Source organism: Panthera pardus, unplaced genomic scaffold (genome assembly GCF_024362965.1).
Source record: "Panthera pardus isolate Hobbes unplaced genomic scaffold, ASM2436296v1 HiC_scaffold_11, whole genome shotgun sequence".
In the NCBI taxonomy this organism is placed as follows: Eukaryota; Metazoa; Chordata; class Mammalia; order Carnivora; family Felidae; genus Panthera; species Panthera pardus.
In genome coordinates, this window is record NW_026526666.1 from 81,784,822 (window position 1) to 81,836,170 (window position 51,349).

The 51,349-nt window shown below is 46.0% G+C and overlaps 1 protein-coding gene, 2 non-coding genes and 1 pseudogene across 6 annotated transcripts; 2 read left to right on the plus strand and 2 right to left on the minus strand.

Annotated features, from left to right (window-relative positions):
- Window positions 1–4,903: 4,903 nt before the first annotated feature.
- On the minus strand, window positions 4,904–8,805 carry LOC109255292 (epidermal growth factor-like protein 7; annotated as a pseudogene).
- Window positions 8,806–11,257: 2,452 nt separating this feature from the next.
- LOC128775960 (U6 spliceosomal RNA) lies at window positions 11,258–11,364 on the plus strand. The gene has a single exon (XR_008420938.1). It is a non-coding gene; the product is annotated as a U6 spliceosomal RNA (small nuclear RNA).
- A 4,392-nt stretch (window positions 11,365–15,756) lies between these two features.
- RNF19B (ring finger protein 19B) lies at window positions 15,757–36,162 on the plus strand. Of its 4 annotated transcripts, none has more exons than XM_019429883.2 (9): window positions 15,757–16,587; window positions 25,677–25,882; window positions 27,278–27,422; window positions 28,859–29,021; window positions 29,468–29,582; window positions 30,620–30,760; window positions 31,715–31,922; window positions 34,390–34,521; window positions 35,280–35,482. In XM_019429883.2, exons 1-9 carry the CDS (start codon window positions 15,956–15,958, stop codon window positions 35,299–35,301), a joined length of 1,764 nt encoding a protein of 587 aa, XP_019285428.1. In that variant the 5' UTR covers window positions 15,757–15,955; the 3' UTR covers window positions 35,302–35,482. The 4 variants fall into 4 exon arrangements, with proteins under 4 accessions (XP_019285428.1, XP_019285427.2, XP_019285424.2 ...); XM_019429879.2 differs by having other exon boundaries at window positions 15,775–16,587; window positions 35,330–36,162; XM_019429881.2 differs by having other exon boundaries at window positions 15,779–16,587; window positions 27,281–27,422; window positions 35,330–36,162.
- Window positions 36,163–48,380: 12,218 nt separating this feature from the next.
- LOC128776032 (U1 spliceosomal RNA) lies at window positions 48,381–48,542 on the minus strand. The gene has a single exon (XR_008421006.1). It is a non-coding gene; the product is annotated as a U1 spliceosomal RNA (small nuclear RNA).
- Between the last annotated feature and the right edge of the window lie 2,807 nt (window positions 48,543–51,349).

A 51,349-nucleotide genomic window follows, 5' to 3' on the forward strand; every position in this document is an offset into this window, starting at 1 on the left:
AACTGCTGTCATTTTTTGTAATGGTTGTGAAATGGAACGTGTTGACTCTGCTGATGGCTGCAAAACACACCACCCTCAGGGTTTACCATCCATGCAATCTCTGCAAACAGCATCAGAAGGTCCTCTGATGGGTGTTCAGGGAAACACCCAGAGCTGGGTGGCTTCATTTTGGCAGGAACGGAGGAAACTCCCTACTCTGGGTAGGCGGTAGCTTCACTGACTCTGCCTAACTTGTGAGTCCAAAGATGGTTCCCAGACTGAGCTGCAAGAGTGGGCCTGGGATGGAGTCTGGCTGGCCTGAATTTGCTTGGGGCGGGGGAGGGCAGGGAGAAAGGAAACATCCCTTGCCCTCGGCTGGTAACCAGAGCCAGGGCAGGCTAGCACAGGACAGACACTGCTCTCCCCCACGACTGGCCCTGCCATCACTGATTCCAGCTATCTAGCGTCTACTCATATTGTGGCTAACACAGTCTGACCGCTCTTTAAACAAGGGATGGGAAACGGAGTCCCAGAGAGGGGCAGGGACTTGCCCTGCAAGTCAGAACCAGAATCAAGGTCTCCAGGCATCAGATCCAAGAATCTCTGACAGCATCAAGGCAGCCTCCTTGACTGTCAGAGTGAGGGAGTAGCTAGTTGTTGCCTGGCAACTGCAGCAGGCCCAGATGTTTTCCTTCTCCACATTTCCATGGGAATCAGGCCACCCAGTGACAGTTGGGCTCAGACCTCAGAGACAAAATGTTTCTGGCTTTCAGGGCAACAGGGAGGAGGGCTTCTCCTGTTGAAGTACAGACCCAGGCAAGAAACAGTCCCCCTCCAGGTACTGGGACTCCTCCCAGGCAGCCCAGACCTGTCTATCTTTCTGGCTTAGGGACAGACTCCCATCATTCCTTCTGTCTAGGCAGAGCTGAGCCGTGGGCTGTCTTCACAGACAGCAGCAAGTGCTGGAGGAGAAAATCGTGCCAGAGCAATGTGGAGAGAGAGCAGCGTGGAGTCCCACGTGAGCCCTGGCTCTGCCACTCGTTGGCTACGCAACCTTAGTCAAGTCACTTCACCTCTCTGAGTTGGTTCTCTCATCTGCAAAATAGGATTATTAATAACTACCTCTCAGGTCTGTATAAGGAGTGAATGAAATAAGAAAGGTAAAGTACCAGGCATAGAAGTAGGTACTCAATATTGATATCTGTAGCAGTTAGCTTGCTCGATTATAAACAAGAGTCCACTCTAGACTGTCAGGCAGAAAAGGGCCAGAGAATCACTCTGGGAGGCTATACAGCAAGGGACCATTGCTTGAATGCTACTCCACTGAATGCTGCTTCAGTAGAGACAGCACAGATGTGGCAGCATGCACGAGGGATGCTGCGGGCACCCCGTGCGCTTCTCACTCTCCTTTGGGGATCTGGTACAGGAGGAAAGAAGGAGAACACCAATATCTAACACATATATGAGCACTAAACACCTGGTACCGCTTACAAGTCTTGGGGAGAGATACTATTATGATGCCAGTTTCCAGGTTTGGAAACTGAGGCACAGAGAGACTTCCCCTAACTTGCCTGAGATCACCCAGCTAGGAAGTAGTGAAACCTGGAATGGCCATGCAGCCCAGCTCCAGAGCCTATGCTCCTAACTATTACCTCTGCCCTACTGTTCTGAACTGGAACTCAGAGTGAGGTATCCCGAGAAATAGTGTTATACGTGATGGGGAGCTTCTATCATAAATATGACTAGATGGATGGATGAATGGATTTAACTCATTAACTCAACTAGAATTAAGCACCTTTCTATGTTCTCTGTGATGAGCACTGAACAAGACTAACACGTCCTCTGCTTATAAGGAGCTTAGCGCTAGTGAGGAAACAAGAAGTAGGCAAATGCCCAAATAAATAAAACAATCACAAATTATGATAAGAGAGATGATGGGGGTGCCTGGGTGGCTCAGTCAGTTAAGCATCTCTTTGTTTCAGCTCAGGTCATGATGTCATAGTTTGTGAGTTCGAGCCCCAGTTCGGGCTCCAGGCTGACAGTGCGAAGCCTACTTGAGATTCTCTCTCTCCCTCTCACTCTGCCACTCCCTCGCCCCCCACTTGTGCTCTCTCTCTCTCTCTCTCTCAAAATAAATAAACTTTAAAGAAAGAGACGAAGGACACACAAAGCATGGTATGAGGAAGAATGACTGGGGCATTATTGGGGGTATGAGGACTCTCTCCCTGGCTCCTTCTGTTCCAGCCATGTTGGCCTTCATGCTGCTCTTTGAAACCACCAGGCACACTTAGAGCTTTTGCATTGGCCGTGGCTTCTGCTTAGAAAAGATTGTCCCTGGTTATCTACATGGCTAACTCCCTCACCTCCTTAACGCTTTACATAAATCCCATCTTCTCGGTGAGGTCCCTGACACCACTGTTTAACATTGGATCGCCTCTCCACCCCTACACCCATCTGTACTTACGCTAACGGTACTTAGCCCTTATACCTTCTAACAAAACTTAACTGTGTTTACAGTTTATCTGCTTCCCCTTGTAGAATATAAGCACTAAGAGAGCAGGGATCCTTCTTCCGTTCACTGAATGGTGTGTGGCACATAGTGTAGTGAGTGTAGGTGCTCAAAAATATTTGTTGAATGAATGTAAATAACACCCCCGAGGTCACGCAGCTGGGAAGCAGCATGGCTGTGATTTGAATCGAATTTGTTTGTTTGTTTTGGTTTTTGTTCCAAAACTATAGAATCTTCTTTCTAGGGCTGTTATGAGGCTCAAGTGAGTTCACATGTGTCAGTCACTTAGCAGAGTGCCTGGTACAAAGGTCAATGTACCATGAACCTGAGCTATCATCATAATCACCATTATTATTATTATTATTATTATTATTATTAATGCTCCCCTCTCCTCCTGGGTCATTTTCCTTTTTATTATTTTTTTTAATGTTTATTTATTTTTTAGGGAGAGAGCAGGGGAGGGGCAGAGAGAGAGAGGGGAACAGAGGATCTGAAGTGGGCTCCATGCTGACAGCAGAGAGCCCCATACAGGACTCCAACCATGAGATCATGACCTGAGCCCAGGTCCGACACCTAACTGACTGAGTCACTCAGGCACCCACTGGGATCATCTTTCTAAATTCCATAATAGTTCAGTCAGCTTTTGGGGGTGGAACTTCAGACCTAATTTTGGCAGACACACTGACATGAGCCCCAGGAAAGAAAAACCCCCCACATCTCTTGCCAGCTCAGGTAGCAGGGAGCCAGGCCCCTGCAGGACCCAATCCTCTATGTGGCCCCACCCACTTTGTAACTGACCTGAAATTGTTCTCCCACAAGTGCAAACAACATAGGCTTCCTGTGTTTTAAGAAAGGGGAAGTCCAGTCAGCAATTTACCTTGAGTCATTTGTTTCCAGAAGGAAGCCTCCGCAATTGGCAAAAGGTAGGAGGAGGAGGAGGACTGCCAGAAAAGAGAAAGGAGGCCTGGCTTCTAGGAGTGCACCCACTTCTCAGCTGACTACCATGAGCAAGCCCCCTCTCTGTCCTTAATTTTCTCACATGGAAAATGGGACAATGATCTTCAATTCACCTGCTTCTCTGCACAGTACTAGCATGGATGTGGGAGCACATGTGAGTGTGTGTGTGTGTGCGCGCGTGTGAAGCGCTGGGAATATGAAAGCACTATGCCATTGGGAGGGCTTGCAGTGGCCTCTAAGTCCAGAATTAAAAATACACAGATCTGTGTTCAAATCCTGCCTCTATCACTTTCTAGCCGTGTGCCCCTGGGCAAGGAATGGAACCTCTCTGAATCTTGGTTTCTTTTCATATAAAATGGATCCTTGGTTTCCTCAGCTGTGAAACGACAGCTTAACTCCTAATCTGGCTTTCAGGGTTAAATGAACTATGCACATCAAGAGCCAGGAAGGACCTAGGCTCAGAGCAAGCTCTCAGGAACAGTGGTTCTTGTTTTTAATCCTCGATGACCTCTCACTTCCTCCCCTCTGCCCTCTATGCTGTCTTGTTCAGCTCTGGCTGTGCTCAGGGCAAAACCCCTTGTCAGATTGCTTCTAATAGACCCTCTCCCACACCTGTGAGGCCACACAGAATTGTTAAAATGGAGGATAATTTTATTTTTATTTTTACTGATTACACAAATAGTCCATGGCAAAAAAAAAAAAAAAAAAAAAAAGTTTTAAGCAAATAAGTAAAAAGAAGAAAATAGAGATTACATGTAACTTTACCCAGAGATAATCACTATCGATGGTTGGGCGAAATTTTCTTCCTGATTTCTTTTTAATACATGTATCACAGGATTTTAAATGCAAGTTTCCTGTCACTTTGCATTTAGAGCGGAGGCAACAAATGCCAAGGACCACCCAGACAGGGCATGCCAGAAGGATGGAGAAACTGGTTCTACCCGAATTAACCCATCACCTACCTCTTGTCACCATGGAGTGTATTTGTGTTAGAGAGAGAGAGAGAGAGAAACTGAAACACAGACACAGAGATACAGAGACAGAGGAGAGGCTGGTTGTGGGGGGATTTCTTTTGGACAAGGCTGTTGATTATTGTCTGGTCCCCACTGCAACAATCCCCTCTACCCAGAGAGGAGGGATGAAGGTGTGCCTCCTCCTCACTTTAGGGTGGAGGGATTTAGAGGCCGTTTGGCAAGTTTGTGCCTCAGGGGTCCATGGGCCAGAGAAAGGCAAGGCTAAGGCAACAGCCCCTCTTCTATCACCTCCATCCCCCCAGCAGAGAGATGATCATGCTGAATTGTGAGTGTCTGCTGAGTTGTCTGCCTCCCCAACTTGACCTGTATCCCCTGCCCCTGCAGGAGGCATAGCAGCTAGCTGATGCTTGATAAATGTTCTGGTGAACAGAGGAAAGACTGTTGGAGCCACACAGATCCAAGTTCAAATCCTGCCTCTGCCACTTTCCAGCTGTGCTCCCTTTGGGGAAGTCACATCATCTCTGTAACCTCATTTTCTCACTTGTAAAATGAAAATAACTGAGTGTCTGTTCTTAATAACACAGAGCTTTATTTTCCCCTGAGCCGTCATTTTATTCTGACACAGATCAGAGGTGCCCCCCGACAGGACCTTCGTACCTTCCCTCAGCCATGGGCCCACTGGTGGGGGTGCAGGGGTGCCGGCCAGCACAGTGGGCATGGGCTGTCAGTAGCCAGAGCCGGGGACCTGGGCCAAGCCTGTCCTAGCTCCTTCTTGCGGGAACAGAACCCCATCTGCTCCTCTAGGAAAGAGATCTGTTCACTCAGAGGGTCGATGCGGTCCAGCTGCTGGAAGGGGTGAGCCAGGAAGCTGCTGGGGTCAGGCCGCCTGTGCTCCAGGGCCCTCAAGGCCAGGCTGTACAGTGGGGCCAGCAACAGCTATAGCTTCTGCTCCAGCACATCCACCCTTGACCGAAGCCGCCGCACCTCCTCCTCTACCGCCGCACCTCCTCCTCTACCGCACTGTCCATTCCTGTTGTGGGGTTCGGGGCTACCCTGGGGGTCCCTCTCTTGGGCAAACAGAGCACACCATCTGCTGATGGGCCGTGCCCTTCCCGACACTGGCAGCAGTAACTACCCACGGTGTTGACACACCACGGGGGACAGGTGCCCCCTCCAGCACTGCATTCATCCACGTCTGTCTGGCAGGTGTCGCCCTGCCATCCTGCAGGGCGGTGACAGCAGCCTGGCTGGACACAGTTCCCCCGTTCTGCCACAGTGGCTGGCATATTGCTGCTCCACGGGCCCTGGGGAGACTGCTGGTCCTCTTCCAGCCAGGGCAGCAGGCATGGCGAAGCCTGGCGGAGGCTGGCCCAGGGCCGCGGCAGTAGGCAGTCCTGTAGATGGTCCAGTAAGTGCTGCAGGCTCAGAACTGTCACAGGTGGTGAGGAAGGGTTGGTACATTCGCTACACAAAAGTCTCGACTCGGGGCCCTTGGGAGCCCCTGTGGCCAGGCCGGTAGACATGCTCAGTGCCACCCACTGCCAGCACCGAGAACCACAGCGGAAGTAGCTCCCTGGAGTCACACAGGCCCCATGTTTGCAGGTGGGATGGCCTTCTCCTCAGGGCGGCCGCTCCAGCCGAGAGCACACTGAAAACCAGAGTGTTTATTGAAATGAGATCAAGCATTGGCACATAGTAGGTCTCCCAACAATGATGAACATATAAAGACACAGCAGTCTTGGAAATTGCACACTGGCAGGCCCTCCTGAGAATTTCCCGTCTGAGCTGATGCAGTGCTGGAACTTCCGGATCTTGGTTTCCTTCCCTGCTCCTTCCTCAGTCACCACCACCATCATCATCATTAGCAGCAGCAACAGCTGCCGGTTGTATGGCAGTTTCCAGAAATTCTATGACTTGGTCTCATGTAAATCCACCAATAATCCTGTGAGGTCTGTATATAATTCCTATTCCACAGAAGGCATCTAGGCCTAGAGAAGGTGTATGACTGGCTCAAGGACATAGGGATTTGAGGCTTGAGGGCACTGCTTTTGACCTTCCTTAAATGAACTGATTTACTATGTATTCAGTACCCACTGTGTGCCAGGCACGTCAATTAGCAGCATGGCTCCTGTCCCCTCACAGATGAGTCGAGAGGACAGGCATGCAAGGCAAAACGGTACTTATAACTCTGCACGGCAAGTGCTGCCCATGAAAACCCCAGACAAGAGGACAATTTCTTTTTTTGGGGGGGGGGCAATCAGTTGGAGAGCAGATCCAGTCCACTTTTTTTTTTTTTTTTTTTTAAATCTCTGTGGCTTTGGGCAAGTCCCTTCACTTCTCTGGGCCTTGATTTCTTCATCTGTAAAATGGGGACTATGAGGAATGCCTCATATAGGAGAGTATGACTCTCTCACTACAATCACTGCAGAGATAACAGACATAATGCATATGTGTGGCACAGGGGCACAAGCAAGAACTCGGTGAATTGTAGCTGGTTCTTCACTATTGCAACCTAGATGTGAGCCAGGGGCCGCCTGACCCCTTGAGATCCTCACAAGATGAGCCCAAGCACCCACTGCAAAACCCTCTTCAAGATTACTGCAAATTCCTGGGACACTTGATCTCTCCTGACCCAGCGCCTGCTTCAGCCTGTACTGTCTTTGGTCAACATTATACCAAAATAGATGTAAAACTTGGCCCCCTCCACTATTTCCACAACACCCCAATCTAGGCAGCCTCAGTGAGTATGGGAGGCTTTTTTTGAAGGTTTCCAGGGATGGGAGACCGAGAAGGCCATCACATCATAGTTACAAAAAACCTCAGGGTGAACTAAAAATAACTTGGTTCCCTAGATGGCCTCAGCCTTCTCTTCTGCTTCCTTTTCCATTGTCCCCAGCCCTTCAGCCTTGGGACAGCTGCCATAGTTTGGCTATTGTCTCCAATTCCCTCTTCCTAAGGAGCTCTCCAATTTCCATTCCGGGCATTATCCCACCGTGGGAAGCCTTAGAGGTTGGAAGGGTTGGCTCTCCCTCCTATCTCTCCCTCACCCAGCCACCCACGACACCCCCATGAGTAAAGCACCACAGGGTGCCTTCCCCGCCTTCTCATAGCCCCCACAGGAAGGGAAAAAATGTTTGCAATCATTCCTGGTAGTTGATGCTGGTGGGTGGGTGACCCTGGCTAGCTGCTGGCTGCAGACCAGCCTCCCCCATTTTCAAGACCCAGTCCTCCAGTTTCTGGTAGATTCTCTTGAGTGCTCGGTAGCTTAAAACATCCAGTGTCATTTTAGGAAAAAATTCAAATCCTAGTCCACTTTCTTGTTGCCTCCACAGCAGCTGTGTCTCAGAGCTTCAAGAACAAACTTTCACCTTCAACAGTTTTTCAGTGTTTTCCCAACCAAAGCCATCCTCTTCTCTAGGACAGGAAGTCACATGCTGAGGATCTGTGAGCTGCAACTGGCCCGCAGGGATGTTCTTAAGAAATCAAATCAACACTTAAAAATTCAAAGATTACACATGAAAATCTGGATTTGTGGCATTTCATGTAAACTCGTAATATCTGTCATCGTAGGACCCACATTCCTCCCAAGGAGCATGTTGGCCTGAATGGAGAGCAGAGTCTCTGCCCTTTAGACAGGTTTTTTCTTGTGCTGTCACCCACTGGCCTTATTTCTCCTGCTTGATCCCTGTAGGCTTGCAACTTTGTGACCTTTGCTAAAGGGCATTTCGGCACCGGTTTCCACCCTCCACTGCGTTATTAAAATCAAATTGGGTCTATAAATGTGCTAGGTTCGCAAAGGGTACCCTAGGCAGAAGACACGGCAACAGTAGTCACTTAAGTATGCAATCGGTGACTGTTCCTGGAAGGGCAAGGGGTCCGGAGGAACTGGGTCTCTGGGCTAGGGGGCTGTAAAGGGTTAAACTGGGGCTTGGTTCTGTAGGGCCTTAATGCTCTCTTACGGGACACTGGGAGCCAGTGTGGGGTTTAGAGCAGGGACACAGCATGGGGTGTGCATATGAGAAAAGGGGCTGGGCAGCTCGTGAACGGGATGGACTGAAACCCTCCCATCCCTCTGAATGTCCCCCCAGAAAGCCCAGCGAGAGGCTGAGGCCGTGATCCAGGAGGGCCCGGGACGCTGCGGCCAGGAGCGGCGGTGGGAATGGCTGGGACGATGGCAAGGGAGGGACTCTGGAGACAGCCTTGCGCGGGAACGGGTACGCCTGACCTTGACGGAAAACACTGCAGGCGCCGCGGCCGCAACGCGTTCGTCTATCCCCCCACCCCCCTCCCCTGCGCCGCAGCGGACTGCGGCGGAATCCCGGCCCCTCGCCTCCGCGCCCTCCCGCGCCGCTGCGGCACGCGAGGGGCGGGGGCGGCGGGGTGGCGGGGATGCCCGTCTTCCCTGGAAGGCCGGAGAAGGGGGTGGGGGAAGGAGGCCGGTCACGTGGCGCCGCCACCAGGCGCAGCCCGATTGGCGGTTCCGCACCCTGCCTGCCCGGCTGCTCGGATTTCCAGGCACGGAGCAGCCCCTCCTGCGTGTCCGGGCTCGCAGGGGATGCTCTGGCCCAGCGCCGAGCAGGGTAGGGCGGGGCCCGGGCTCTCTGTCCTGTTAACCGCTGCCAGGTCCCTGGCTTCTCGCCGAGATCCTCACTGCAGCTTGGGAGGTCTGATTTTTGTCTCAGTGAACACATCCCTTCTCTGCGTCTCTCCTGCCTTCCCCCATCTGTCCCTTTTCCTACCGTGCTACCTGGAGGCCAGCTTTGCGAGGACTGGCTGAAGCAGGTTTGTGTTACTTGCCACAATGTTGCAGCTTTGGGCGAATCAGTTAACCTGGCTGGAAGTGGGGAAGATTCAAATAGAAATCCCACAGACACTCTTCCTCTCTCTTTGCTCCTCCCCTGCTCACGCTTTGACTCTCTCTCTCTCTCTCTCTCTAAAATAATAAATAAACATTAAAAAAAAATTTTTTTTAAAGGGGGTGCCTGGGTTGCTCAGTTGGTTGAGCCTCCGATTTTGGCTCAGGTCATGGTCTCGGTGGTTCGTGAGTTCCATCCCGGTGTCAAGCTCTGTGCTGACAGCCCAGAGCCTGGAGCCTGCTTCGGATTTTGTGTCTTCCTCTCTCTCTGCTCCTCCCCTGCTCACGCTTTGTCTCTCTCTCAAAAATGATAAGTAAACATTAAACAAAAAATTTAGAAATCCCACAGACACCTCAAGTCCCACACATCCAAACCGACAGCAGTCTCTCCCGAACTGCTCCTTCTTTGTTTCGCCATCTGTTTTAAGCAAAAACCGGATAGCCACATCCATCTTGCTATATCCCCCATCAAATTTATGACCGAAACCTATTAAATTTACCTCCAAAATATTTCTTAAACCTCAGAACCGGGTATTTTCCCTTAGGATTTATCCCAGTTTATACTGTATGTTTATTTGTGTGATTGTTGTTGAACAGTAAGCTCCATGAGAACAAGGACCTTGTCGTTTTGCTCATCACTGTATCACCAACACAGTACCGGCACGTACTAGGTGCTTCATAAATTTTTATTAAATGAATAGATGCACGGCAAGTCCCGTGCTAGGTACTAGCCGTGGAAGGGACAACAGAATTGAAGGTGAGACACACAGTTCTATCCTCAAGAAGTCATCTGTGTAACAAACGTGCCCTGGGGCCTTCTCTATGTTAGGCCAGTGCACTAGACGAGTAAGACACCATTTCTACCTTTCATCTAGGGGGACCACACATGACCAACCTAAACAACAATAAGACTCTGGTATTGGAGGGGTCAGGTGTGGTGGTATATAATGACCTCTACAGTCAGAAGAGTTCAGGGTTTGGAATCTAATGATCTGGCTTCCCAGGCCAGCTTTGTCTCCTGGCTATGTGACCACAAATCTCCTCTCTCTCAAAGGCTCCATCCTTTCATCTTAAAAATGGGGGATAATAATACTATTTAAGAGACATGAACAAGACAAACGAACACGTTAAGTGCCAGGTTTTACAACAATGTCAGGTATGGGTGGGCGACTATACCTCCTACTTTGCCTGAAAGAGACCAGTTGACACCTGTTGAACCAGGGCAGTTAATTAATAACAGCGTTCCTGGGGGCACGTGGGTCGCTCAGTTGGTTGAGCTTCTGACTTTGGCTCAGGTCATGATCTCATGGTTCTTGAGTTGGAGCCCCACGTCAGGCTCTGTGCTAAAATCTCAGAGCCCGGAGGCTGCTTCAGATTCTGTCTTCCTCTCTGCCCCTCCCCCACTCACGCTCTGTCTCTCTCAAAAATAATTAAACATTAAAAAAAGTAATAATAATAGCATTCCTGAGGCTCCTGGGAGGCTCAGTTGGTTAAGTATCTGACTTTGGCTCAGGTCACGATCTCGTGGTTTGTGAGTTCAAGCCCCACATCGGGCTGTCTGCTGTCAGCACAGAGTCTGATTCGGATCCTCCGTTCCCCTCTCTCTCTGACCCTCCCTGCCCCTGAGTGCATGCACTCTCTCTCTCAAAAATGAATAAACATTAAATAAGAAAAAATAATAGTGTCCCCGTTCGTTCTCAAAAGTGTCCTGGGCTTGGACAGTAAATTATATGGTCATCCTAGTAACAGGTGTGATACTAGAGTTATCTACACTGTGCTCTGGGGACACAAAGGTGGGAGGGTGGTGGGGCTGACTGTAGAAAGGGGGGCTGTGACCATGGAAATGAGCCTGGAAGTATGCATGCCATTACACCAAGTGAAGAGAGACGGGAAGGGCGTAAGAGGCAGAGGGACCAGCATCTGCAAAGGAAGCAAAACTTGGTAATTCTGGGCATGCCTAGATAGCATCCAGAAGGCCAAATGGTGCTCGTTTTGGCAGCATATATACTAAAATTGGAACGGCACAGAGAAGATTAGATGGCCCCTTGCACAAGGATGTCACACAAATTCGTGAAGCCTCCCATATTTTTAAGGGGCGCTTGGCCGGCTCAGTCGGTAGAGCCCGTGGCTGTTGCTCTCCAGGTTGTGAGTTCCAGCCCCATGTTGGGTGTAGAGATTACTTAGGGAAAAAAGGCCAAATAGCTCAATTCTAAGAGGCATGGAAGGAGATGAGGCTGACAGTGGGAACTGTAGAAGGGATTGGCATGAGTTGGTGGCTTTACAAAAGAGTCCAACTGAGGAGCTGGGGCCAAAGTCCAGGCAAGAGAAATAATGAGGCCTGAAGCCAAGAGAGGTTCTAGAAACACTTTAGAAGTTAACTGGACTTGGGGGGTTGGAGGACAGGTCAGGGGCAGGAGAACGTCTAGGGGAATGGAGAGGCCACTCATTGAAGCAGGTGGGGAGAAAGGGCCAGGAAACCCAGGAGACAGGAGGTGACCCAGATTGGACTGCCTAAAGTAGGGGTCATAAGAACTAGGGGTCACTTCTGAGGCCAGGGGAAGGAGCTGGGGCCCAGCTGGTATTCAGGTGACATCTGAATAAAAATTACCTTTCAGAGCAACCTTGAAAGGCAAGAGAAAGCTCAAAAATAGAGGCTCAAGAAAAGAAAGAGCTGATTTTGCAGACCAACCTCATTGTACATATCGCTCTCCTTGATCAAAATGTTCCCACAATGCCCCGCTGCATAACAGAATAAAAGCTGAGGTCCTCAGCCTGGTCTTCAAAGCTTCTGGTGACCTGGCCCCAACCTATCTCTGGTGAACGTTTCATATTTCACCTGGTCACTTTTGGCCCCTCCCTTCTTCTGAAAACAAGAATTGCTCTTCCCCTGGCCTAACATATGGTCCAGGTGGGAACTATCAGTCATGGCATCCCGTTCCCTATGATCAAGGGTGTGAGTGAGCATGTGACCAAGCCTGGTCAGTCAGAATCCTCCTGCAGGATTTTGGGGATTTGGAACAAAGGGAAGAGAATTTCTCATCTCTCTGGTGAGGGAGCTAGAAGGCATGAGCTGGGGATTGCTGTTGGGCACAGTTCCAGCCTAGAGAGGAAAGTGGTCTGAAAAGCCACAGTAGGGAGATGAGAGGGTTATTGTTTAATAGGTACAGGGTTTCAGTTTGAGAGATAAAAAAGTTCTGGAGATGCATGGTAACAAAAGTTGCACAAACAACGTGAATATACTTCATGTCACTAACTGCACACAGAAAACTGGTAAAAATGCAGGGCAGCTCGGTGGCTTAGTCCATGAAGTGTCCGACTTTGGCTCAGGTCATGATCTCACGGTTTGAGAGTCTGAGCCCCGCATTGGGCTCTCTGCTGTCATCTTGAAGCCCCCTTCAGATCCTCTGTCTCCCTCTGTCTCTCTTCCCCTCCACCATGCTCGCTCGCTCTCTCTCTCAAAAATGAACACTAAAAAAATTGGTAAAAATGGTAGATTTTATGTAAGGTATACTTTACCACAGTTAAAAGGAGGAGGAAGAGGAAGAGGAAGAGAAGGAGGGGGAGGAGCTTCCAGGCAGAGAAGCAAAGATGAATGATGGAGGAGTGCAGGTGGGTCCCTGGCTGCAGTTGGTCCTTGGGCCCCTCTGCTGCAGTGCTTGTCTCAAAGGATTGCCTGAGTCAACCTCCTCTTTTAGGATCAGCTAGTTCATGTTGGGTTTCTCTTCCTTGCATCCAATGGAGTCATAACACAGAGGCTTTCCATTCTCTCTTCTCTCTCGCATCCTTTCGGACATTCTCCACTCTTGTCACACGCTGCTGTCCACACTCGTCAGACTGACCCTGTGTTTGTACTCCTATGCCTTTCCTCCAGACTCCCTCTGCCCTTTCCCCTACTGACAAGTGTCAACTCCCTACTCGTCATTTGAGACCCAGCTCAAAGGGCTCTTCCTCGGAAAGCCATCCCTGACTACCCCGAGCAAGGCTTGCCATTGCCCTCCTCTGGCCTGTCCATGTCTTTGTCACCTAGTATCCCAATGACCTGCTTTCCTGTCTGCAACCCTCATTAGGCTCTGTTTTTCATCTCCATGATCCTAGTGCCTGACAAACAGCCTAGCACAAGGAATCATAAATGTTTACTGAATGAGTGAAAAATGAGTAAGAATCCTTCTTTCTCTCGTGCCATCCCCCTGAGTCACTACTCAGTCTCCACCAAGTGGAGACACAGGAAAATAAAAAAAAAAAAAGTAGGAGGAATTGCTTTAGTCCCTCGATTCAAGGGTGATGGATCCAGGAGGGAAGAAAACCCAGTAGGAAAGGAATGGGGCCATTGCAAAGTTCAATGGCATTTATGAGAGGTCAGCTTTCTGCCAAAGCACTGATGGTGGCAGCTTTGAGCTGAGGCAGAGTTTGTTTGGACGCCAGTGCCAAGACAAGCAAACATTCAGTGTTGAGCTTTTCAGCAAGCTTGGATTCTGACAGCTGTGTGGGGAGAAACAACTAAAAGCCGTCTGGGTCTGCCTGGAATCAGGAGTCACTGTCTCCTTCAGACACAATCTGACCCAAGGAACAAGGCAGCCTCTTCTCTACCCTTCATCCCCACCACAGGCACACACCTCCTTGAAGGGACCCTGCCACTGATCAGGACATTTGGCACTGAGGACAGAGTAAAAAACAACTCTAGGGAGCTGTGGCTTTGATAATATGGCTTACTAAATAGTCCATGGCTTTCCCCCCTACAATTCCCAGCCTGCCTTGCCGTTAGATTCGGCTTGTGTGACGAGGTCCGGTTAAGAGTCTGTATGGAAGTAATGAGTGTCATTTCCAGGCTGAAGTCTTTCATTGCCAGTACATTACCTTCTATGTAGCAACCTTTCCCTTATTGAGGCAATCCTGAAAGCCTTGTATTGAGGTTGTAGCAGTGGCCTGGGTCTCTGAGTTACCCAGTGGAGTAGAGGATCCGTATGCTGGAGAGCACCTTGAGCCACATCAGGCTTTGCATGAGTGACAAAAATAAACCTTTGTTGGGTTAAGCCATTGAGCCATTCGGGTTCTTTGTTACCATAGCAGAGCCTAGCCTATTCTGACGAATATATAGAAATTAATTGTTGTTTTAGCCATCCAGGAGCAAACCTCCTTACTTGAGGAGAAACATGCCCCCTCCTTATGGTATTGGTCACTTCTCTCTTCTTTCCTGACTTCTCAGCAGCAGTTGTCACAATTGACAATCGAAACATTTCATCTTGGTGTCTGTGACATCACGCCTGTCTGGTTTTTCTCCTCTCACAGTCCCTGCTTCTCAGTTTCCTTTGCTGGCTCCTCTTCCACTGTTTTACCTCAAAACTTTGAAGTTTCTTAGGGCTTATTCCTGGGGACCTTTCTCATGGTTGTAAAGGCCACCCATGAGAAAGACAGCTGGTACCTTCCAGAATTCATTCTACCATTCTCTATCAATCACAGAGCCTCTATTTTTAGCCGGGCACATTGCGCCTAGTTAAAAGGCGACATTTCTCATCGTAGCTCATTATTTTGGCCAATGAGATGCCAGCAAAAATGCGTGGGACTTCCAGCGCAGTCTCTTAAAAAGAAAAGGGTGCACTTTTCCCCCTCTCTCCTGCATGCTTCCAAAGGTGGAGCGCAATGAGGTAAACTTAAGATTGGAAACCAAACGCTGAGCGTAGCAGAGCAGCTCAAAACTGCCTACCTTTGGACTTCTTTTTTGTGAAGAAAGAAATCAATTTCTATCGTAAGTTATTATTTTTTTTCTTTTGTCATTTGCAACTGAACCTCATCCTAACTGATTGTTCCTGTCGCTGTCGCTGTCGTAGTTGCATGCTCACATCCCACCAGGAAGCCTGCGTACAGCAGAGGACAGACACCTCCGGGGGAAAGAAACGCTGGGCCTCCTTCCGCAATTGTAAGTAACCAAGCTACCAGGAGGATAGGATGGGAGGCGGGCCTAGGAATACAGTTTATTAGCTCACAGAGAGCACTGAATGCTAGATTAAGGAATTCGGACTTTATTCTGCAAATCCCTTGCGGACAGGACACCCTGTCTGTCTTATCTAGTAATGCTTCCACTTTGTAGATGCTTAATGAATGACTATATTCTTTATTAATTAATGCTGTTAACTTAAACGACAGAAGAATTGTTGCGAGGTGGACCAGTTGGGAATCACCACCTGATCCACCCCTGTCCGGGTTTTACAGGTGAAGTAACCTAAGTATCTTTTGCTGGAAGTGGCAATCAGCCTGTCCGCGAGGAAAGGCAAACCGAAAACTCCCATCTCGAGGATGAAGGCGGTAGGGGGTATAGAATTGGGGAACGGGGCCAAGAAAAGCAGTTGGATGTGTGGCTCCTCAAGATGGCTGCCCCGAACCCCATGACCGGGAGGAAGCGGAGCTCCGCCCCAGCGCGCCGGGCCCCACCCCACTCGGCCCCGCCCAGCGCCACCCCCCTCCGGGGGGGGGGCGGTGCGGGTTGTGAGGTGTCTCAGCGAAGCGCCTGCGCAGTGGGCAGCGGCGCGCGGGGCGGAGGCTTTATAATCACTTCGACGCGGCCGCTCGGCTTCTACCTCGGGGAGGGCGGCCAAGGCGGCGGCGGTCGCCGCGCCGGTTGAGGGGGCGCTGAGGCGGGAGCAGTGGTGGCGCTGGGCGCCCCTCGCTCCTGGGCCTCTGGGGGCCATGGGCTCCGAGAAGGACTCCGAGTCGCCGCGCTCTACATCTCTACACGCGGCCGCGCCCGACCCCAAGTGCCGCAGCGGCGGCCGGCGCCGGCGCCTCACCTTCCACAGTGTCTTCTCCGCCTCGGCCCGCGGCCGCCGCGCCCGGGCCAAGCCGCAGGCCGAGCCGCCGCCCCCGGCCGCGCCGCCGCCGCCCGCCCCGGTCCCGGCCGCGGCCCAGGCCCCGCCGCCCGAGGCGCTGCCCGCCGAGCCGGCCGCCGAGGCGGAGGCGGAGGCCGCGGCGGCGGCCGGGCCCGGGTTCGACGATGAGGAGGCGGCGGAGGGCGGCGGCCCCGGCCCGGAGGAGGTGGAGTGCCCGCTCTGCCTGGTGCGGCTGCCGCCCGAGCGGGCCCCTCGTCTCCTCAGCTGCCCGCACCGCTCGTGCCGGGACTGCCTCCGCCACTACCTGCGCCTGGAGATCAGCGAGAGCCGGGTGCCCATCAGCTGCCCCGAGTGCAGCGAGCGACTCAACCCGCACGACATCCGCCTGCTGCTCGCCGACCCGCCGCTCATGCACAAGTACGAGGAGTTCATGCTGCGCCGCTACCTGGCCTCGGACCCCGACTGCCGCTGGTGCCCGGCCCCGGACTGCGGGTGAGCGCGGGGGCGTGGCCGCCCGGGCAGGGGCTGCGGCGGAGGGGGACCCGGGCCCGGGCCCGGGGACCGGACCCCACCCCGCGTGTGGCCGGCCCGGAGAGGCGGTCGGCGGCGCCCAGGGTGCGTGTGTGTGGCCCAGCACCGAGGGAGCGGAGAGGGATGAACAGCGGGAGGAAGGAGAAGGCGGCAACTGCGGCGGGTTGGTAACCGGCCACCATCGGCAAGCCCAGACCCGTGGGGGACGGCACCCACCACCCCGCCCTACCCGAGGGCTTGAGGTGGGGGCTGAGCGGTCCTCGAGGGCAAGGGAGCTGTCCATCAAGTCAGGAGGCCTGGAGAGGCTTTTAGGTCGGGTGAACGCCCCTCCGTCCAGAGGTGTAGGGGGCATGTCTTAATGAGGGCTGGGAGGGAATGACTGGCAAAGGATGGAATGAGAATATCATTCTGAGGGGCTCGCAGCAGTCGGAGGGGTGTGTCCCTTTGGCCATGGGCAGACTTAGCAGCATTGCAGGAGAAGGTGTGTTCTGACCACCGCTGCTGAAAGTTGGAATGGAGGTGATGGAAATGGCACCAAGGGGGAAAGGACAGCTCACTGGCAGCTCTGGGGCACCCGGGGCATCGTGTGCCTTCTGTGCTAAGCTGTTGGGAGGCCCGCTGTGGTTTTACACTGCTGCCTTGGGCAGAGTGAGGGGTGGACGGGCCCTTTCTTTGTCCAGAGAAGCAACGGGGCACTGGGAAGAAGGATGCCCAGAGGTTGATACGGTAGGAGAAAATGTGGTACCCGGCCCCTCTGATCGTGAGTTCTTGATGACAGTCTTTTTCATGCACCGTATATCCTGAATTTTTAAGATCAGTGAGAAAATATGCAGTCTTTACAGGGACAGAATTCCAGCAGATTTTGCTATCTAAAGTATTCAGTGGAGACCACCCTCCCCCCCTCTTGAAAAAAAAATCTGTGTGATACTGTCAGTACAAACCATGAATGGTTGCATGCAGCAAAGAAGAACTTATCTAAGTGGTTGGGAGTCAGACTGTGCCATTTACCAATTCTGTGACCTTGGGCAGATCATTTTATTCTTGTGTATTATGCTTTGGGGGCAACAAGATGCTAGGGACTCCTTGCAGTGTGTGAATGTAATGCCAGTAAAAAGCTGCATGGTCCTTTGCTTCAAAGGAGTTAAGAAGGGCTTTTAATTGTAGCCTGTACATCAAGGCTGTTTTAAGATTTCCCCGATGCTATTTGTCTCCTCCGAAAGAAGCTGTCTTAAGAGTGTCTAGAAGAGTTAACTTCTTTCTATTTTGCCAGACTTGTTTAGAGATGGGTGTGTTATTTAACCTCACTGAGATGGAGTTTCTAAATTACTTTGAAGGGTTGTAGTCAGAGGTATGGTGTTTGTCTATGGTAGATCACTTTCGCTTTCAATTAATAAGTGTCGGAGGGAACCTTGTAGGCTCTTATTTCTGGTGGTCTGGTGATCTTAATGGCCTTTAGAGGTTAATATACATATGATATGCAGGCATCATACATACTGTTGATCTATTTTCTGAACTAAAAGAACATTAGGAGAACATTGCATGGTTAATTTTGGAATAGTATATTAAACTACTTTTTTGAAATGTGTTTCCTTGAATTTTAACTGAGAAATGTGGCATCACTGATTATCTTTCTGGAAAAACTCCCTTTTTGTTTTTCTATGAAATCAGTCACTGTCTTTGCTCACATCAATAAAAATGGACAGGAATTAACTTACCGTCTTGATGGTAAACTGTAAGCCTTTACTGAAAGCTATTAAGGAATTAAGACCATTTCTTATTTCAGCCAAGTATTGGATTAGTATCATCCAGAGTTTTTTTAATTAGTTAAGAGAATTATAAAAATTATATAACTATATTTTTAAGTGTGTTATGTGTGGGTTTAAAGAAGGTAGAGTTTGGAGAAAGCAAGCAAGCTGGCAGCTGAGTATACATGTGCCAGGCATACATAATTGAATTTGATTCTTACAACATTGTAAGACAGATTTGATCTAGTTTTACAGATGAGAAAAATGAAATTTAAATAAATTGAGTGACTTGTTGAGGGTCATATAACTAGTGGGTGGTGGAACCAAGCTTGAAACACTTAACTCCAACCAAGGCCAATATTCTTTCCTCTTAGTTTTTTTCTTTTTAAAAGCATGAGATTGTTGGCATTATTGGGGATGCTACTGTTTGGATCATTTTGTCAAATGTTGTAGCCTAAGGACAACATTGAAAGAGCCAAGGATGCTAAAATCTAGTTTCTCTTCTGATTCTTTTTGTGAAGAGCCACTTATCTGCTTTTTCTTACCTGAAATAGGCCTAATCCTTTCCTGACTTGAGAGGCTTATTAATTAATGTTTACAAAGTGTTTTGAGGTGTGCAGTTGGAGGTGTTAGATAAATAGAGAGTAACTTTAAAATTCTGTCACTTCCCGGGGCGCCTGGGTGGCTCAGTCGGTTGAGCGTCCGACTTCGCTCGGGTCACGATCTCACGGTCCGTGAGTTCGAGCCCCGCATCAGGCTCTGTGCTGACAGCTCAGAGCCTGCAGCCTGCTTCAGATTCTGTGTCTCCCTCTCTCTCTGGCCCTCCCCCCGTTCATGCTCTGTCTCTCTCTGTCTCAAAAATAAATAAATGTTAAAACAAAATTAAAAAAAAAAAAAAATTCTGTCACTTCCCAAACAAGTGTCTGAGTTCCCTGGGGATGTGGCCAATGATTTTGCCACCTCTTTTTATTTTAATTTATTAAAAAAAATTTTTTTTTTAACGTTTATTTATTTTTGAGAGAGAGAGAGCATCAGCGGGAAAAGGGCAGAAGGAGGGAGACAGAGGATCCAAAGCAGGCTCTGTGCAGTGAGCACAGAGCCCAATGCAGGGCTTGAACTCACAAACGGTGAGATCATGACCTGAGCTGAAATCAAGAGTCAGGCAGCCACTTAACTGACTGAGCCACCCAGGTGCCCCACCACCTCTTTTTAATGCCAGGAGAAAAATAGCTTATTTTGTTTTGTTTCAATCAAATGGTTCTATTCTTCTATGTCTGTTAAAATTCTTGATGAGCAGTTAGAGAAGCATAATCCCCAGTTCTCTTCTTGAACCTGACCACCTTTACTCATAAATCAACTTCTTGCAGCCAGATTTATCAAGTCCTCCCTTTGCTCTGTGTGTGTATATGTGTGTGTATTTGAAGGAGGCATGTAATTGATCTTACAGAGTTCTGATCGTTAGGTTCACTGTGATTATAATGAGAACACTGTATATTAAAAGATTATCTGTTTACGGGGCGCCTGGCTGACTTCAGTCTGAAGAGCGTGTGACTCTTGGGGTCATGAGTTCGAGCCCCTTGTGGGTTGTGGAGATTACTTAAATAAATAAACCTTAAAAATTATTTGTTTACAAGGTATTTGTAGAGCAGAGCAAAGAGTCATGAATTTTTCTTTTCCCATACTTGAATATGATTTTATTTTAATCATAAATAAGAGGACCAGTTTCAGTGGGGAAACATTTACATTATTATTTAATATTATTAAGTACAGCATTACCAAGTACATTTAAAACATTACTTTCTAATAGGTAAAATTAACTCAAAATACAAATAACTGACCTTTTTATAGTTCTTTATGGTAAATTTATTTTATAGAGGAGAAACCAGCCCAGAGAAGTTTAAGTGTGGGCTTCAATGTCTCAGTGCTAATAAGTGGTGCAGTTGATTATAACTGCTTAGAGTCTCTGCTTAAGCATGAGGTCTTTTCAGAAACCCCCACCTCATGTAAATATATAATGTTTTCCTGTCAAGTACTGTGTTGCCAGTCTTCAAACCCTTTCAGAATCTCCGGAAGACTGAGGGGTGAGCAGAGGAGGCAAAGAAAATTCCTGGTGTACAACAGCAGACCTTCTGTACGAATGAATAGGAGATAAGGCTGTCTTGACCTAAATTCTTTGTGCAGGTCCACCACTCCAGCCTCTCATTGCTGGTTCTCTCTCAGTCCCCCCTCCTACCTGACCCCAACAGGTAGTGTCAGCTGTTGGTCTTCCTGGAGAACTGGACTGGACCATCCTGTAAATAGGAACCTTCTGTTCATCTCTAGCACAATTGTGAGCAAGACAAAATTCTCAGTCAATGAGGGAGGATTTTCTTTTCCTCTCTGCAACCTTCCTGGACATCTTTTATCTCTCTCTTTTGGTCTGTGTGTGTGTGTGTGTGTGTGTGTCTTTCTGGTATGACATGTAAAAAATTGAGATAAAGTTGATCTGGACGTTTTCTCTTAATTGATGTCTGTACCTTCTATTTCACAACTCTTAAGTCTCTTAAGCCTCTTAAGCCCCCCATCCCTCACTTGTCCATCTGCATCATCCTCCAGCTCCATATATCTTTCCCATATTTGCCAAAGTACTCATTCTAAAGTGGAACATCTTATATCACTCCCCTGCTTAGAACTGTTCATACCTGGGGCGCCTGGGTGGCTCAGTCGGTTAAGTATCTGACTCTCGGTTTCGACTCAGGTCATGATCTCAAGGTTTCATGGGTTTGAGCCCCAAATTGGGCTCTGTGCTGCCAGCACAGAGCCTGCTTGGGATTCTCTATCTCCCTTTCTCTCTGCCCCTCTCCCAGTCACACTATCTCTGTCTCTCTCAAAATAAATAAACTTAAAAAAAAAACAAAAACCTGTTCATACCTGACATATAAGATGACTTCTTATGTCTTTAAGAAGTGATTATTTATATGATCTACCCTTATAATGCAAGCCTCATTATAGTCTTCTACCATCTTTTCATGTTATTTTCTGTTTTTCACCTACAACAGTATTCTCCAATGTATATTATACGTATTACTGGAAAGGAAAACGTTTTGTGATCAAATAAGCTTGGGAAATACTGGGTTGAGCAAAAAAAAAAAAATATTTCTGAGCTTTCTGGACCCTTTAAACATGCTAATATACACTGTAAATTTTGCTAATGCTAATAAACAGTGTAAATCTTCAATCTGGTGTAATTTCCCCAAACTTAGACCAACAGGAAACTCCTTTAACAGCTACTCTGTCTTCTGTTAGTGTCCTTATTTAACAGTGAATCTTGTACTCTGAATAGATTAAGAGCTCCTCTAGACTAGGATATCTGTATTCCAACTTTTTCCATAACACTGCGAACAAAATTTTTCAGTTAGATCTCAGAAGAATGGGATATTGAATTTAGATAGTTGAAGATAGATAAAGATAATGAATAGCACAGTTTTTGGAAGAGAAGCAGATAATGAGGGGGAGGGTAAGAAGAGGACAGATGATCATTAAGTAGACACTTTTGAGAATTATAAAGTGTTGAACCTTAGGTAAATATTGGGTATTACAAAAAGGACTTAGACATGGTCCTCTTGATAGGGAGTTTGGCCTGTTAGAAGGGATGATAGGTAAGTAGGTAGGTAGGTAGAGAGATAGAAAGAAAGAGGAAAAAAAGGAAAAGGAAGAAAGGAAGAAGAAAGAAAGAAAATGCAGTGTAATGCATCCTAAAGAAAATACAAATCCTCTTAGAGGATAGATGAAAGATTTTGTATGAGGGTGTCAGGAAAGGGGTGCCTAGGTGGCTGACTCAGTTAAGCATCTGACTTCGGCTCAGGTCATGATCTTACAGTTCATGGGTTTGAGCCCCACATCAGGCTCTGTGTTGATAGTGTGAAACCTGCTTCAGATCCTCTGTCTTCCTCTCTCTCTGCCCCTCCCCTGCTTGTGCTCTCTCTCTCTCAAAATATATATAAACATTAAAAATTTTTTATTAAAAAAAAGACTTCGCAGAGCAGGTAATATTTGATCTGGGCCTTGAAGAGTAGGAGTAGTAATTCCTACAAGGCAAATAAAGATGCAAGTAGAGAAAAAAGCATCTTAAATCAGAGGGTTATGAGCAAATACATAGAGGTATAAAAATGCAGTGCTAAGTCTGGAGGCTAGTTTGGTCAGCTTCTGGATGCACAATATGGAGAGCATGATCTGGAAAGTAACTAGAGATCAGTCTGAAAATATAGACTGGATTCAAGTTGATAGTCCTATCTAAGCCGTGCAAAGTTTAGGTTTGAAAGACTTTTTTTCGTTGAAGGATTTTAAGTAAAAGAGTAACATCATGATAGATAACTTTCTGGAATTGGAATTTGGATTGGAGTGGAGAATAAGGAGACTAGATAGTAGACTCTTAGAGTTGTCTGACCAAGAGGTGACATGAGTTTGAACCAAGGGGGTGGGAATAGAAGGGGGAGAGATAGTAAGAGTACAGCTCATGACAACTTGGTGCATATCTGCTACCCTTACACATGCTCAGGGTCCATTTGTAAATGAAGTTACATGGCCCGGAGCTACAAAGTGCAGACATAATATAGGAACACATTTCTTTAACTACTAGGGTATGTGGAACGTAATCAAATAATAATGGGATTTTTTTTTCTCCAGGGCTGAAGTTAGGTAATACTGTGGTCTAGCCTGTCACACATATTTCTGAAGACTTAGGAAGTGAATAAAATTGGTAAATTTGTATGAAATTAAGGGGAGGGAGAAGGATACGTCTGTTTTCTTAGCAGCATGTAATTTCCAACACCTATTTAGCTGCTGCTTCTCCCTCCCCACCCCCCATTTAGCTTCTAATTAGCAAGCCTGAGTGCTTGGTTACTCTAAGAGCAGGGTGGGAGAGAGGCTCCAGTGTGGGACATGGAAGAGAAAGAACAAGATCATCAAGGTGGATTTGGTCTCAAGGATGAAGTTTTTTTCAACTACCTGTGGAAGAAGATTACCTTATTCAGAATTTAGGAGTTTACTCCTAAAATGGGCTTAGACAAAGTTTTAGGACTAAGTTATAGTACCTGGCATATAATAAACCAGTAGATACATGGATAAAGTTTAAAGATTGCTTTAGGACAGAGTAATGGTCCATGAGAAGAGTTAGAATGGCCTGGGGAAAGTAAAGAACTTAAGCAGGAGAGGGTCTCTATCATTCGTTGAACACAAGCATTTTAAGCATGAACCAGTATACTATACCCTGAAGATTAAAAAAAAAAAGGATGATACTTTTCCTTGAGTCTAGTCTGGTTGGGGAAGCATATGTATAAACAAATAATTAGAACATAATGTGATAAGTAATATGAAATAATCGTACATAGACATAAAGTAGGCAACCAGCCGCCTAAAGAGATTAAGTGGATTTTATAGGGAGATGAAATTTGAGCCGGTTCTTAAACGGATAAAGTATTTGCCAGGGCAAGAAGAAGAAAGGAAAGAACATTTCTAGGCAGAAGGAGTAGATTATGCAAAGGCTATGAAGTAGGATAAAATGTGCTGTATTTTTATATCATACCTTTCAGGGCAAGATCTCAAATGCAGTTTAAGAGTATGTGTAATTCCACTTAAATGTGGCAAGCACCTATACCTCCATTTTTGGGGTAGAGGTTAAGGCTTGGAGATTTAAATTAGCTCAGTGTCATGCAGTATGAGTCAGGGACAAGGAGCCCAGACCAGGCGCCCAAAAACAGGAATGCCAAGTCTCGTGTCCTGAGTAATTCTGTGTCATGGTAATAGATTGCTGTGTGTTCGTGAGTATTTGGGGTTATTTTACTTCCTTAGAACCAAATTCTACACCCAAAATTGACATTATCAATCTTGTCAAATGTCCTTTAAAGAAAAAATAAAAGATTCTGTTAATAAATATTTACTCCCACCATGTGAGGTAGGAATGGATCAGGAAATGATCAAGGCTTCCTGACTGTGTAATTTGTATCATCAGAAGTTGACTACTTTTCAGAGGCCATCCAGTACCTTTCCTATAACCCAGAATAGTAAGGAAGTCACTTTCTTCAGGAGAAACATTGTTTATCTGTAGTAGTTATTTTGCAGCGAGGTGGGGTAAATTTGCTCAGAACTCCTACAGGATATGAATCATTTGCATTCATACATTGACCCCTTTGCTGTTTCTGAGAAGAGATTTAATACAGACTATATTATGTAACATAGATGATATGTCATCGATACCTTCAATGCCATTCTCAAATCAACTTGCAGAATCTATAATAAACCTGAGAACTTAAGTTGCTGTTATGAACATCTAATGTACATTCAAATAAACAGTAGAAGAAACCCAAGAAAACTTTTATTAGCCTTCCATAAAAGTTGTTTAAGGTCTTTGGCAATTGGAGGAGAAAGTGGAATAGGGGACAGCAAAGCCCAATGGCAACACCTAAGCCTATAGTCATTGACCTGTTAATATTTTGGATTGTGAGACAGAATTCTTGGAAAATAAACATGAATTATAAGAAACAGTTGATGTTGGTGCAGATAGATTCTGAATTGCCCATCTTTACTCAGAATGTGTATCAGAAGAGAGAAGGAAGGAGAGGGAGATAATAACCTTATTCTGTATTAATTAGTAAGGTAGAAGAATGATATTCTTGGACTCTGGAGCCTGTCAAGGAAGTAGATATTTCAAGGTATAGATTTGAGTAAAAAAAAAAAAAAAGAAGTTTGAAAGATAAAATGAGCTTTCAATAGGAGAAACTGGTCATGAATCCATCTGTGGCTCTTGTCTCAGGCTGTGTGTGGTCAGACCAGCTTCACTGTGGAACTTAAAAATAAAAAAGTATACTTTAGTTTTTGCTATAGCTTGTTTTACAAATGTTCTGTCCTTTAATGTAAACAAATTCTAATCTCTCTAAATATAGTAAACCATCAAAAGGATATAGTTTTGTACCCTGTAATTTATGAAACTTGCTGTGGGAAACTGCTTTTAAAGCAGCTTGAACTGTGACTGAATATGTGCTAGAATTCAGGCTACCTATGGTATTTTCCCCTATTTTTTCACAAATAAGTGATTTGTGTTTTTTTAGAATCTCAAGAAGAAATTTACTTTCTCACACAGAATATGTTTTACAGTTTGTTCGGCATGCTTGTGTGTATATGTCATGTGTTACATGTGAACTCTTTTCTCTCTATATCATGTGTAGTGACAAGGAGAGTCAGTGTTACCCCACGGACACTGATGAATAATGTCTGTCTTGTTCCGATCTTTCTTACCTTACTGATCCCTCTTCCTGTGTCCTTACCCAGTTATGCTGTTATTGCCTATGGCTGTGCCAGCTGCCCAAAGCTGACCTGTGAGAGGGAAGGCTGCCAAACGGAGTTCTGCTACCACTGCAAGCAAATATGGCATCCAAATCAGACATGCGATATGGCCCGTCAGCAGAGGGCACAGACTTTGCGAGTACGGACCAAGCACACTTCAGGTCTCAGTTATGGGCAAGAATCTGGACCAGGTATAAGTTGGCATTTTCTCATTTTTCTCTTTATTTGATATTTCATAACATGAGCCTAAAGCTAGCAGAGATTATCTTAATGTATAACCAAGTGTTTCCTGGGATCAGAGAGCAGAACATATTTGGTAATACCTTCAACGTTGTGTTTGATACGTAGCTTCTCTCTCTGATAACTATAGGTTTTCCAACCTATAAATTGGTAAAATTGGAATGCAACAAAATTGAATTCTCTAGTTTCTACCTTCTAAATTTTTTTTTTTTTACATTTATTTATTTTTGAGAGACAGAGAAACAGAATACAAGTGGGAGAGGGGCAGAGAGAGAAGGAGACACAATCCGAAACAGGCTCCAGGCTCTGAGCTGTCAGCACAGAGCCCGACGCGGGGCTTGAACTCATGAACCACAAGATCGTGACATGAGCAGAAGTCAGACACTCAACCGACTTGAGCCACCCAGGCGCCCCTGTAGTTTCTACCTTCTTAGTAATACGTCTCATATTGGAAAGTAATTAGGTCCTTCTGCTAAGGACTTTTTCGAAACCTTCATTGTAAGCAGAAAGACATTTAATTAGTATTAAACCTCTATTATTTTCCTACCAGCTTTAAATGCACCACTGCTTTTGGAAGTAGGGTACAGAGTTAAGGAAAGGAAATAATATTAGTATGGATTAATGATTAACCTTAAAAGGAGGAACCTTGGCAAGTCAGAGTAAACCTACTTAAAAATTTCACTGGGTTTATTACCTTTTATAAATGTATTTTATTTCACTGATGTCATTTGGGAGAGGCTGGTAGGAAAGATTTTACCATTTACTTTTTCCTGGCACAGCATAATCTCCTAAATTGTCATTTTAATAGGATAGTTCCTAGCTTGCTGTGAAAATTACTAGGTGTGTGCTACATAGCATACCCACTTATATTTAGGTTTTGAATTTGAAAGTATCATGGGAAGGGTCTGTGGGTTGTGTTAACAGCAAATCACAATGATACTTACTGAGACTGAGAAACGAGTTTCTTGAGCTAAAGTTTTTTTGCAGACTGTTCCTCCTGCAGGACTCTGCTTTGAATTCTGCCAGCCTATTGGCTGATGAAATTTCATTTTTCTTGGAATGATCTTTCTCTCTTGGGAAGTATTCTTGCTCAGAGTGTGGCTTAAGTGCTGTGTAAGATGCCAGTTTGGGGGATAGGCAGCTCAATATGAGACAGGATCCATTTTATGAAAATTCCTGAGGTCTAGACATAGCCAGCCTTCCAGTGAAGTGGGTTGCACAATTTGGAATTCTTAGTTGAGAGTTTTTGACTACCTCCTCACTTTTTATATATATTCCTAGGAATAATAAATCAAACTAGGTTTAACTAGGGATATTTTTCTACCCGATTTTCCTTCCCCTCTTAGCAGATGACATCAAGCCATGCCCACGATGCAGTGCTTACATTATCAAGATGAATGATGGGAGCTGTAATCATATGACCTGTGCAGTGTGTGGCTGTGAATTCTGTTGGCTTTGTATGAAAGAGATCTCAGACTTGCATTACCTCAGGTGAGAAGGCAAATGTGTCCATTGCTTTATAATCTTGTTCTTTTACTGATTGAGGGGAAAAAGGAGGTCAAAGAGACATAGTTGTCTGTCCTCGCATTACAGAGTAAGGAAGCTATAAAAAGTTCTTCTGAAGTACTCCTGTGACCATGTTTTTTTCGAGTTCAGCAATTTCCAGGGACTGTTTTCATTACCTTCCAGATAGAGTTCAGTTTCCCTAGCATGGCTTTAAGTCTTTCCACAATTTGGTCATCATCTAATTTTCTTGCTTTTTCCATGTTGCTTTTATACATGCTATATATTACAGGTAACCTGGGCTGGCTGTTCCCTGTGTCTGCTCTGTGCTGTCTTATTGTTCATGTTCTTTCATAAGTGTTTATGTTCTTGCCTCTGCTCAGAATGCTTTCTGATCACATCGCCCTCCCAGCAACCTCTTTTTATCTCAACCTGTTCAGTTTTTATTCACCTTTCAGAGGTCACTTAAATGCCATTTTGTCTGTGATGCCTTCCCCAGCTTTTTCTGCCTCATTCTTCTATATTGGCATTCGTTAAATGTTTCTTAATAAACATCACTATTTTTGCTTCATATACAAGTCTAATTTTGCTAAACTGCATAAGTTTATTAAGGTCGGACTTACCTTTTTACAGTTTCTTACATGTAATGACTTCCTAAAGGATTCTAAAGGATTCAGGCTGAATACTAAAATATTGTCCTGAAGGAGTTAATATTTACCAACTTAACATTCATTGTGTGCATGAAGCATTTTCATTTCCAATATGGCAGACATTGAGTACTGACACTATACCGATTATCAGTGACACGAGTGTGTAAGACATGATCCCTACTTTCAAAATTGCTTATCCTGTCTGGTCAAGAAGATGGGACAAAGGGAGTGAGCAAAAATGGTTGAACACATAAGGATTGGGTATAAAAGTAGCCAAACTCGGAATATGAAACTGACATAAAGGGTGTGACAAAGTCTTTTTATATCCTTTCCCAGAAACATAGTTTACACTATCTATTGGATATGGGTAGGACAGATGCCAAGAAAACTATGCAAATCAGTGTTTATTAGCTGCCGGGCACAGTGCTTTTGGATGCGATATTGAGTGTGTAGGTTGTTCAGGATCCCAAGTAGTATATCAGTCAAGGAAGCGGAATCAGTGTTGATAGGTTAAGGAGGACAGAGTTCAACAGAAAAGAAAGGAAAGAGGTTTCAAGTCTGGAAGCATACCTTTACAAAAAGTAAAGGGCCCAGAGCTCTAGTAATCTGACCTTGTCTTTTGCTCCCCCTCATATGATATATTCATTTCCTGTAACCTCTTGTAACTATTAATCATTCCTGTTGAAAAAGAAGGCTCTTGCTCTTAGTAAGCCCTCTGGTGACAATAGCTGCATTTGTAATATTACCATTAACTTCAGCATGTTTCCTCTGCAGCCCCTCTGGCTGCACATTCTGGGGCAAGAAGCCGTGGAGCCGTAAGAAGAAAATTCTTTGGCAGCTGGGCACACTGATTGGTGCTCCAGTGGGGATATCCCTCATTGCTGGCATTGCCATTCCTGCCATGGTCATCGGCATTCCTGTTTATGTTGGCAGGAAGGTAAGACATGCTGAGTTCTATGTATGTCCATCCCCAGGTTTGCTGGTAAAGGTTTGAAGGAAATAGGGAGGAGCTTATATTTCAGAGCTTCCTGAAAACCAGCTGGTTCTTGGATAAAAATAACCTTAATTTCTTAAATGGATTTTCATAAACCCCAAGAGATCTGGAAGTTCTTATTAGCATCCTGGGCCTGGTTTGTCTCGGTGACTTAAAGGTGAAATACTTTTCCTCACTCTTCTGAGTTATTTTGTCTCTTCTTGGATTAACTTTTTCTGTATTACTTTATGTCACCCTGGTCTGAGTTAGGTTCAAATTGGAGTAAGATGGCCTCTTGGTGGGTGGGGGATATATTTTAATACAGATAGAATATTCACTTGTCTTTTTTCACCCTAGCAAAAAGATTGATATCCTAACCCGCTGACCTGAATTTTATTTCTTCTTCTTAGATTCACAGCAGATATGAGGGAAGGAAAACCTCCAAACACAAGAGGAATTTGGCTATCACAGGAGGAGTGACTTTGTCAGTCATTGCATCCCCAGTCATTGCTGCAGTTAGTGTGGGTAAGCTAGCCGAGACCACAACTCTTCTCCTTCCCTCCCTCTCTTTTCTTTAGCCGCCCCCCGCCCCCCTCGCTTTCCAACTATAGCAGTTTAGCCAGCTGGCCAGATGCTCCACCTCGGAGGCTCCTACATTCTATGCCAAACCCACCTTGGGAGTTAACTCTTTTAGGCGCTATCATTGTGATTATCAGCTGCACTAAATTGTCACACTTTGGGATCTTTCATTCTTAAATTAGTGCTTAGAACTCCATCTGGCACATAGAAAAGTTTGAATTAAAGGATATCACTTTAAGACCTAGTTTTTCACCTTTCCTCTCCACTTGCCAGGGAACCCACAAAATAAAATTACTTTTATTTTGATTTGCTTAATGCCTCATAGTATTTTAAGAGGCATGAGGGTTTGTTCTAGAATAAGACTATTATAAGTAACATTTATTACAGCTCTCCATGTGCCAGGAGCAGTTCTGAGTGTTTTGCATGTATTAATTCATTTGATCCTCACAGCAGCACAATTGTAATAGAAAGGTGCAGTAATTTGCCCCAGGTCACTTAGCTGGGACATGAATCAAGGCAGTCTGACTTCAGAGCCTGTGCTCTTAACTAAGCCATTCTGCCTCACACAGCAGTAAGATTTTGGAATTAACACTCTGCAGGGGCGGGGATTCTAAGCCCCCACTTATTTAATGTTTGATTATTGATTGTTTCTTGGATTAGCATGTCAGCAGTGAGTAGAAGAGGGAAAATGAAAGCAACGTGTACTCACTGTGCTGGGCACTGTACATACTTTTCTTGTGGTCAGTGACAACCCTGGGAAGATATGTCCGAGGTTATACAGCTAGTAATTTGGAGCCAGGATTCTAATCCAGGCCTAATTCCAAGTCCGGTCATCGTCTCTTAGTCCCACCTACCTTTTTAGGATAAGCCATCTCTTTCTGTGGCCCTTTATAAAGTGGTTTGTCTGTGCTCAGGCTGGAAAGGAAAATTTAGGACGGTTGAAACCTGATGGCCTGCTGACTTGTTTCCTTCTCCTCCCCCAGGTATTGGTGTCCCCATTATGCTGGCTTATGTCTATGGGGTTGTGCCCATTTCTCTCTGTCGTGGAGGCGGCTGTGGAGTTAGCACAGCCAATGGAAAGGGGGTGAAAATTGAGTTTGATGAAGATGATGGTCCAATCACAGGTAAAGGGAGAATTTTAATTTCCCTTTAAATTTATGGGACGGAAGATAAAAATCTGTAGAATTCTGTACATTTTACAGAGAGATTGTCATTGGATTACTTTGGGTAATGAGCTTTGTAGGGGGTAAAGTATTTTTAGCTTTTCATTTCTTTGTTCCAGAGTTATTAGGTTAATTCCTCTGGTACTTGGCTCTGTGTGGCAGGTACAAACTAGTAGGATTCCAAGTAACTCCAAGTATGCTGGTAATAGTAGTGATTATAATAAAGTCTTATACCTGCACAGTACTTTATAATTTTCAGAGGACTTTACACAGTTATTATCTCATCTGGTTTTTATAGCAGCTCTCTGAATAGGGAAGGCAAGGGCTATTATCATCCGCATTTAATGGGAACTTTAAGCTTTTGTCTCAACATCTGTTAAATGGGTTTAAGAGCTTCTGCAGAGCTGGGACTAGAGCAAGTCTTTCGACTTCTTCCCCGCCTCCCCACCCCCCCAACTTCTACTTGGATGTTTTTGCTTTACCATATTAACTAAGCTAGGGCACAGAGAGTCCCACAAGTTTTTTAAGCTTCCTACTAGTCTCAGCACGTGACCTGAACATATTTTGAAATCTTCATGTTTGATTAGATGGCATCTGTGGTATAATAGTGGACTTAGAATCCGAAGTGTAGTTTTGTGTGACCAGCCATGAATGGGACAAGTCATTTACTTCTAAGATTTCACTTCCTCAGCTGAAATTGGGCCTGTTATTGCCGAGTTATTGGGAAGATTAAATATTAACATATGTTCAAGCATTTGACATGTAGTGGCTGCATGTAGTAGCTGTTCATTAAGTGGACATACGAGTATTCTTCTACATGAATGCTCTCCACTCTGAAGAGTCATTACAGGAAAATAACAGACTCTGTTTTGATGCCGTGTTATCTTCAATTGAGATATTTTGTTCCTTCCCCAGTGGCAGATGCCTGGAGAGCCCTTAAGAACCCCAGCATTGGGGAGAGCAGCATTGAAGGTCTGACTAGTGTATTGAGCACCAGCGGAAGCCCTACCGATGGACTTAGTGTTATGCAGGGTCCATACAGCGAAACAGCCAGCTTTGCAGCCCTCTCAGGGGGCACGCTGAGTGGTGGCATTCTTTCCAGTGGCAAGGGAAAATATAGCAGGTAAGCAAACAGATAATTTCTGACAGAACCAGTTGGAATCATAAGAAGCAAAATACCTGTTTTGAGTCATTTCTCTGTGCTGGGCACATCTCATATATCATCTCACTTGATGTAATCACCAGTGGAGCCGGGGGGTTTTGTGTTTTTAACTTCACAATGAGAAAATGGGCTCAGAAATGTTAAGTGAATTACGGAAAGTTTGGTGTTCTTCCCACTGCACCATAGCAACTCCACGTAAAGAGTAATCCTGACTTCAGATCTTCCCTCTCCTACATTAAGCTGCCTGCTTCTGGAAGGGAAAGCACACATTTTCGTGGCAGTCACTAAAGTGCACTCCCTGTTAGGCTTGTCACTGACTTTCAGTTGAACAGCATTCATGCTGTATGTTGTTGGCTTATTGGTGTTGTGATCCTTATTACCTTCTTATTCCTATTTGATAGATAAGGAAAATCAATTCTATGAACATGCGTTGAGACTATGTAAAACTTTATGACTAAAAACGTTTTGACCTGCTCAGTTATTTTACCAGTGAGATAAGCCAGAACATACTCAGAGAAGCATAACAGATGTCACATGAGAAGCAGTGAGTTGAGCGCACTGGAGAAGGGAGACCCGTGGATAGGGCAAAACAAGGCGAGGAGGTAGGAGAAATTATTGCCTTCAGATAGCTGAAGGACCTTGAGTTGGAAGAAAGGATTCTGACTCATGCCAAGAGGTAGATTAAGGCAACTTAGCAGAAGTTAGAGGGAAACTAATTTTGTTTCATTATAGAGATTATAGGGAAAATCTATATAAAAATCCAAAGAAGGATTGGATTGGATAACCTTGAAAATACTGAGCTGCCTATCCCTGGAACTATTTAAAGTAAGACCAGATGGCCATTTGGCTATTAGGCCTTTTGGCTAAGGAGTCAAGCAACAGACGAAAGATGGATTGGATCCCACACCTGAGTACCTATCAGTCACCTGGGAGCCTCTTAAAAATAGACTTCAGGGCCCCATCCCAAATGAATAAATTGAATCTCCTGGAGTGGAACCTGGGGATCTATGTTTGGAAAAGGCTCCCCAGGTGATTCTAGCACAGTCACTGTACAAGCTGGCATCTGGGAAGCACCTAACGGATGGTGTTGTGAAAAGTCTCTTCCAATTCTCCGAATCTGTGGAAGAGCCAAAACTAGAACCCAGGTCTGTGATCTGACGCCTCGTTCTCTCGGGCCGTGGCACATGCTTGAGGGTATCTGAGGCCGGAGCTACAGAGCAAGGCATAGGCAGCAGGATGGTGGTTGCTCAGATGTGCAGCTGAAGGCTGCTGCTGACCTGTCTGTATCTCATGACTCTGGCCGTCTCTTGTTAGGGGATCCCGCCCCCACATGCCAGAGAATTCACTGCTGGGCTTTCTTAAAACCATCACCCTTGTAAAGAAGCAGACAGACATAATTGGAGACTGACTTGCTGAAACTGCTGCTTAACCAGTCTAGCTGTTCCAGTTCTGTGAAAGCCTTTTATAGGAAGTGCGTGAGTCAGGTGGGTTTGACTGTGAAACCTATTAAGAGGAAATACTTAAGGTGACCTGCAAACTGGTGTTCCAGCCAAGAAGGGAAATGGTTATGGGTTCTCAGCTTTGAGACACAATCGGGGAAGCTTGCTGCTCTTGTGGGAGATCGGATCCTCTGTGTCCTTCAGTCTCATCGCCTGGAGGTAATTTGATAGCTAAGTGTTTGAGTTCCCATGTGCAAGACGTAATGTAAATGAGATGTGGTCTCTCCTTTTTTCGGAGCTCACAGATGATTGGAGGAGAGATGCACGAATTGATTTAATAAGTAGGTAGGTGCTATGGGAGCACTTAACAGGAAATGACTGGTTTGCTGGGAGAATGAGGGGAGATGATACCTCCGTTGTTGTTAAGGACTGCATATGAGTTTGTCACATAAAGAAAGGAAACTTCCAGAGTGAGGGAATGGTATGTGCAAAGTCATGGAGTATACAATGTATATAGGTGTGTAAGGAAAGAAAGAATTCAGAGTGATTATGATTTAGGACTGTGGTGAGAGACGAAACTGGAGAGAGAGCTTGGAGGCAGATCGGGAAGACTTTAAATGCCTGTTGGCAGTAGAGAACCAAGAGAGGACTGTTAGAGTGATCGGGTCTTTGTCCACATTGGCACTGATCTGGAAGGTGTTGGACTTGGACTTAGGGCTGCTGGAGAGAGAACCCAACTGCAGTTTTCCAAGGAGGAGATGTTGAGCACCTAAAGTTAAGTAGTAGCAATGGGGATAGAAAGGAGGGGACGATTTCAATAGGTATTCAAGAGAGAAAATATGTGGGCATCTATCTGAGCTATTTGACAATTGGAGAAGATCAGATCAACTCAGTTTGCAAGAGAATAATAGAAGAGATGTGTGCCAGGAAGCAGACTGTCTCAGAATACCCAGGTCTCATATTAACGTGAACGTCCCCTCTTTACACAGGTTAGAAGTTCAAGCCGATGTCCAAAAGGAAATTTTCCCTAAAGACACAGCCAGTCTTGGTGCAATTAGTGACAACGCAAGCACTCGTGCTATGGCCGGTTCCATAATCAGTTCCTACAACCCACAGGACAGGTATGTGAACAGTCAGAGATGCCCAGGAGAGGTTGGAGTTTGTAGTTGGGTACAGGCCTTCAGAAGCTCAACGCCTCCTGTTAGGGCTGCGTGTGCTATCGGATGGGATATATCGTGTGTGCCCTTTGAGTTCACCCGGCAGGTTCTTGGTATAGGAGTGTCTGAGATCTCTTGATTGATTCTTCTTGTTAGCACTTGATTTTTAGAGATTTCTTTCTTTCTCCCTTTTCTTCCTTCCCCCCCCCTCCCCTTTTTTGGGTCTTTTTTGGCTATTGTATAATTATTCACATGAAACTTAAGGAGCTAGGTTGCTGTTCACTGATGTCTGTGGGTCTGTGGTTTCTGCTCTCATGTTGCTCATTGCTTGATGTGACTCCCGTTGCCTATTTCTCTTTATTTTTGAGGAACTGGTGTAACTGACATGGTGTGATTGCAGCACCCCCTGCTGGAGGGGTTCTGGTTCCTTCCAATTGTGACACAATAGCAAAACACTATGAATCTCCTTTCACTTTCATGTTTTGAGTAAGATAGTGTGAGGGTCCGACCCTTAGCTGAATTTTGAAAGCTCTTTTGTAGTTGTATAAAGAAATTGGCAGAGGTGCGTATGTGTTTTTAATCATCGAAAGAGATCTAGTTCTTCACATCTCACTTGAGAGTTAGGTTAAAGTTTTACGTTTGCCGAGAGTGAGCTCTCGTCTCCTGACTACCTGTGTTTCAGACTTTCTAATTCTGAACCCACAAACTGCTTGTACCAACAGGTATAGCATGACCCGTACGTGACTCAGCAAAGTGGATTTTGTCTCCACAGAGAATGCAACAATATGGAGATCCAAGTGGACATTGAAGCCAAACCAAGCCACTACCAGCTGGTGAGTGGAAGCAGCACAGAGGACTCACTCCACGTTCACGCCCAGATGGCAGAGAATGAAGAAGAAGGTGGTGGCGGTGGCGGCAGTGGCGGCAGTGAAGAGGACCCCCCCTGCAGACACCAAAGCTGTGAACAGAAAGACTGCCTGGCCGGCAAGCCTTGGGACATCAGCCTGGCCCAGCCCGAGAGCATCCGCAGTGACCTGGAGAGCTCTGACACGCAGTCGGACGATGTGCCGGACATCACCTCGGATGAGTGTGGCTCCCCTCGCTCCCAGACGGCAGCCTGCCCCTCCACTCCCAGAGCCCAAGGTGCACCGAGCCCAAGTGCCCATATGAACCTCTCTGCCCCCGCCGAGGGGAAGACTGTCTTGAAGCCAGAAGGTGCAGAAGGCAGAGTATGAAGTGGAATGAATGCTCCTGTTCTGAGAAGCACACTTGTAACTGCATCTTTTGGAATTTTTTTGTTGGGGGGGGGGGTGGTGGGCGGGAATTTATGTATTTTATTTCAAATATTCTCTGGTCACAGGTTTTCCCCAGGGAAATTCTGAGAAATTTGCTATTTCTTACCAGATAAAACATGGAAATTTTTGCCCTTCGTCCCACCCCCCAACCCCTTCCCTCCTTGTTTTAGTTTTAATTTATTGGTTAAACTGAAAGTGGCAATCCGTGAGGTGTGTCAAAGAGTGTACAGATGTATGTGTGTATATTGTACGTATGCTAACATATTACTGAAAGAAACACATTTTAATAAAGATTTCTGTCGTCATTCAACTCCTCTCATTTTCCTTGGCTTGGGACAGTCCTACAGAGCCAAGTGTTTGATCGAATAGACCAGTCTCAAGATGGGAGTTTTCCTAATCCCAGGGAAGAAGCATTGTGTTCTAGTTAGACTGCAGTGGAGTCCCGTATACACCAACGACTCCGAGCCTGACAGGAAGCGAAGCTTGGCTTGTTTGGGACTCCGGGGTCAGACTGCAGAATTAGCTGAGTCAGCTGTATGGAGAAGCTGTAGATTAAAATGAACCTCGTTTGTCCTCTGGAGGCAGCCTGCAGTTTTCCTGTTCAAGCTTTACTTCTTTTCCGCACCGTAGCCGCCAGTAGGAATGTGCTTCAGAGGAGAGAAGGGGCGGCTGTGCCAGTGGCTCTTCAGAGAGTCCCAGTGAATGATGTGGGGTTACAGGCTGGGGACCGAGTATTCTTACTGGAGGAGGAAAGGTACTGGTTTTGCATAATCACCGAGCAATAACCCCGAATGTTTGTTACATTCCCGGGTACGCATTCCCCGTTCCAAAAGGCTTTCTTAGTTTTGCCAATGTAGTTTGAGTAAGAGGGACTAAGGAATGTGACTAAAACTCGTCATGAAAGGAGATAGGAGACATGCCATCAGGATCTCAACATTTGATTTTATCTGCTCTTATAAATTTGTCAGAATTGAGCTATGTTAGTACTACTTGGGGTTTTGGCCTTAGAAATGAGAGCTCATACATAGTGTAGCAGCAAAACCAAAAGATTCATGAAACCTGATGTAAGATTCTAAACCTGGCAGTAACTTACTTTGTGACCTGTGAGTCAGTTTTTCTCTCATGCTCTTAATTTCCCCAACTCTTACACAATATTTAAGGAACTTCTTTAGCACCTTAGCCCTGGGCCCAGAGGAAGAATTGAAAACACCCTTTCTTTCCCTAAGGACCAGATGGCTTTCTGTTTCCTTCCACAGATGCACCTGCTCCTTGTCTTCCTGGCCTGTGCTTTACCACAATGAGGATGATGAGTCTGGACAACAGACAACTTGGAAGACTCTTAACTCTTGGGCACTGCAGCCAGACTGAGCACATGATGCTCATTTCCCTGCACCTGAGACAGGAAATGCTCTTAGCGGACTTTGAGTCTCTGTAAGAAAGTGCCCTGGAGGGTGTCTTTGTGTGAAAAAGGGAAACTGTTGGAAAAGGGGGCAAACAGTCTGCAAATCTGTGAAATGCAAATTATCAGCTCAAGATTGCAGTTCTCTTGAAGCCTTACCAGGACAGCAGTTAACTTTGATAAACTCGAAGAAGTCTTTGGGAGGGGCAAGAATTGGCAGCCAGACCTGTGTTCTTATCTAAGCTCCACTTCTTCCTGCTGTGACACTTGGACAGTTGCCTCTGAGTCTGCTGTCACTCAACCAGAATGGGGAAAATAATCGTTAATTACGGGGTCGCAAAGATTGACATGGTGTACTGAAATGCTTTTGGTAAAGACCCATGTTTTTTTCTCCTGCAGGAATAAGAATAAGTTAAGGGAGATTATGGGGGTCATCTAAGAAAAGCCCAGAACTCTAGACCAGAGGCTATGAAAAGCTAAGCTTATTCTAATCCTTTGCAACACTGCTTTGTATAGCCTAGACGTTAGCTGATGAAAAGGCCCTTCGGCACCACCTGGAGGAGAACATGAGTAATGCGTTGGAAAAGTTGGTTCTCCCTTTAGAAAATGGGGAAAGTTTAACTTCCTCTTTGTACAGCATTCGTTCGTTTTGAAATGCCTACTACATTTCAAGTGTAGCATGCAACAACGAAGAAAACACAAAATTGTTGTCCCCGTGGAACGTACACTCTAGTGGGGGAAAGACGATCAGATAGATGATCTGGATGAGGATAAGTGCACTGGAGAAAACAAAGTAGAAAGAGTAAAGAGAGTGGTCGATGGAGCCACTTCAGATGGTAGCATAGGCGTCTTTCATAAAGGAGCATTTGATCAGAATCCTAAGGGGAGTGAGAAAGAACCAAGTGGTTCTTTCTATCTAGGGGAAGAACATAGCAGGCATTGGGAACAAAATACAAAGGCCCTTTGGTGGAGCATCCTTAGCCTGTTTAAAAAACACACACACAGCTTAGAGACCTATTTGGCTGGAATATGTGGACCAAGGAGGTTGAAGAGATGGCTGGGGGTGAGATTGTATAGGTTAGCAAAACAACTCTCAAGACCAGGAAAATTGTAAGTTTCTCTGAGTCCAGGGAGAGAGGTAATCTTCAAAGCCAGACAGATGGGATGCTTGCAGTCGGCTTTCAAATGGGCTAAAACTGGGAGAGGGTGTGTCACCAGTCCCACTTGAATGGGCTCATGTAAAGAAACTCGTGGATATGGTAAATGCGTACTCATTCATTCTGACCCTTTCTAATACACTTTCTTGTACCCAGAGGCTGGAAAGCTAAAAGCGATGTGTTTTAAACTTCCTTAAACCAAGGTTCTCAATATAATTTAAATTTTGCCAATTAAATGTATAAATAAGATGTGGAAGGAAGAAGTGATTGTGGGGCCATCTTCAGCTACTTTGTTGCTACTGCAAGGACCTAAAGACCTTGGGTTTCTCTTCAGTGGTGCCCGATATCCGCCCGTAGTTTTGTGAGTGTTGAAGGGCTTCCTGATCATAAAGAACAGTGACGTGTGTTCTTGTAGTCAGCCTGTGGTGGCCTGATGATTCCTCATCTTGATGGTGGCAGAGGGAATGCTACCAGGGTAGGCCTGGAGATCCAGTCTAGAGCCCACTGCTCAGGCTTTCCGGTTCTTACAAGCACCTAATTTACTTGCGTTGAATCCTTTGCTACTTAAAATAGGTAGAAGGGTTTTGTGTCTTGCAACTACTAAACTCCAATCACCCTGTTTGTTTCCGAAAGTGGTTATAGGCAGTAGGCCCTCAAAGGTGGCACTCTTAGATTAGTTATGACTGTCGGATTTGAAGGGAATGAGGATAAATTGCCATTGGAAAATGGTAGACAAAGATTACTTACATTTGTGTTTCGGTTGAAACGAAAAGTCTCTTGGAGGACGTCGGCAGATCAAATGGCTGCCACTACAGACCATCATGTAAGAAATGAGGGCCTAGATGGTGGTGGCGATGCTAAAGAAGTAAAGGAGAAAAAAAGCGAAAAACCCAAAGACCCCAGAACTTTACACTTTCAGCTCCAGGCATGTATAGGAGAGCCCCAGAAGAATTTTGTCTCTTGTAACTGCAAGGCCGATGTACATGAAAATCAGAAGGAGATTCTGGGTTACAGAATTACAGCATGAGTTAAATTCATAGCCTTACCATGTCTCTTATGTGACAATTAGAACCTTGTTTGGGAGAGAATGGGACCCTGAAACGAGAAATGGGGACATTTGAGTGGATTTAGCTAAGTCCCAGTGTTCTGAATCCAGATTCCACTTAGTGTCTCTTACCAGCAGAAACAGCCTTTCTTCCCCTCACTAATATGGCTGGTCCTGTCTTACTTGGAGACCTTGGGTAGTTGCCTTGAAAGGGAATGCCAATACTCATGTCCAACCCACTACCCCATGTTGCCACCAGATCTGTAACTAGAGTTAGATTCCGATGTGCTTCTGGAAGGCAAACACAAAGTCTGATCGGAGGGAAGGCTTACAGAAGAATGGTAAGACTTGGTTAATTTGAATCAGCAGAAACCTGGGTTTTAAAGGTTTAAATTAGACCAGGAAGAAAAGAACAAAATTTTATTTCATTTGGGTTGAATTTATGGATATGGAAATTCTAGAGATTCTGGATTCAGTATATTGGCTTTAGCAGCTACGAGTGGCTCTTAGCTGGTTGGTTAGATGAAACCTGGACTGCACACGGTGTACATTCAAACTGAAACTCCTAGAACTCCTTAGCATAGCAGAAGATAAGTCCAAAAACATGAAGATAGAAATGTTGATGCAGATTTGTCATATGTGTGACTTAATCTAATTTTGCCCTCTAGAATTGCTCAGAGGAGGTTCCTTTCACCAAGGAATTGGAAAATATGTAGATAAGAGGAACACCTTATCTTGGAGAGTGCTGTGGTTTATATCCTCCATAGGCTGGGAATGAAGCTAAGAGATGCTGCCGTTGAAATGGAATCCCTGACGTCAGTAGGAATGATGGGGTCCCGGAGTGGAGGAGCCAAGGGGCAGTACCAAGGCAACAGAGCCGGAGTGATGAAATAGAACGTTCCAAGGTCCTATTTGGTTGGTATAACCCAAATCAAGACTCCAGATCTGGCAAAAAGAGACCTGTTTTGAGTCACCAAAATGGAAAGTTACGAACTCTCACTAAATTCTCGGGGACCAAGGTCCTTGAATAAAGGGGTGCGGAGTACCCTGGAGGTAGCACCCAACAATATAACCATCACTGTAATTGCAAATCTTTCAGTGTTCCCCAAGGGAATCTTAAGCCGCTTATCTATGTTCCTGTGCTTAGGGGAATGGAAATACCCGGGCCTTTAGGGAATACTTAGAAACTAGCCCTATGCTAACAGTAATCCCCAAAAAGGTCTGTGTTCCACTAGTTGGAATTGAGGTTTGTGGGGTATTAAGGGTTTGGAGGGGTGTCCTCCAAAATGTATGTGTTGGAACCCTAACCTCTCATACCTCAGAATGTGATCTTATTGGAAATAGGGCTGTTGCAGATATAATTGCATAAAATGAGGTCATGCCGGAGGAGGTAGGCCCCTAATCCGATATGATGCGTGTCGCGTGAAAAGGAAGAATTTGGACACGGAGACCCAAAAACAGAACGTCATGTGAAGATGAAGCCAGAGATCGGGATGATGCAGCAGAAGCAAAGGAACTGCAAAGATTGCCAGCAAACCACCAGAAACTAGGGGAGAGGCCTGGAAGAGATTCTCCCTCAGCCCTCAGAGGAGCCAAGCCTGCCCACACCTTGATCTCAGACTTCTAGCCCAATAAAATTGTGTTGTTTAAACCACCTAGTTTGTGGTACTTGTTATAGCATATCTAGCAAATGAATATATGGGGATCAAAGAATTTTTTATGTCTATTTTGAGAGAGAGAGAGAGAGAGAGGCAGAGAGAAAGAGAATCTCAAGCAGGCTCTGTGCTTGACAGCACAGAGCCGGACGTGGGGCTTGACCTCACAAACCATAAGACCATGACCTGGGTCAAAATCAAGACCCAGACACTTAACTGACTCAGCCACCCAGGCGCCCCGGGGATCAAGCCATTTAAAAGGAGTGTTGGCCTGGGTCTATCTCACATATTCGTCCTGTGGTTACTTCCCAGTTCGAGCGGTCACAGTTGTTCTAGACTACTTGGCAACTGGCAGAATCTTTCACAACGACCTGTACAGTTAAAGCTATTGTGGTGAGAAGAGTAAAAGAAAGCCCCTGGAACCGTCCCTCCCTACCAGAATAATTCAAGAGCAGTAGTGCGCCCGTGAGGGCATGACAGATACTGCTGCCGCGTCAAAGACTGAGAAATCCAGGAGTGCTGATTGATCTCTATCTCACCCCCATTTAAAATTATTTGTTTGCCCTGTACAGGACTTGCAGCTGTTATTTCAGATGTAATCTCTTCATGAAGCAAGTCAGCACCTGCCCCAGCACCTGCAGCCATGCGACTGTTGACCTGGAAGATGCTTTCTTCTCTTCTAGCCCTGGGAGCAGAAAACGTCAAAAGTAGAATACTTTTCACTAATCAGGGCCAACAGTACATCTTACTGTCCTACATCTGGGTCATATCACCTCACCAGCTCTGTTAAAATCCAATCTGTAGGCACTTAAGTCATCTCGTTTCCCAGAACACCTCTCTACATGGGATGAAATCATGTTTCTGGGCCGAATAGGAAGTAGCAGGTGTCTAAATGCCTCGGTAAAGCACATGTGTTCTAGAGGCTGGGAGATAATCCCCGTGGGGATTAAGGGCACTTCCTCCTCCATGAAGTTTTTAGGAAACCAGAGCAATAGTGTGGAGCATGGTAGGATGTCTACAGTGAAAGATAAGCTATTGCACTCACTGCACGCCTGCCACCACTCAGAAACCCTGAGAATTTGACCTCTTTTGATATGGGAGGTAATAGGCCACGTTTGGTTATGCTGCGCTGACCTGTTTGCCAAGTATCTCACACGGCTACCAACTCCAATGGGCCAAGAAAAAAAGAATGCTCCCCAGTTGGTATAGGCTGCAGTGTAAGCAGCGTGGGTTTTATGATTCAGCGGATCCAATGGTGGGCAAAGCCCCTTGGCAAGTGAGGATAGTGTATACATACACGCCAGCAAACTTCCATAAGAGAATCACAGTGCAGGGCCTAACGATGTTGGAGTCAAGTTGTGCGAATTTTGGCAAGGCCTATTCTTTTTAGAAGCTGGTATTGGCTTACTACTGAGCCCTGCTCCGTCGTCTGGGGAGATGAGCTGCACATTTCGTAGATCAGCTCCCTCCCATCACAGAGGACACGGGGATTTTCCTCAATGGAAAATCAAGATCTGGCTTGTTTCCATGAATGTCAAGCCTAAAATATTCACAAACTTGAAATAAAATTTAAATTATTACAAAACCAAAGACCTCCCCCCCTTCCCATTATACTAAAAAGTTTTTTTAAATGTTTGTTTATTTTTGAGAGAGAGAGACACACACACACACAGAATGTGAGCGGGAGAGGGTCAGAGAGAGAGGGAGACGCAGCATCCGAAGCAGGCTCCAGGCTCCGAGCTGTCAGCACAGTGCCTGATGCTGGGCTCGAACTCACGAACAGTGAGATCAGACCTGAGCCGAAGTCGGACACTTAACCGACTGAGTCACCCAGCTGCCCGCCCTCCCCGTTATTCTAAATTTGCTTGTACTCTCACAAGCATGGTGGTTAAGAGGATAGACTCCAGAGCCAGAATGGCTGGATGGGAATTTCTAACTCTACCTTTTAAGTAGCTTATGACTTTGGGCAAATGATTTAACCTCTCTGTCTCAGCTTCATCATTTGGGACTGTGAGGATTACATGAATACTGAGAATAGTGCCCAGACTGTAGTAAGTGCTTTATGTATTAGCTAATATTTTCATTTATCATCATCATCCATGAACTTACCGAATGCCTTACTCATTGTGTAGTATTCTGCACACCGCCTCTCATCAAGTGAGCTAAGTAAGCTAAGGCCAATGGGCCTGTTCGTGACATGCCATTTTGCTAGAGCTGGTGGGCAATCAAGCTATAATAATAATAAACTCCTGGAAAGTCTGAATTGGAAGCACCTTTGAAGATCAATGACCCAACCCCTTCACTTGTCAAATGAAGAAGGGAATTGAGACACGATAAGGACGATACACCGTCCATGAAGCCGAGTGCCCGCGGTTCCCTCAGCCTCCTCCCAAGGCCCGTGGACCTGAGCTGGTCTTGCCTCATGGAATCACTGCGATCTAGGTCATGTAAATCCGATGAAGCCAGCCCTGCCGACCTTCCTGCAGCTGATTGGACACAGGATTTGGGCCCAAGCCAAGTGCCGCTGTGAACAGCCTAGATGTGCTGGAGGCCAACTGCCTGTGTGAGACGAGACTGCCTGACATGGGAGACAGAAGCATTAGAAGCACACCCAGAGCTTGTCACCACATCATCGTTCCTGTTCCCCAGGGACCTGCGTGGGCTGCCGGGATGGCTTCCCTGCCCACCGTACTTCCTCACTGCCCTTTCCACTGCCCCCACTCCTGTCAGTCATCCGAGCACGGATGTGCTCTTCCTCGCACACCTGAAGAGGCTCGTGAGCATACCCAAACATGGCCACTGGTTTTCTGGGGGGGTCACAGCCAGATTAAAAAAAAAAAAAAAAAGCAGGGGGTTGCCTGAGTGGTCAGTTGGTTGAGCGTCTGACTTCTGCTCAGGTCACGATCTCGCGGTTTGTGAGTTCAAGCCCCGCATCGGGCTCGCTGCTGTCAGCGTGGCGCCTGCTTGGGATTCGGTCTCTCTCCCTCTCACTGCCCCTCCCTACTTGTGTTCTCTTTTTCAAAAATAAACAAAAAAACATACGGAGGAGGAAGAAGCAAGCCACAGACCCAGATCTGGAATTCCAGACCTCACACTCTTTCCACTCTGACATGGCCGTGTCACATGCGGTATGAGAGAGAAAGGGCTTCATGGGTGCAGGGACCAGAGGAGGCTGCCGGCACTGTGCAGTTGAACTCTGAGGCTTGCGGTGTTACCAGAGGGATCCAGCAAGGGCAGGACCACTGTCCCACCTCTTAGCCTGTGCTGGAGATGCTGCTTAACTTTACTTCTGTGCATCTGCCTTTGTGAGTGGCTTGGGGTATAGTTCTAGATGCAGATGCTGCTTTGGCGTTCCTCGGGCACCTGCCTTGGAGGAAATTCATCCGTCACTCGCTAGATGTGGACAAGGGCTCTGCTCGGACTCTGTGCCTGGGCAGACACAGACAGACACGGGCCGTGGAGCTGGGAAATCACCAATGACAAAATGGCATTTGAAACCACAGATGTGAATGACGGGAGAGTTGGCTTTCTCTTTTCGTAAACCTTTCACCGACACGTGCAGAGAAAGGAGCAACCAGAAAAGGGGCGAGGGGAACCCAGGAACGAGCAAGACAGCGGAAGCCAAGCGGGGTCCGAAATTCCCAAGAATTTCGGGAAGGAAAGCACGGTTAGCGGACATGTGAGGTCAAGCTGGCCGAGAAGTGAGTTCGTCACATGGGAAGCGATTGCTGACTTGAGAGAGAGCCATCTCGGAAGACAGCAGCAGTAGAAAATGGAGTTCATTTAGTTGAGGTGTGAGTGGATGGTGAGGAGGTGGAGACGGTAGACGGATCTCTCCTAAGAAAGGGAGATTTTTTTTTTTTTTTTTTTTTTTTTTTTGTAGTAGGAGAGACTCATGCACGTCTGGACCCTCGGGAGAAAATATGGAGAGAGACGAAGCGATTTAACGGTGCTCTAGAAGCCAGAGGGACGAAATCAAGGGCAGGCAGAAGGGTTGGCTGCGGACACAAGAAGGGGCCCTCCCCTCGCAGCTTGGAGGGACATGAAGACAGCCGCGAGATTTAGTGTCCTTCCCAAAGGGGCTAATCTTTGCTAGGAGAAGGCGTACGATGCCTCCAACAGAACAGATGGTTGATAAATACCAATCCTTCCTCCTCTCCCCGGCTGGGTGGTTCCAGTCCTCTGAAGTCACACACGACGTCACTCAGGGTGTTATGCTACAAGGCTAAGGAACACAGCTAGAGCTGGAGAAATTCAAGGCAATCCCAAACTTTTCTGGAATTTCGGAGAACTAGAGGCTGCTTTCTCCTGAGGTTCCTAAGCTGGAAGGACAGAAGTGAGTGTGGATCTTCCACTATGTGGACAGACTTCCTGACACTGAAGCCACACAGCAGAAGGCAGAGCTGAGAAACGGAGGGCAAGAGACAGGGACACCATTTGAAGCCACCAGACGACATCATTTTAGGGCCGGGATCTAACCATGCCTGAAGTCCCTGAAATTTCCCATGTCGTAATCCAACAAATTCTTTCTCCCTATCCAAAGCCCGCTTCTGTTAAGATTCTGTCACCTGTAACTGAAGAGTTTCTGACTAATACAGGAAGTGGGGTGTTACTGGTCGTGATTCCTAACACACGGCATTGGCAGAGGGGAGGTAGGGTACAGAGAGCGAGGATCTCCCCATCCCTGGCTGGGAGGTCGGCACTCCCTGCCATGCAGGTGCACAGCCAGGGTCTCTTGGAGCTCAGACCATATACCTAACACAGGTAGGAGCTCGGGGACTTGGTAGAAATCTGTCAGAAGGTTGTCTGTTTTGGCTGTTTTCCCAAGCCTTTAGTTCGGAGTCAAAGACACAAATTTTGCAGACAGAATAATGAATAATAAAAACTAATGTTTCTTTTTTTAAAAAATGTTAAGTTTATTTACTTTGAGAGAGAGAGAGCATGTGCAGGTGGGGAAGGGGCAGAGGGGCGGGGGAGAGAGAGAGAGAGAGAGAGAGAGAGAGAGAATCCCAAGCAGGTTCCACATCACCAGTGCAGAGCCCAATGTGGGGCTCGAACTCACAAACCACGAGACTATGACCTGAACCGACGTTGGACGCTCAACTGACTGAGCCACCCGGGAGCCCCAAAAAGCTAATATTTCTGAAGCACTCATCCTGTGCTGGGCTCTAAGAGCTTTACCCATATTGATCCACTGACCCTTCACAATAACACAAAGAAGTAGGTACTGTTGTTATTCCCGATTTTACATTTGAAGAATCGAGACACAGCACCATTCACCCAACATCACAAAGCTAGACAGGGAGCTGCAACGATCGCTTGAGGCCGGGCAGCCTGGCCCCTGACCTTGTGTGCCTACAGCTTTGCCAAGAGAGACTTCCTGGAGCCAGCAGTCCGAGCTGACACAGTCTGAAGGTCACGTGCTTTGCAGGATTGAAAAAGCTCATCTCTTCATGTCAAAGTTAAAGTGAGCGGAAACAGGGGCGCCTGGGTGGCTCTGTCAGTTAAGCGGCCGCCTTCAGGTCAGGTCATGAATTTGAGCCCCGCATCAGGCTCTGTGCTGACAGCTCAGAGCCTGGAGCCTGCTTCGAATTCTGTGTCTCCCTCTCTCTTTGCCCCTCCCCTGTTCACGTTCTGTCTCTCTCTCTCAAAAATAAACTTTGAAAAAAAAAAGTTTTTTGAGTGGAAACAAAGGCAGGAAGGCAGGAAACGCAGCCCCACCCAAACCCTTCCTGCCTGTCCCCACTAACAGGAGACTTAGCCTACGCAAAGAGCTTTCCACTGGGATAGAGCCTAGTGGTCAGAGTTGCTCCAAAGCAGTGAGGATGGAAACCCTAGGCTGAGCACTGGGAGGTCCCACAGCTGAGAGACATCCCCCCCCCCCCCCCCCCACCGGTCTAGATTCAGAGACCATAATTCACAATTCTTCTGACTTGGTTATTAACCCCTAGGGTTATCCAAATATGAATAGTCAGAAACCTGCATCTTATAAGGGAGTGGTTTTGCAAAAAACAAACCAAAACAAAACAAATCCTGGCACAAGAAAGCTTGCAACTGATCAACCCCTAGGGCATTGTTTCAGTTCCAAACAATACAAACAGGACATCTTCACAATCCTTCTAAGATGTGGCCTGAAAGTTACAACAAATAGGGGAGACCAGCCAACACGGCAGAGCAGACAGACCAGCTTCACCCTGCCCAACAGCAGGGCATCCTTGCTGTTCTCCACCTCCAGGATGCAATACACATTCCAGACACCCCGCAGACCATTGGGTGCTGTTTTGTCTCCTCTCCTTTTCCAAATAGGGGTGTTTATAATTATCTTGTGTTCCCTCCGCCTGTGCACCAAGGTATTATGTATGGGGCTGATTAACTTCAGTGTTTATCTGTAGTGGCGTTTCCTAAACTTTTTGCTCTCAAGATCCCTTCACACTCTGAAAAACTGAAGGCCTGAAAGGGTTTTTGTTCCTATGGGTCACAGGATCGATATTTGCCATATTCGAAGTCAAATTAAGAGTTTAAAAAATAAGCGCGCCTGAGGGACTCAGTCTGTTGAGTCTGACTTTGGCTCAGGTCATGATCTCATGGTTTGTGAGTTCGAGCTGTTAGCACAGAGCTCTCTTCGGATGTTCTGTCCCCCCACCCCCTCTCTGCCCCTCTCCTGCTCGTGCGTGCATGCTCTCTCTCTCAAAAATAAACATTACAAAAAGTTTAAAAACATATTTTTAAGTAAAAATGATGAACCCACTAAAGTTAACACAACACCCTTTTCAATGAAAAGTAATGACTTTTTCCAAATCAAAAAAATTAGTGGGAAGAATGACATTGTTTGACAGTTTTGCATATCTCTTTAAATGTCTGGCTTAATAAAAGGCGGCTAGATCCCTATAACTGCTTCTTTGCTCCTTTACTCAATCTGTTGAGATTTGTTTTAGTTGCAGTATCTGAACAAAATTCAGCCTCACACAGATATAAAAATGGAAAAAGGAGGGTTATTTTATTTCTTTATTTAAAATGTTTATGTATTTATTTTTTTGAGAGACAGAGCAGGAGTGGAGGAGGGGCAGAGAGAGAAGGAAACACAGAATCCGAACCAGGCTCCAGGCTCTGAGCTGTCAGCACAGAGCCCGACGCAGGCTCGAGCTCATAAACTGGGAGATCACGACCTGAGCCCAAGTCCGATGCTTAAACAACTGACCCACCAGGTACCCCAAGGAGGATTATTTTAAAAGCTTTTTCAGATAACTGTGATATTCCTCTTTTCCTTTTTTTAAGAGAAGAAAGTGAACGCAGTCCCCCACTGCCTTAAATTACACAACCGAGTCTCCCGCATTTGGGGAAATTGAAGAGATCGGCACCCCGAGAAGTGCAATGGATGGGCCTTGCCCAGAAAAGCACCTTTATGATCACGGTTTTCCCTCGCCTGGTAAGTATGTGGATATTCTTCTTTGATACTATACCAAAACTTAACAAATGAAGACTTGCAAAATTTAGTTTCAGTGTGGAATCTGAAACCAATTTTTCATTAAGTTAAAATACATTGGTCTATTATGCACTTTGAATGCATCTTTTATCCGTGACTGATTTTGTAACACTTGGAAAATAGGGTTCACTGAGCTATGGAGATCTACTAAATGTCGACACATGTTATTATACAATCTAAAAGAAATTATATTCATTAATGTCACCATTGATCTCATCAGAAGTCCTTAAGTAGGGGCGCCTGGGTGGTTCAGTCGGTTAAGCGTCTCACCTCAGCTCAGGTCATGATCTCACTGCTTGTGAGTTCGAGCCCTGCATCGGGCTCTGTGCTGACAGCTCGGAGCCTGGAGACTGCTTTGGATACCATGTCTCCCTCTCTCTCTGCCTCTCCCCTGCTCTGTCTCTGTCTCTCTCAAAAATAAATAAACATTAAAAAAAAATTTTTTTTTTAAGTCCTTAAGTATTGGGAAGCTACTAAACTCACAGTGGTGGATACAAACATTCCAAAAGGCGAATTTTCACTCAAAAGCTGAAATTTTATTATTAGCAGCAAATATTGTCAATTTCCCCCTTGAGTCAATAGGCTCACTTCTTTCATTTTAGAGAAAATGTCTGCAAAAATAAAAAAATGAGAAAAAACCCTCCATCTGCATAACCATGGTCTGTCTTTCAATCCTTCTTCCAGGTAAAAATGGCGTTCAACTTGCAACTCAAAACAATTCCACAAGTGCTCTTCCTGAGACAACCATGGTACTTAAGCATATAGCAGAATTCTTCCCACCCTGTCAAAATATTTAAAAAAAGGATAGTCGGGGCGCCTGGGTGGCTCAGTCGGTTGAGTGTCCGACTTCGGCTCAGGTCATGATCTCATGGTTCATGGGTTCGAGCCCCGCGTCCGGCTCTGTGCTGACAGCTCAGAGCCTGGAGCCTGCTTCAGATTCTGTGTCTCCCTCTCTCTCTGACCCTCCCCCGTTCATGCTCTGTCTCTCTCTGTCTCAAAAATAAATAATAAAACATTAAAAAATTAAAAATAAATAAATAAATAAATAAATAAATAAATAAATAAAGGATAGTCAATGGGGCGCCTGGGTGGCTCAGTTGGTTAAGCGTCCGACTTCAGCTCAGGTCATGATCTCACAGTTCGTGAGTTCGAGCCCCGCGTTGGGCTCTGCTGACAGCTTGGAGCCTGGAGCTTGCTTCGGATTCTGTGTCTCCCTCTCTCTGCTCCTCCCCCACTCATGCTCTGTCTGTCTCTCTTTCAAAAATAAATAAAAACATTCAAAAACAATTTTTTAAAGAAGTATAGTCAAGGGTAGAGATTTAGTAAAGTTAATAATTTGTACTGTTTCATCAAGTCAGTCTTTGAAATTTTTCTTTAAGTTTATTCACTTATTTTGGGGGAGGGAGAGACAGAGAGAGAGCATGAACAAGGAGAAGGGGAGGAGAGAGAAGGAGAGAGAATCCCAAGCAGGCTCAGCACTGTCAGCACGGAGCCCGATGTGGGACTGGGGCTCACAAACCACGAGATCATGGCCTGAGCTGAAATCAAGAGTCAGCCGCTTAACCAACTGAGCCACCCAGGGGACCCTCATCAAGTCATTCTTGAATGAAACTGCTGTATTTGTTTCCTTTGCTGAGCACACACAGAAGTGAGGAATACAGCGATTACAAATACAGCCTGGAGCCTCGCCTCGCTTTATCTTAAGGGGCCAGCTGCTGTATCCGCCATTGCTTTCCCACCACCAAAAAGGCAACACAACATCTTAGTATTTATTATGAAAATAGCTCTGACTTCACAGAGCCTCTGAAAAGATTTGGGGGATGCTCAGGAGTTTGTAGACCACGCTTTGAGGAGCACTGATTTAATGCTTTATTTATCCATTAACAAATATGCACCAAGCACCTACTGTGTCCCTGAGACTGTTCCAGGCGCTGGGCATTGAGTGGTGAGCTATATACGAGATACTTAAGGCCTCTGCTCTCATAGGGCCCACATTCTTGTAGAAAGAACTGAAAATTAATAAAGAAATAAATCAATAAGATTATTTCACCTAGAGAGAAATGCTTCGAAGAAAATAAAACTGTACACCCTACACCCTATACGGTGATGTATGTCAATTATTTCTCAATAAAACTGAAAAAAGGAGAAGCAAAGAAAATAGGATGATTAGGGGCCCCTGGGTGGCTCAGTCGGCTTAGCGTCCGACTTTGGCTCAGGTCATGATCTTACGGGTGGTGAGTTTGAGCCCCGCATGGGGCTCTGTGCTGACAGCTCAGAGCCTGGAGCCTGCTTCACATTGTAATCTCCGTCTCTCTCTCTCTCTCTCTTTCTCTGCCCCTCCCCCACTTGTGCTCTGTCTGTCTCTCAAAAATAAATAAATGTTTAAAAAAATTTTTTTGAACTAATTTGGTGGCTCGAAAGGAAGGAAGAGCAGTGTGGCTGTTGGGTAGAAATCAAGGGGAGAGTGATAGGATATGATGCTGGAGAGGTAGAGGGGAGCCAGGGCGTGCTGGGCATTGCAGGCCATAGTGAAGCCCTACGTAGGCCTTTTTTGAAAGTAAATGGTTGCTGTGTAGAAAGTGGGTTGTAGGGGTGGAAGTAGAGAGGCCAGTTGGGAGGCTGCTGGATGAAGGGAGGGACAGCGGAGATGGAGAGAAGCCGTTTGACATAATACATAGTTTGGAGACAGAGCAACAGGGCTTGCAGATGGGTAGAATATGGAGAATGAGTAAAAGGGAGGAATCAGGAAAGGCTTTTG

Bases quoted from the DNA above. Each gene is read 5' to 3' on its own strand.
- RNF19B (XM_019429879.2), top strand. From the start codon at position 15,956: ATGGGCTCCGAGAAGGACTCCGAGTCGCCGCGCTCTACATCTCTACAC. The intron at 27,423-28,858 runs GTGAGAAGGCAA...TTTCCTCTGCAG, and splicing joins TCAGACTTGCATTACCTCAG to CCCCTCTGGCTGCACATTCT. The intron at 30,761-31,714 runs GTAAAGGGAGAA...TTCCTTCCCCAG, and splicing joins AGATGATGGTCCAATCACAG to TGGCAGATGCCTGGAGAGCC.